The sequence below is a fragment of the Populus euphratica genome, unplaced genomic scaffold (assembly GCF_000495115.2).
Source record: "Populus euphratica unplaced genomic scaffold, PopEup_1.0 scaffold19.1, whole genome shotgun sequence".
Taxonomy (NCBI): domain Eukaryota; kingdom Viridiplantae; phylum Streptophyta; class Magnoliopsida; order Malpighiales; family Salicaceae; genus Populus; species Populus euphratica.
The window spans coordinates 2,736,729-2,795,994 of NW_011499853.1; the positions used below are offsets into that span (position 1 = coordinate 2,736,729).

The following is a 59,266-nucleotide window of genomic DNA, read 5'->3' on the forward strand; positions in this document are numbered from 1 at the left end:
GTTTTGCCAAAGTTTCCTTCTCTAGTGCCACGACCACGTCCACGTCCTCTTTCTCTGAAGCTTCCACGTCCTCTGCCTCCTCCAAAGGGTCTTACAGCATAAGTCACATTAAGAGCTTGTTCTTGCTCAATGTGTTTAGTCATGCATTGTTCATGCACAACTAGTGAGCTTTGCAGCTCATCTACTGACATAATATCAATGTCGTTAGATTCTTCTATTGAGCATACCACATAATCAAACCTAGAATTCATAGAGCGTAGAATTTTTTCTATAATTGTCACATCTTCTAACTTCTCACCATGCATTTTCATCTGATTCGCAATAGTCAGTATTCTTGCAAAATACTCATTAACAGATTCTCCACCTTTCATGTGCAGCATCTCGAACTCTTTACGAAGAGCCTGCAACTGGGCACGTTTAACTCTACTGGTGCCTTGATATTTCTTCTTCAAAGAGTCCCATATGTCTTTAGAAGTGTCCTTCTTGAGAAGAGTCTCAAGAATAGTGCGATCTATCGCTTGAAATAAGAAATTCTTTGCCTTCAGATCCTTCAGCTTCAGGTCTGATATCGCCTTTGACTGTGCCTCAGTCAGAATTGTGCCTTCTTTTACTTCGGGAATTCCTTCCTCAATGAGTGCCCAATATTCCTTTGATTTGAGAAAGTTCTCCATCAGCATGCTCCAATGATTATAATAACCATCAAGCCTTGGAATTGCTGGTTGTACATAGCCACTCGTGTTTCCCTCAAATGCCATTTCTGGTGTTTATAGAAGACTGCTGCTTCAGATGATAGGGCCCTTTACAAGCTCTGATACCAAATGTTAATTATCAGATTGCTAACAAATAAATTGAACCGTAATCGACTTGTTTTATTGAAAGATAAACTGGCTTTATAAATAGCCTTACATTGTAACTAATTCTCAGAAAAAACAGCTAAATAATAGCAACAGACTCACGACTTAATCAGCTCAGCAATAACAGGCTTGCTGATTTGATCACACTTAACAGCTGTGATTCACAGCTGTGATTCCTAGTCAATAGGATTTATTAACAGAAAATAGACAAATTAAATTCAAACAATCTTTAACACGTTCTTTCTCCTTCTTGACCCAGGAGTGGACGCCATTCTTCGCGCTTTTTCGGTAATAATGCTTGCCTTTATTTTATTTTCATTTTTTTAATTCAATTGGGTGGGATCAAGTAAACTTTTCTTGTATTGGGCCTGTGAACTTAACCTTTCGTGCTATGAAAATCTTTTGATTTTTGTTTTAAAAATCTAAAAAGAAAATTTTTAATCTCTATAAATCTGACTTGATGGGTTGGTATACGAAATTATCGACTAAGAGATTGATTTCCTTTTTTTTTTTCACCCGGTGTCCTACATTTTTTTAAAAATCTTGCTTGTGATTTGTGGTTATTCCTCCGAACAAATATGTTTTTCAAGGATTAAATTTATATTTTAATCATTACATATATATATATATATATATATATATTCATTTTTTCTCAGAAATAAAAATGTAAATTAATTATTTTTTAAAGATGTTTGGTAAAGATAAGTAACTGAGAATTTTACTTTATGTTAAGTGGGAGAATTTAGCAGAGGGTAATTTATTAAAAGAGGATGATAATTAACCAAAATTATTTTAAAACATATTCAAATAATATTTTTTATATAATCTTTTCAATCATTATTAATAATTTTTTTTCTTTTCACTAATCTTGTATACTTCTATTTATTAACACATTAATTAACCTTAAAAATTAATTTTTCTCTTTTAACAATTATCTTGGCAATTTTTGCTTTTTTGTAAAGACTCTCTTCTAAGAAAAGCCATAAATTCTCAAAAAACATTTATTATGTAATTTTTTTATTTTAGTAATAAATTTTTTATTGTTGTAAATTATGATAATAAAATGAAGATTTCACCATTTTAAACATAACACAAATAGTTTTGGAAGAGAAGGGGTATAATAGTTTTTTGTTGTTGTTATTTGTACAGTGAAATCATTGATATGCCCTTAAAGGAAAAATAAATAACCATTGATGGGCATTGATGGGTAGGGGCACCTTTGACTTTTGTATTTTAGTTCATTTTTTTCATTTTTTATATTATATATGGTTTTTATTTTTTTGATTGCTATTTATTTTTTTAACATTTCTTATTAATTTTTTTTTATTTTACCTCTTAATATTTTATTAATTGAGATTTTGTTAATCTTTAAGGTTATGAGTTTGTAAAGTTAGGCTGGATAGGTTTAGATATTTTTTTCTTTCAAGTACTTTTTTATTAATAATTTTTTTTGGATATCATCCTTATACAAATTTATCACAATCTCATATACTTAGATAATAAATCTCCCGTGTTAACATTGTGATAATATTTCTTTAAAATTTATTTATTGTTTGTTGCCGTCTAATTCTTTATCATATTTTCTATTTTATTTTTAAAAAATAACAACCATCTTCTAAATAATTTTTTTATTGAAAAAAATTTGGGATAACCCGCAATATCGCGTGACCACCGATATCATATATTATTATTCTATATAAGAATATTAACATGGAAATAGTTATATTAATTGGAAAAATATCGATACCAACTACATAAAAGTGATGTCGGTGTTGATTTATAGCTGGTTAATCCAGCATAAATACATGGCTTGACAATCTAATCTTCTTTCCCTTTATTTTTTATTTTTTTGGCTGCAATCATCTTGATGGAAAGCAGAGAAGGGAAATAATATTAAAATGCAAGTTGCTCTAAAAACATCGAGCGACCCACTTCTCTGCCAGCAGGAACGTATCAGTGTTATTTTTCTGGTGTGAGGCTCTTGACAGATTTAAATTATCCATCGCCTGGTCAAATGGTTTTCATGCAAACAGCCTTCGGATTTCAGCATCATTAGATCGAGAGGCTGCATCGCTAATAAATATTTTAGAAATTAAAAAAAAAGACTCAAATAAATAATGAATTATGTTTTCTTTTTTCTCTCCAAAAAGTCACCTGACTTCGTTTAAAGGAAAATCACTGAGTAATAAGCGTCCCTTGTCACCACAACATGAAAGCAATCTGTTCCATGGATGGGGGAGACAGATGAGTACTGAAATGAGCTGGATGCTTTAACGTAGTGCAAAAGGCGTATTGTTTGAATTCTTTTCCTTTTTTTTTTCTTTTTTTTTTTTGTATTGAAGCTTTTTCTTTCTTGTGGCTATTAAACCCTTTTAACAGTATAATATGGTTTCCTTCTTCACGAAGGTTTCTGGATTTTAAGGTTTTTTTCTGGGTTTTGGTAGTGCCCGGGAGTGTTGTAGTTGCTGTTTTTCTATGTGTTTCCGGAGTGGTTTCATTTAAAAAAATATTAAATGGATAGATTTTTTAGTGTTTTTGATGCTTTGGATGTGAAAAATAATAATATTTTTTTAATTTTTTTTAATATATTTATAAATAAAAAATATTTTTAAAAATTATTATGGGCTGTAATACAGAACACGTACGCTACTTGTGCTGCTATGCAATGAAGGTAATTCTCCTCTATTATATAATTATTTAATAGAATATAGTTATTGGAATTCGAATATGTTTCATTGAATAAAATTACCATTACATAATCACTAAATTATGTCTATTTATATTAAATTTAGAGAGGTAATTAATTATTAAAAAAAACTTTATTTTTCCCTTTTATATCAAAAATAGAAACAGAATGTAGACTGACTTTCTAAAAAATTTAATTTTTTATATATTTTGGATCATTTTAATACATTGATTTTAAAAATAATTTTTAATAAATAAACAATATTATTTTAATATATTTTAATATAAAAAATATTTTAAAAAATAACCGCAATTATATTTTTTAAAAAAATTCATAAATTAATTTCCTCAATAATTAATATATTTTTATATAAAAAATATTTTAAAAAATAATCGTCACTATAATTTAAAAAAAAACCCATAAATTAATTTCCTCAATAATTATGAATTAAATTCTTCAATGAGTTCATATTGGGTTGTTGAGCAGACGTTGAAGAGGAGTTCATGAATCGTAATTATTAATTTCTGGTAAAATAAAATCGTGATTTTTTAAACTCACGCATCGAAACCTTAAAATTAGTGTTTTAAAATATTTAGATCATAGCCAAGACGTTTACATTCTCAAAATAGATAAATACAAAATATAAACACGTTCAGATACAGTCAACCATTGGGGCTGGTGATGCTTCAAATTATTATATGTATATTTTTGCACTCTTTAATTATTAGTCTGTAGGTGGTTTTAAGGTAAATATAATAACCTTAGGGTGAACACGTTATTGTTAGGGAAAAAAAAAAAACAGACAGAACAAATTATTAAATTTAGATGAATTAATGTTTTGCTAATATATTTTAAATTTCATATCCGTAATGGCATTTGGTTAATGTTTATGACAAAAAAATAAACATAAAAAACATAAATTTGTTTATTTAAAAAATTAAAAAAAAAAAACATATTTCTTTTCATCTTCAACATCTCCATGAAAAAAAACAGAAAAAAAAATGCCAATCCTCATAAGCCCTTGCTCAAGAATTGAACGTACTCCCCTTGCTTTTGGGTTTCGTGAGTCACCTGTCGTATACAATAAAAATCCTAGAAACCTCAAGGTGACTTCCGTTGCCTCCCCCTCTACCCCAAGAATATTCCAATGCAACTAAAAATAAAAAATAAAAACTTACAGAGGTATATGGGTTGCGCTCAAACACTAAAACTTTCGAGCAAAGATCACCATCTTAGAAATTTAGCTCGCTCGAACAAGGTCTACACCAGCAGCTTCAGGTGCTTCTCTTCTTATTCTCATGAAATTATAGCACTATCTCTTTTAGGCGTGTGTATGTAGAACTTGATTGTTTTCTTGTATCTTGTTCTTTATAATCTTGATTCTTTACTGATGTTAGGATTCGCGTTTATTTTAATTCAGTGGGTGCTGTTGTTTTTGTTGATTCTATGCACTGAGGTGCATGGAAAGTCCATTAAAGTCGATGGCAATGAGCTCTGATCAAGACACTCGTGTCCTTGCTTGTACGCATGATAGATTGAGTGGTCTTCCAGACCAAGTTATTTATCATATATTCTCCTTCCTTGGAGCTAATGATACTGCACGTCTTGGTTTAGTATCGAAAAGGTTTAAAAAACTATGCTTCTCTAGCCCTTACTTGAATTTTGTTGCGGATTTTGATTCTGGTTCTGATCATAGCTGTTTAAGAACAAGGTATACTGATTTCTGTTCTTATGTCGATAAAGTTCTGCGATCGCGCGAAAAGACTGGAGAAGGGTTAATACGTTTGCTTGTTCACTGGTTTTGCAAGCAAAGAAGGTTTGATATTGGAGGGAGTGTTGTTAATTCATGGGTTACTGTTGCTACAAGGTGTGGTGTTGAGGAACTTGACATGCTAGTCCATGTAGATTCATTAAGAGGCTATTCCTTGCCGGATTGTGTTTATAAATGTGAATCTTTGAGGGCTTTGAAATTGAATTTGCAGATGGGAAGGTTCAGTTTTCAAATACTAGGGTTTGACTGGCTCAAGGACTTATGGCTAGATTCAGTAACAATGGGGGATAAATATTTTGGACAAAGAATTTCGGATTGGTGTAAATGTCTTAAAAGGTTAACTCTTGAGAATGTTGATGGTATCAGTGATCTCACTATGACAAGCTCATCTCTTGAAGAGCTGGAAATAAGTGATTGCAGATTTCCGAATAGTTTCTTTGATGGGAAATTTAACATATCTTGTTCATCTCTTAAGGTCTTGACAATATCCAGGTGCCAATTTAAAGCCTTGTGGCATGTTAACCTTAATTGTCGATCTCTGGAAAATCTGACAGTCCAGGACTCTGAGTTTGGCAGATTTTTTGTTTGTAAGATAGATTGTGAGTCTCTTGAAACTCTTGAAGTCTGCGGGTCTAATTTCCTTGAAGCATGCCAACTCCTGGTTGATTGTCCATCTCTTATCCATGCCATGATTAGCAGCTGCAGGTTTGCAAATGTTTGCTTTCTGAACATCAAAAGCTCTTCCCTTGGAGGTTTAACTCTATCCGAGTGCAAATTTAGCTCCCTGGAAATTGGGTCCCAATACTCCAAGCCAATAAAAGAGATCAAAGTAGGTGCTGGTCCCTGCAGACGCATTATTATGAAGGCTGAAAACCTTGAGACATTGAATGTAAGCTCATCAGACGCTTATTCATATGAATTTCCTTTGTCAATTTCTGCTCCCAAACTCAAGGATTTATCGTGGACTGGAGATCCCGTAGATTTTAGTTATCTGAACCAGGGCATGGTGTCGCTATTGAACGCAAGAATTCATATTAAGCCTACTTGTCGGCATAGAAGTGAGGAATCTGATCGTCGGTGCAAGCATTCAAAGAGTTTAATTTACTGTGCTGCCAAGTTCCTTCAGTGTTTAAGTGAAGCCAGATCCTTGAGTATAAACACGTGGCCTATTGAGGTACTTCCTTATACCTTTTGTTCCTGTTCCTGTTTTTTTCTTTTTTCACATAGCATTACCATTTTTGTTTTCTTTTTCAGAGGACTGATGAGCATAGGCGTTTTTGATGTTGCAGATTTTCTTTATGCAGAATGATTCTCCGATAGTTTTCAAGAAGCTACAGAACTTGGTTCTACTAACCAATGGTTCATTTGCAGACCAAATCCCAACCATAGCCTCCTTCCTCAGGGGATTGCCTAATCTTAGGAGACTAATAATAAGATGTGAACAGATATCCCATGAACTTTCTGATCCAAATGCAAGTCTTACTGAGAGCACTCTTAATCCATGTCTCTTTTCTCCACGTCGAAACACACATTTCAGCTGTTCATCTCTTTAACATGCTCTTTTTTGCTCTGTTTTTGCAGCTGATTAATTTGCTGGGCTTGAATTCAAGGAGCTTTAATCTGACAGGCGTCGGCCAGGATTTGAAAAACGTGAACATAGAAGCTGTGCAGGGTCAGGCTCAGTCGTGTGTGCAGAATGCTGGGAAGAGAAGATAATTGCTTTTAGTTCAAGATTTTTTTATACAAGCAATACCAGCTGAGCTACGAGCAAATTGGCACCTTTTCTCTAATCTATTATTGAGTTTTGTATCAAACCACTTTATGTCCTTGATACCGATCATCTCTCTAATCCATCGTTTTCAGTTTGTTCTTTACAATTAGGCCCTTTTTTGGGGTTCATTTTGAAGGTCAGCTTAACCTTTTGGCTATATAATGGAAGTAACTTTCAACCTTCAGCACTGTTAAAAAAGCAATGCTATCTCTATTTGGAGAGTGAGTGCTGCTTTCAAGTGATGTTCTGAACCCTGCTAACTATCAGAAAAAGATTAGGGTTTCAGGGAGCCTGTCAAAAAAGTAAATTTGCCCGTTATTCTAGAGCTACACGGTGATTGTATCCATCTGAAAGTCCTAAAATTAGAGAAATCCCATGTTTCCAATTATCCTACCACCTTTTATTTTTCACAAGCCATTAGGAAGCTGATTATACATAAGCTATCCTTGGATACTAGAGAGGGAACATCAAAGGATTATATACAATCCCGGTTAAACAGAGAACCGATTGCATTTAAGCAGAGAAATTAACTTACATTGGTTACGAAATCTGCCAATGCCAACTTAGTGGTAGCTTTAAAACTCTCTGCGTGGCATCTTCCTCTCAAGAAATTCTAACAAAAGGCACAGGCTGCAAACTAGAGTTTGGATTCCAATATGGAATACAGGGATTAGCACATTTTCAAAACTTTCAAGATATCTTTCTGTGAAGATATTTCCTCGCTCAACAAAAAATTCAAGGAAAATCACTTGCATGTTGATTCCACTTGATAGCTTTAACTGTCACATACCACATCTGAATTAGAAACTGGAGGCGAGTCTTCATATCCAGATATCTCTCTGTTTGTATGTTTTGACAAAGTTCCTTCATCTGAATCAAGCACATTATTAGAGTCAAGGGCAGAGTTACGAGTGGGTCTTTGTCTCAACCTACTCTTTTTACCCAAGTTCCCAGCTTCGAGGGCAGGATGGCTTGGAACTCCAGCCAGTCTTGAACTCCAACGAGAACCAAACTTCCTAGCAATGTTCTTGTCACCAAAATTTTCATTTTCTTTGTCAGATTTGTCGGATCCACTCCCATTATCATGATCCCTTTTGCTATCATAGTCGTCGTCGTCATCAACCACTTCATGAAGCTTGTCACTTTCATTTTCACTCTCTGAGAAGCTTCCCTTCTTGATATTATCTTTGGAGTCTGCACTCATGCCTGAATCACCTATTTCACCATGACTTTCTTTTGAATTTGTGCCCATATTTGAACCCCCATTAGAAGCATTTTTTTCCTGCTTAACATGTTTGCCATTGTTGCTCTGCTCTTCAATTGTTTTCCTTTTCCTGGATCATAAATTGAAGTCAACAATGGAAAAGATCATGAATTCTTGTTCTCAATATGAGGGACAAAATGCATAAAACAAAGATGTTGGAGAATTTAAGAACAAGTTTAGCAAAGAATGTTGTTTGAAATATAGAAATGCAGTGATGACAGTCAATTGCATCTAGTCTTACTTTGTTATTTTTATAGCCTCATCAATAGCACGATCATAGTCATCTGCATATTGGATCGCAAATCAAGAGGTTAATTATAAATAATTCACAAGTACAATCAAGTTTCTCCGATAAAAAAATATATGTTTGAATCAAACAAGAAACTAAAGTGAACTGAAACCCAAATAACCAAGAAAATTATCGTTCAGTTTGTGGCTTTTTTCTCCATCTCATCCATGATTTGAGCTCCCATAGAAGCTCAGTAACGCACTTGACAACAGGGAGGCAGTTATATAATTCTAAAAATGTTCAATTGGCTCTATATGATAATTAGATATTTGATGTAGTTCAGCAAGACAGTGAAATAGAAGCAAAAGACAAACAAAAGATGATTGTGCCAAAACCAGATCATGAAAATGAATACAGACAAGAAAACATCATACCAAATGTATAACTGATAGGTCTACGACTGCGGCAGGAACGAGTAACCCCAGCAGTGCAGGGTCTAAAACTGTTCAGGAGCTTTTCTTGCCTTTCTTTTTGTTTGAGGGCCCTATCTTTCTTCTATTGAATACAATGACAGTGACAGATTACTTACCATCAATGTGAAAGATAAATAAACTAGTGCATAATAAAACTGTGACTACACCCACACTACTAAGAAACAATTATAAGAGAAATCCATAAGCTTACCTTCTGAAATTTCTGTATAATAGGCAGGACATCAGTCTCAATGGTCTTGCCAGCTGCAACTTGTGCGGCAACTTTGCTAGAAGAGAGTTCATTCTGCCGTTACCAACAAGAAACAAATTAAACTAAAATTTCCAGTTGTTGAAACAGGGGAATACTAAACTTACTACAACTTTCTGAAATTCCTCAAGATTGGTTGCAAGTATTTCCCATTGGAAACAGGTAGCTGGCTGATTTCTTGATGCTTTACCCCTCATTCTACTATTTGCCCCAGTCTTGTTTACTTGCTTGTACAATCTATGGCCAATGACAGAATTTCCATCATACCTGAGAGCACAGTTAGTATTTTCAACACTTTGCACAGAAAATTATATAAAATTCAGAACATGCTCAAGAATTACCAGTAAGAAGTTGCAGTTCCATCTCCCCCAATCTTATCTTTCCGGAAATAAGAAATTTCAGTTCCATCTTTCAAAGAATCGTTAACATATGATGCAATGTCATTTTGCTGTAAACAGAAAGAATGGCTTACAACAGATAACAAGGAAGCGTGAAAAAAGCTGCACAGCTAATTCATCTTAAATGCATCCACCTATATAGAGAACTTGATTATCCACTAAACACAATGTCTTCAAAAAGCCAAGATTGTGCAAAATAAAATACCCTAAAAGCGTACCGAATGCAAAAGTAGAAATCAGAAATATAAACATTTAGAAGATCATCCAGTCAACAAAATACAAATAACAACTTCCAACATATGTTTAATCAGAAAGGCAAGGCATGTTACTTTAGCTCTTAGTTCACAGAGTGCTTTCAAAATCAGCAATCTATTAGCTGGATCTAGTTCCTTGTATCCAGACATCTCATCTCTGCACAAGCCACAACAGCAAGAAACCATCATGACCTGAGCAAGTCTAAATAAAAAATTGAAAACCTATCTTTTAGGAAATGATATGAGACAAATATTCAGTAGTTCGATACCCTTTGGCTGCCTTCAGTGGTAACTCGCCTTCAGCGACCTGTAATAGGAGAACACTACTAATAAGTGCAAATTCAAAACTGTATGAAAATCCTAACTACACAGTTGAAAGTTGAAAAGCCACATACCCGTGGCCACCACATGGCTAGTTTCTTCCAAAGCTCGGTCACCCACGCATCAGATGCATTCAATGTTTTACTCACAGGCGGTATCCCCTGTTGAAAAATCCATATTTATAAAAAAACTTATAAAGATATTATCCGCATGGAAAAAATTCCAAGTTAAAGAGCAAGCAATGCAAACCACGTGAAGGCAAAGCCAATCCTTCTCACTTTGCAAAGTGCAACATACACAAAACTAATGACATCGATCACTGCACAAAAGGCCCATAACCATTCGATTTGCCCTTTCATGTGGGATTCCATGAGATACTTTCATGTCATATAGCGTTATCCTTTTGTTTTTTATGGCATATTATATGAATCAATTATCTATCATAACATCCACACGCATGATTTTCAATGCTAAAAATCAGCACAGCTTCCTCGGTGCGTCAAATACATTGATGCACAAAATAAAGGAAAACACACAAACAAATACACGATAAGCATGCAATGCCCTCATAGCCAAAATACGCATTCCCTTTGTTTGAATCATTTACACCAGATATTACAAAAACACATTTTCGGCACAAGAACAAAAAAGAATCATAGCCATTGAATTCGTGAGCCCGGTAAGCAAGACCTGTGATTATCTTATGTCGTGATTCGTGCGATGATTTTTCACCCAGATCATAAATTATACATCGTGATAGAATCAATTGATTGCAAACATCATGATAATCAAAAACATTGTTTCGTTAATTAATTAAAAATGTATAACAACGGATAATTACTTCGCTAATTTTATTTTATTTATAATAATAATCAAAGCAAGCATAAATAAAAAATAAAAATAAAAAACCTTTAATAGCTTAATGTGAAGCTGAGCAAGTGATTTATTAGGCTCAACAAGAGCACTCTCAATCTCCTCTGCCGTTAACTTTAAATCAACCCCAATGACTGGCTGAAAAACCTGTAAAAAGAAACCTCCAGCATTTTACACGAAATATTTATTAAGAAAAAAAACACACAAAGAGGGGGGGGGGGGCAGTTTGTTCATTTTACGCTCAAAAAATTAAGGACCGTAGCGAGTTCCCATCGTCCACGAATCTTCTCGATTTCCGATTTCAAATAAGAGTCGTCGTCCAAAACGACGACGCCTTTTTCCTTCTCGTCGTCTGTCATTTTGCGGAGAGAGAAGTGGAGTGAGAGATTGAATGGAGAAGGTAGAGGGAGGGGGGGCGGTAAAAATTTATGGGACTTGTTTCCCGCCTAAACGAATTTTACTGACCTGAGTAAGGATCGTGGTTGGATTAATGTTAAGGTTGAGGTAACTTTACCTTTTCTAGGGTTAATTAGTTAATTAATTTTAGGCTATCATTTTGAAATAGGAGGGGAGGACAGCACAGGACACCTTCACTCCCACTTTTTATCTTTTTTCTCTTATTGTTCGTAAAGCGCTGCATTTTTGTTGTATCAATAGCTAGACGCCATCGTTTTGGCCAGAACCTTTTTCCAACAAAGCAGGGAGCACAATATCTATATAGAATGATCTAAATTAATTAAAATAAATTTGAGATCTCAAACAAAAAAACGGTAAGAAAATTTTTAAAAAAATTATTTAATTTTTTTTATTTTATATTTTGGAAACAAAACTAGAAAATTAAACTACAGAAATGAAGATCAAATATATAATCATTTTTTGTTTTAAAAAATAAATTTTGAAGAAAGTTGTTTGGCTTGGGTTTTAACAATAACCAAACCCATTAACTTGATTCAGTTCCATTTTAATTTTGATTTTGTTTAAAATTAAAAAAAATCAATTTTGTTGGATTTTGTCCTCCAATTTGCAATAACTATTGAAAGAGATTTCGGTATATTTTTGTTATCCGACTGGAATCTTTGAAATTAAAATTATTTTCGAGACTTAAAATCAATTTTGTATTTGAAATTCTTTTAAGAATATTTATTTAAATATCAATACTAGAAATATTATTCCAAAAATACCCTCTTTCTTTTACGGAACAGGCCACCCATCCTCCGTAACAGTAGACGCTCCCAGCAAGGGTCACTGGGAAAACAGGCAGAGCACAAGAATGGATGCACTTCAATCCCCGTTGCACAGAAAATTGCTTCTGCGTGATAATTGGACTGTGACACTGTCAGGATCTTTAAACTATAAAACCGGGTCGTTGGATCAAAATCAGGGGAGAATGTGGGGTTTGTTTGAGAATATAGTTATAGTTATTTTGTAAATATTGTTTTATATTTAAATAGGTGTTGATAATTTTTTATTTTAAAAAAATTATTTTTAATATTAATATGAAAATATTAAAAATATATTAATTTAAAATAAAAATAAAAAATAAAAAAGTGTTAAATTTTTTTAAAATTAAGAAACAAATAAGCTTGGAGGGGAAAACCAAAACCAGAGCAGCACGTGTCATTTCCATAATAAAATGAACGAACTGTGAGGAGTAACAATATTCTCAGTGTGTACTTTCAGGGGAAAAATAACTCCAGGTTCCCGGCACCACACAATGATGCCTTTTCTTTGTTACCCAGTAAGGAAAGGAGAGTAGCCCGCATTTCTTGTATTCATTGTAGGGGAACATCGCCTTCTACAAGTTATTCATCTTTAGATGATAAAAAGTTTGGAGGATAATTTATATTTAGGAGTCTTGCGGTTTTTTTTTAAAAAATTATTTTTAATTTAAAAATATATTAAAATAAATTTTTTAAATTATTTTTAATATCACATCAAAATTATTTAAAAATAATAATTTAAAAAAATAAATTAAAATTTTTTAAAATATGAGTTAAACCGCATTTTCAAATAGTTATATTTAAATAATACTCGTGATTATTAATAGTTATTTTATATTTAGAAAGTATTTTTTTTATTTATTTTAAAATAGATTTTTTTTTATTTTAAATTATTTTAATATATTGAAATTAAAAATAAATTTTAAAAATAAAAAATATTATTTTAATATATTCTTAATCAAAAAATATTTAAAAAAAATATTATTATAATACGAAACACTACCTTACAAGTCACTGTGAAAAATATTAATAACTTGTTTGGTCGGTAATGTGGTATAAATTATTTTTTAAAATTATTTTATTTATAAATATATTATAATAATATTTTTTATGTTTTAAAATTTATTTTTAACATCAGGTTATTAAAATAATAAAAAAATACCAAAAATCTTTTTAAAAAGAAATCAAAGCTTTTTAGAAATAGGAGTTAATCAACCTCTCAAGCATACCTTAAAAAACATTATAAGTTAAGGGTAAAATAATTATTAATTTGATTAAATATTAATATTTTAGTTAACATGTAAAAATTATAACAAGTTACGTGAAATTAAATTAAACTTTACACGTGATATGACAGCAGACTTGACAAGTTTTTTGTTTTTAACTTAAAAACACAAGAAGCCAGCGACAGTCATTAAACTTTTTCAGAATCGAAGGGAGTGGTTTTCAAAAACTGCGACAGTGGCTGCTAGTTTTTCTTTCTTCTCGATGAAAAGCAAGTAAAGAGACAATCAAGTTTTTGGTTTTTATTTTCAAAATTTCGAAATTTCTTGTTAAAATAATTTTTTTATAAATATTTCTTATTTATTTTAGTGCACCCAAGGTCATTTTACCCTAATTTTTATTTATTAAAAAATTATTTATGACTGTTCATGCAAGTTAAAAAAATATATATTTTATTTGTAATTGAAAAATAAATAGACGAGATAAAATCATGTTTATAATTTATTTAAAAAATTTAAGAACACAAGTATAATTTGAATTGGATTTTTATGAATGATTTATTATTAGGATTGTTATTTTAATATTAAATGTGTGATAATTAAAAAATATTAAAATAAAAATAAATTTTTTAATAATCTTTAAGAACAACGTCCAGAGGGAAGAGTGGGTGTAGCACGGTAATACTTCATTCAGAAATTTTGCTGCCCTGTTGATTCTTCTATTCTTTTTACTTTCTACATTAATTGCCCAAATTACCTGAGAACCTGTGAGATAAACAAACAAGACAGCACAGTAAAACGGATAAGAATGGAGGGATCGAACACGTTCTAATTATTTTATCTGTTTTTTTTTTATCAGAATTGGATTTTTATGAATGATTTATTATTAGGATTGTTATTTTAATATTAAATGTGTGATAATTAAAAAATATTAAAATAAAAATAAATTTTTTAATAATCTTTAAGAACAACGTCCAGAGGGAAGAGTGGGTGTAGCACGGTAATACTTCATTCAGAAATTTTGCTGCCCTGTTGATTCTTCTATTCTTTTTACTTTCTACATTAATTGCCCAAATTACCTGAGAACCTGTGAGATAAACAAACAAGACAGCACAGTAAAACGGATAAGAATGGAGGGATCGAACACGTTCTAATTATTTTATTTGTTTTTTTATATCAAAAGTATTTTAAAATAAATTTATTTCTTTTTATTTTTTTATTTTAAATTAATTTTTTTAATTTTTTCTTGCACGGAGGACAGCCGTCTTTGTAGCCTTCAATCTACCATTTAGAACAGGTTGTGAGTGTGGTAGTCTGTGTTTTTTAATTATATATTTTTAAAAAAATATATAATTAATATTTTTCTAATATTTTTTTGTGAACGGGAATTAATTAATGAGATTGGGATGTTGAAGCGATTGAGGAAACTGGGGATCGTGAATATGAAAACTGAATGTGGAAGGGACCTATGCGTTGCGCTAGAGAATATGCCTCACCGGCGGTCGCTTTGGGTTGCTTCAGAGGATTCTGGGGTTGCAATTCTTGACTTGCAGGCAATGTCTTCTCCACCTCTTCGCCTCCAATCTCTCATTCTTTAGGGGAAATTAGAAAGGCTGCCTGAGTGGATTTCCAGACTGCACAATCTAGCTAAATTGAGATTCACTGGTACCATGTTGACGGGTGGTGATTCGATTAAAGTCCTACAAGCTTTGCCCAATTTAAGATTTCTTAGGTTCCTTCGTGGATACTACGAAGAGATGATGCATTTTGAAGGAAGAGGGTTTCAGAAACTCAAGTCTCTACGTCTTGCAGGCTTGACTGAATTGAATGCAATGATAACAGACCAAGGAGCAATTCCGCTTCTTGAAAAACTAGAGATAGGTTTTTGCCAGAGTCTGAAGGAAGTGCCTTCTGGGATACAACACTTGGAAAATCTCGAACAGCTATCACTGGCAAAGATGTCAGATGAGTTCAATGAGAGATTTTCACCCAATAATGGCCAAGACTACTGGATAGTGAAACATGTACCCGTTCTCCAATACGACGGCACTTACGATCCTGATGATGGAAGTTCTTTTGGATCATGGGTGAAGCTCTGGTTTGGGTAGCTAACCAAACTGGCTTAAGGGTTTATGATACCTAGTTAAATGATAATTTCAATTTCATCAAGGAAATTCTTCAATTATTTCTGGAATTTCCTCATTCTTTTCACTCATTACAGTTCAAATTCAATTATCAGCGTTCTTCCATTCTGTGTTAGGTAATATCGATGATGTTCAAGTTCTACCTCCCTTCACGGCTTCGCTAGCTAATTGGTAAGCATTTTTCTCTCTCAATATTGTTCTATATATTCACTCCAACCCAACTCGTTTTACCGTACGCGGGCTAACTTTAATTTCTAAAAAATTCAATTTTTTTATTAAAAATATTTTTTTATATATTCTGAATTGTTTTAATATATTAATTTTTTAAAAATAAAAAATATTATTTTAATATATTTCAACATAAAAAATAACTATAATCACATTTCTAAACAAATTCTTATAACAATTCTAATGCTAAAACAAGATGGTAGTTTGGATCATAGTTTTTTTAATTAAAATTTTAATAGAAAAGGTTTTAGTAAAATTAATGTAAAGCTATGGTATGCATTATTAATAAAAACTTTTAAAATTATAGCCAGTACAAAATTTAGTTTAAATCATACCTTATCATATTATCAAACGTATTCCTAGCAACAACCCACATGGAATGGAGAGATGATATTTGTCTAGAGAATGATATTTTAGATATTTAATTGACTAAAGCGTAGTACGACCCTAAACATGCAATAATTTTATGGGGGTGGCTAATTTAATAAGAAATATATTAAAATATATTTTTTAATCTTTTAAAATTTATTTTTTATATTAATATATTAAAATAATTAAAAAATATAAAAAAATAATTGATTTTTTTTTGAAAAATGGACAAAATAATGTTTCAATCTCTGCGCGAAACAATGCCTCATAATTCATGGATAAAAATTTCCAAAAATAAAAATAAAGGATATATGTCTATCGGAAACTCAATCGAGAATCCATACACAGTCCAGTGACTTATCTGACCTTTACCTCACTTTTTATCTCTGTCACCCCGCAGTTCCGCTTTGTGTCTGTACTGCGTTGCACTTCACGCATCCGAGAAACCAGAAACACCTCGCAACAAATTAAAAAAATAAAGAGAAAAATTGAAATCTCCACCGGCAACACCCCAATTTCTCCAACTCAAAAACCTCGAAAAAAAAAAAAAAGAGTAAAAAATGAATAATCAAAATACATAACTAACAGAAAACAACAATAACCTCCATTGAAATGGACAAAGAAACCGACCTTCTCTCTCGCCTAGCAGCGAACCATCTCCACTTAGCTCAATTCGAGCCATTACGAGCCATCCTCACATCTCTCCGCACCAAAAACCCTGACCTCGCTCTCGCAATTCTCCAAACCATAGTATCCAATTCTGGCAGGTTCGATAACATTCTCTGGTCCCAATCTTGCCCTAATCCATCACTACTCACATTTTTATCAACCCTAGAGCTCTTACAACTTAACAATCCGACTTCGCATACATGGCGCTTCGATTCTGTTACGCTTCGGTTGCGTGTAGAGTTTTTGCTGTTGATTCAACTTTTGATTGATCGCGTGACGGAGAGTTTGCGCAAGAATGTCGATCTCGACAGGTTTGAGAAAGAGGAGGGGGAGATTGGTGTGGGAGAGAGTTCTGGAGGAAGGGGGGAGGAGGAGGAGGAGGAGGAGGAGGAGGGGTTTTTAGATAATTTCGAGGGTTTGAAGGATGGGAGTGGTGAGTTAGAGGTTTTAGATAAGGTTTTGGAGTTTGGTGTGAAGAGATTGAAGGGAGATGTGGATTTGGACGGGAATGAAGTGGGAGGGAGTGGGAGAGGGGAAGGTTCCAGTTCGGGTGGTGTTGTGGCAATTGAGGAAGGGGAGATGATGTGTTTGAGGAAGGTGATTTTGGATAATGCTGATGTTTTTGATGCGTTGTGTTGGAATGTAGAGAGCCAAATGAAGGGGATGAAGGTTGAGAATGAGAATTCAGGTATGGAGATAACGGTGAGGGGGGAGGAGAGTGAGAAAGTGGAGGAGGACGGTGTGGAGTTGTTTGATTTGATTAGAAAGTGTGTGCAGTTAGCGCATTTGGATGCAATGAAGGAGTGTTCAAAAGAGGGAGATGAAGGAGTATTTTCACATATCCGCTTTCTTCATCTCGATCGTGGCCTGGAGGAGAGTGAGTATCGGTATGTGCATTTTTGGGTTTCTGTTATTTGAAATGAAATGTTGTGGTAGTGATAGGTGAGTGTTGTTGGGTTTTCGACTGGTTACTGCTGGTTTTGGAATAAGTTGTTTAATGCGTAAAGCTGTTATTAATATGGTTATGCTTTTGGATTAGCTTGTTCAAGGGAAGGAAAGACCTTCAATATTACTCTCTAGGATTCGTTATGCATGTTTTTAATTGTCTCCTTCCAAATTGGGGTCTTACATGTTTTCAGTAGTCATTTGCATGAGTTGAAAGTAATCAAAGTATTATACCAGCATGAGTTATATCAGCTACCTTTGTATGTCAGATACATGTATGTTGCCAGTGCAAAAGCTGCATTTTTTTAGTAGTTATGGGGCTGTCTACTTGAGATGGCTGGGAAAGCATTCCCTCCTTGTTTGGTATTGTTTGTCGTGTTGGAGCTTAATATTAAGGGAATTGCAGGGACGGAATAGCTATATAAATCTAAAGTCAGGGCTATCAAAGATGCTTTAAGTGTGATTGTTTTTTCTTTGTTTCCTTGGAGTTCCTTCCAAATTTTAAATTTTAGCTTGAGGTTTTCTTCCTCCCCATAGGCAGTTGTGGGAATTTTGTTTTTCAAACAGTGCCTAAGAAAGGGAAGAGGTATGTGATTAAACTTTGGGGATGAGGAAGAGGTTGGTACTAGATATTATATTTAGCGTCGCTGAAACTTTCTTGAGTTGGGGCCACCTAGCCTGTGCCCAGTCTCTACCATTGCTCACAGGATTGCCTCTCTTTTATGCCTGCTCTAAATAATTATTGCCTTCCGTTTTGTGTTTCTTTATAGCATTGTGCTGCAAGATCTCCTTGTGAGGGTTTTGTCAACAAGGAAAGGATATGGAACCTCATGGGATGTCATGCAAGAAAAATTGCTTCGGATCTATGAAGAGGCTCTTTCATCGAATTGTAGACATCTTGTTGAAATGATCCAGGCAATGCTCAGAACACTTTTGTTTAACAATTTTGGGATTGCTTAATTTTTGGTGGTTTGCAGGGGAAACCATAAAACCTGGTTAATTAATTTAATGCAATTTCTAATCTCAGTTGTCTTGTAAAAACTTTTGAGCTTCCACTCTCTACTGAAACATTTCCTTTCAAAAGTCCAAACTTAGGCAACGTCTGTGTGGGATTCCTTATGACAAAAAAATTAGTCTCAAAGGGTCCCTTAGGTAGTTTGGATTTTTATAATATTAGATACACCATAGAAGCTGTAAAGGATGCACTTGATTTTGCTAAGCTCAATTTTTTCAATAGAAAAGATTAATGATTATGATCTACTGTCCTTGTAAGGGAATATGTTGTTTGATTTCATGAAATTCGAACTTATCTAATGTTATTAGGGAACGCTCTGTGATCAGGTGTGTTGATTGTCCAATATGGTTTTGTGCAGTTTATCCAGGATGACTTGCTCCGTCAAGAGATTGAGATGTCTCGAGCACATGCTGACAAACAAATTCCATTCCCTTTGGAGCACTTCCAGGGGTATCTTATGGAAATGAAACTGGATGAAGATTCAAATGACCCATCTTTTTCCTTAAGTAGGGCTGTCAGTATTTGCATGAGAGAGATGTACCACTATGCTCGTGTTTCAGAAGTACATGTACTTGAATGCTTCATGGATACAGCCCTCTCAGCTGTCAAGAGGGAGCAGCTTCAAGAAGCTAGCTATGTATGTTTCACTTTTGCATCTAAATTGAACATGCGAGTTTGAAATTTCGTTATTACTCAAATTGAAAATGACATTTAATTATTACACAAATTGAAAATGTTGTTAGAAAGTCTCATCTTTTTCATTCATGTTGCAGTTTCTCATGCTGTTTCCACGGCTTAGGCCCCTAGTAGCTGCCATGGGTTGGGATCTGTTGGCAGGTAAAACAACTGCTCGGAGGAAATTAATGCAACTTCTCTGGACAAGCAGGAAGTCGCAAATACTTCGACTAGAAGAGTCTGCAACATATGGTAATCAATTGGATGAGGTAATTTCTTCTTCTGTTTCCAAATCTTTTACATAATTGTTTTGTTTGTCCAAAGGAAGAGTTGAATATGTAAGTCCCTCTTTTTTGTTCTCATTGTTTTGACAGATGTCTTGCGTGGAGCATCTATGTGATACATTATGTTATCAGCTTGATCTTGCCTCTTTTGTTTCTTGTGTCAATTCTGGTCAATCATGGAATTCAAAGTCATCACTGTTGTTGTCTGGAAACCAACAAATAATTTCTGCAAGCGAAGATAATCATTCAGAACGTTTTGTTGAAAACTTTGTGCTGGAAAGACTTTCTGTTCAAAGCCCTCTTCGCGTAAGTCTCCTGCACTTATATGTTTGCGTTCACATAAGGTGTCCTTTGCAAAATTCATGGATATGTTTGGTTATAGAATTTGTCAATACAATTATTAATTTTTCACACTGAAATCTTTGCTCAAAGAAAACGAGTTTGTGGTAACTGCTTTGATATTGAATGGTGTCATCTTTCAGGAAGGAGTCCTCGTTTACACAATCATGTTCATTTTTGCCTTTTTTATTGGTTATATAGATAGTTTCCTTGATTTATACATATTCTATTTTGGGAATTGTAACAAAAGTCAAACCTTGCCTTCTTTTCTTTTGAGTGATTATTGTGAAGGTGGAAAGAATCTCAGCTGTCATTGGCAGTCAAGTAGAGTTTCATATATAAATGTAAAGATTTTTTTTTTACTCTTTTTGTTGCCTTTTTGCAGGTATTGTTTGATGTTGTTCCAACCATGAAGTTTCAGGATGCTATTGAATTAATTAGCATGCAGCCAATTTGTTCTGACATAGCAGCCTGGAAAAGGTGTGTGTGCCCATTTTATTCTGTATCTTTCCTACTTTAGGTTATGCAAGTTTGGAAACGCTTGGAAACTCATCTGTTATGCTGAGGAGTGCTGTGTGGATGGTTGTTTTCACTATACATGGCATTTTAGTTGACTTGCTAGGCTGCTGCATGTTTAGAATTTGCTTTGTGATTGGTGGTTCTAGTGTTCAATATTCACTCACCCAGTCTATCAGACAGAACCTCTTGGTACTTTAGCTGGACCTTTATAATTCTTTTAAAATAATTATACTACTCTTTGATAGGCTGGTTTGATTTCTTCATGGTTCTTGGGCATTGTAAATTTCGATGATTGTCATTAGCCTCAAAACTTAAGGACCTTAACATTACATATGGTAATTATTTGCTATGTGGGCACTTGGAAGGCCCAAGCCTGCATGGGATATGTTTCCAATTCCTTGTTACAATTACTTCTTTGCCCTAGCATATTCTTCTTGTCAAATTAGGATTTCTTATTTTCAATATGCTGATTCCATTTTTCTTTTGTCTGTGTGTTTTTGTTAGAATGCAAGATATTGAACTAATGCACATGCGTTATGCTCTGGAATCAACTGTTCTTGCATTGGGGGTGATGGAGAGGTGTCCGATTGATGAAAGACAGAGTCATCATCAAGTGGCTCTTTGCCACTTGAAAGACTTGAGGAATCACTTGGAGGCTATTACCAATATTCCACGCAAGGTTATCTGCTTGCAGTTTGTGTTGGGTTTGATATAACAGAAAATCTTAGACTATTCTTGCCTGCATTTTTTTTTTTTTTTTGGATTATGAATTGATCTGAGTGTTTCCCTAGAAAGCTGGCAACAATGTAACAAAACTTCTTTTGTGTCACCCCATTAAGTTTGCCTTGCTACCTTTTTATCCAATCATGTACTTAGTAGGCAATGGTGTCAGATGTCTAAATTTAGTTCTTTCCTCCATGCTGTTTATTTTGGAACATTTACATAACATTGATTTTATTCAATGATGCAGATATTGATGGTGAATGTTATAATTTCACTTTTACATATGGATGATATCTCTCTCAATTTGACGCATTGTGCCTCACCAGGGAGCAATTCTGAATCAACCTCCACATGTGCTTGGGACCATACTGATGTCACTTTTTGTGAAGGAGGGAAAGAAATGGTTATTTCTTTCACAGGATTGCTACTTGATATTCTACATCGCAATCTTCCACCAGGCTTGATTGAAGAGCATACACCAAATGATGGTATGAGTATAGATGGAAGACAGGCCTTAGAGTGGAGAATATCAATAGCTAGACATTTCATTGAGGATTGGCAGTGGCGGTTGTCAGTTTTGCAACGTCTTCTACCATTATCTGAGCGCCAATGGGGATGGAAGGAGGCGCTGACTGTCCTACGTGCAGCCCCATCCAAGCTGCTTAACCTGTAAGTTTGATATATCCTTTTTCTGATGATTCATTCTAGTATGCAAATATCAACTAGTTCACACTCGTGGTTTATCTGCAACATGTTTGCTGTGCAATGTTGAAGTATGATGACTTACTGCACTATGGCAGGGGAATGATTTGTTTTTTGCACCTTCCATCTTGTGACAGCTAATGTTTTGACCACTGACAAGGGCTGGACTAGGTCATCACTGCCCTAATTAGATGTCATGTAATAGTAGATTATATGTAATGGAGAGATTGTGTATATTATACCAAACATGACCGAGGATATGCCATTTATTTTGTTACAGGAACCTTTTATTCCTTCACTTTGAATTGATGCGATTGTGTTGTCATTGATGGCATTTTATATTGCAGTTGCATGCAAAGAGCGAAGTATGACATTGGTGAAGAGGCAGTTCATCGATTTTCTTTATCAGCAGAAGATAGAGCTACCCTTGAATTGGCTGAATGGGTTGACAGTGCTGTTAGAAGAGCGTCTGAATCCAGATTGGTCAGTCCATTACCACTTGCTTATATGTTTTAATAAATGATTACAGTATCTGTAAACATTGAATTTTTCCCATCTACCTGTTGTTTAATCTGATCATGCATTCAACCTAGCTATTTCTGTTGACAAGGAACTTTACATTCAAATTTCAGATTATCAGAATTTTTGTAATTTTCACACTGCAGCCGGTCTCAGCTAAATTTATGTGTCGTTTCTTTTTACCAGGTAGAAGATGCAGTGTCTCGTGCTGTGGATGGGACTTCAGCAGTGCAAGACCTAGATTTTTCTTCTTTACGATCCCAGTTGGGTTCTTTGGCTGCAGTAAGCACTTCTAATTGTAAAACTTGCACTCCATGTTTCTCAATTAAGAGGGCTATTTAAGGCAGGGATGTTACTGTGTGCTTTCAGATTCTTTTATGCATTGATGTTGCTGCAACTTCTGCAAGGTCAGCACATATGTCTCAACAACTCCTGGATCAGGTAGTACTTACATACGTATGAACTTGAAGTTTGTAATTCCTGATATTTTAACCCTATGTTCTGCACTTATCTCTTTCTGGTTTTGAGCAACATTTGCAATGTCTTAGTTGCGCACCCGTGGTATTGAGATCCCCCTTTCCTCTCACCACACTTGTGATTTAACTTCATTAACTTCTCAAATTTGTAGCTGGTCTGGCCTAAATGGAAATCATCATTTTTTAAATTTTCTTTGGAGCATTAGTAAGGATGAAACCAGTTGCCTATGATATCCTTATTATACTGTGGGATAAGGGGTGGAACTTGAAGAAGTGAAGCAAGCCTAGAGTATCAGCCTCGTATCTAATGTATTTTAGACCCCCTTACTTGATATGATATTCTATTTGTAAAGCGCTAGCACCCCTATAGTGGAAGGCTCTTCTGCTAGGAGTAGAGATTTTAGGGATCTGACTGATGCTTCCTGGCCTTTTTGTGTTCTCTGGGCTGTTAGGGCTTTTAGGAGGAAAATGATGCATCTGCCAAAGCCAAGCGAGAGGCCTTGAGTTCCATCAAGGCTTTTCCATCCTTATCTTTACTGTCAACATGGTTGGTTTTGTCACAGGGCTTATATGTTCGTTTTCAAGAATATGCATTAAAAAGGTGAATCATATAATCATTTCACATACCACAATTATGGTGACTTAGCTACATAATCCTAAATAAAATTTAAAAAATTGAGTAAGATAATTTTTCGTGTTTTACAATACAAAAGTATAATATGTTATTTACAAATTGGTAATTACACCCCCTTTTATGTAACTGAAACTGATATTACCACAACTTAAGTCATGGTAGCAAGCACCCATGAAAGCATCGCTTTTGGGGATGTCCAACCACTGAAATGCATCTTATCTCTAATTTTGCTGCATGCATATTGTTCTCTAAAATTTTATCTCTTTGGGCAAATTGGTCCCAGTTCATGTACCGAGAATAATGGCTTAGTTTCGCTCTTACATTGGCCATGTTGCAGGCTCAGGTTATGTTATCTGAGATATATCCAGGAGCATCTCCAAAGATAGGCTCGACTTACTGGGATCAGATTCTTGAAGTGGGAATTATTTCTGTATCACGACGTGTTCTCAAGCGTCTACATGAATTCTTGGAACAAGTGAGTTCACTTACTAGATCAACTGTTATCACAAGCAAGATGTGTCTTGATCATACTTGATTGATTCTCATTTTTATAGCGCTTGCCCACAATAAGATCTGGAAATTAATGTATCCATTATTTTACTCTTTCATCTTTTCTTGTCTTTCAAAATTATTTTTTCTTCTCTCTGCAAATGAACCAAATGCTCGCTAAAGCTGAAAACTTGTATGAGGACCATTATAACATGGAGCGTTTTCAGGAGGAAGTTGTTCATTTTTCGTTTTAGCTTTCTTGCCTTCCCTCATAAATTTTCCTTCAGTCCATTTATAAAAGATTAAAATGCTCCTGCTAAGACAGGGAAGTATAGACGGACCATGGTCTAGTTCTTCTTTTGTTTAACAATTTTCAGCCATCACTGCTGATGAGAATAAAATGCTTTCTAAAGATGCTCTATTTCAATGCAAAAGAAAATGAAAGAAATGCTTTCTACGGAGCTTTTTCTCATAGAAAACCTATTCTTGACTTCTAGTATATGAAACCAACTTGTTATTTTGATACTTCTGACTGTGAGAAGGTAAAGCGTGGGAGATCTTTAAGGGACGGAAAACGGTTCAGCGAATTGTACTTTTAAAATCAAAATTTTTAAGTTCTTTGAGGGAGGGAAAATAGTGGGAAATTGTTGAACTAATTTTACCCTTAAAGTTACTTTTATTGACTAGTCGCTTCAATTATTCAATGCTTGAGATGTGAAAAAGGGTCAATGCAGCTGCTTTATTATCCTCCTCCTCTTCATCAGGATTGCTTAGTATATGATATTCTGATTGAATGTTTTTTTGTTGATCCCATGATTTGATATATTGTTCTAGGGTGATGGTCCTGGCCTCCAAGCATTTCTGGCTGGGGAGATTATTATATCGTCATCAAAGGAGTTGCTTCGGCAGGGGCAAAGAGAACGTACTCTTGCTATTTTGCATCAGATGATTGAAGATGCTCACAGGGGGAAGCGACAGTTTCTGAGTGGTATCCTATTCTTTATGACATTTTGTTGTAGGAGGATTTATGCGTTTTTGCTTTTATCATACTGGGGAGATTTTCAATGTGATTCTGATAATCATTTTCACATAAAATCTTAGGTAAGCTTCATAATCTTGCAAGAGCTATTGCTGATGAAGAAACAGAGGTAAATATAGTAAAAGGTGACAACACATATGCGGAGCGTAAACTCTTGCCTCACTTTGACAAGGAAGGGGTTCTTGGACTTGGGTTAAAAGTTGCAAAACAGACACCCAAAAGTTCTGCTGGTGGAGAAACTAGCATGCAGCCTGTTGGTTATGATATAAAAGATACAGGGAAGAGATTGTTTGGTCCTTTGAGTGCTAAGCCTACAACGTATCTTTCACAATTTATTCTCCATATTGCTGCAATTGGTGACATAGTTGATGGCACTGATACAACTCATGATTTCAACTTTTTCTCACTGGTTTATGAGTGGCCTAAAGATGTAAGCTGTTGATCATCTTCATCTGATATCATTTTATTTCTGTCAATGCATTTATTTTGATCTTTGGCTTGCATGTAGTGTTTATAAAATAAAAATTTCAGTCGAGTTTTGATTGGTTGACAGGTGGAGTAGTTTTGTGAAATCTTTATGAAATATTATTAAGTTTGCAACATTCAAGTGTTTTGAACATTAGGAAGAACTCTTACAATATGTGAGGTTAGTACTATGTGGTGACTGCTTTTCAGGCCAATAGACATTCATACATCACACAAATTCTGAACCTGGTAGATTTGTTCATGAGCATCTCATGGGAGCATTTACTATAAATTTTAGTGGAGACTAGAATTCACTGCGCAAATCATTCAATTTATTCCCATCTGGCTGACCTCCATAACATATGTTCTGAGAGGTGACTGGTGTCACCTATTTTGTTCTTTTTATGTATTCATTTGTACTAAAAAATAGTTGAGCACGTAGTAAATTTGAATTCGAGGACAAGCAAAGTTGTTGGGTACCATTGATCCATCAACAATGGTAATTGAATAAGAAGAGGTAGTTTGGAAAAAGGAAGTGGAAAAGGCCTTCTAGTGAACGCTAAGATTTGGCTGTATTAGTTGTAGGGAATCCCACTATGCACCATTATATGATGTAATTTTTTAAGGAATGAGCCAATATTTTTCCCTAAGTGAAAAGAATTTCCTTACTCTTTGATTTTTAGGTGCTGTAAGCCTACAATATCTGTTGAATGCATAGATTGGCATTGAAACCAATTGTTATTTTTCTTAAAGTTCTGCTGTTGAGAGTTGATTTGAACCTGAGCATGCAATTTCAACTGCACTTATGTCATATATGCTTATGCTTAACTATTTTATTTTGCAGCTTCTAACTCGTTTAGTCTTTGACCGAGGCAGCACTGACGCAGCTGGAAAGATTGCTGACATTATGTGTGCTGATTTTGTCCATGAAGTTATTTCAGCATGTGTACCTCCTGTTTATCCACCTCGGTCTGGTCATGCATGGGCTTGCATTCCTGTCGCTGCTACCTTTCATAAGAGTTATGCAGAGAATAAAGTGTTGTCTCCAGCCTGCAAAGAAGCTAAGCCTAATTGCTACAGTAGTTTCTCAGCAACTCCTGGAATTCCTTTGTACCCCCTCCAGTTGGATGTTGTAAAACATCTCGTTAAAATATCCCCAGTGAGGGCTGTGCTAGCATGTGTTTTTGGGAGGAGTATCTTATACAGTGCCAGTGACTCTTCTATGTCTGGCTCCATGGATGATGGTTCATTGCAGGAACCTGACAATGACAGACTATTTTATGAATTTGCTCTTGATCAATCTGAGAGGTAATATCCATTGCTAGACAATTGAACTGGTATAACTCGTTTACATTATGATTGCGTAATGTTACTTAAATCACTAGTTTAATTGGTAAATGTTAACAGATTCCCCACTTTAAACCGGTGGATACAAATGCAAATGAACCTCCATCGAGTTTCAGAGTTTGCTGTAACATCTGGACGAAAAGCCGATGCTGGTGAGGTTAAAGCCGACACAAGGGTTGCTATTAAGAGATTTCGTGAGCGAGATAGTGATACCGAGTCAGAAGTTGATGACACTTTTGGTAGCAGTACTATTCCAACTACTTTGCCAGACCTTGGCAGTCAAGGTGGTTCAGCTCATGAACCACAAGAGGATTCCTCAAAATCTGATGCAGTTGAACTGGACACTACAGCTTTTCTCTCCCTGGATTGGGAAAATGAAGAACCTTATCAGAAAGCAGTGGAGAGGTATTACCTTTTAACACTTTTTTTTGTACATCCACCTCCCCTCCACTTGCTTCCCTTGTCTTATCTGTCATACAGTTGCCTTGCCTTTTCTTTATGTGGCTGTTGCATGCGAACATTCCTGTTTGTTGCTATTGGTACTATTAAAGAATTGATAAACAAAAGCAACCAGTTTTCTTAGGGTGAGAATACAATTGGAAAGCTGTCCACACTCCATAAGCTCTCAAAAGGCTTGTTTGTAGTTTCTAAGAATTTATGTCATGGAAAACGTTTCTGGTTATGTGAGTCTAGTTTGGTAAAGAGAAAGCTACCCCCCTTCTTAGTTGTAAGTGTAATACATGCCCATTCCAATCCCATCTAATTCTCCCAACTTTTTCTTCTCCATATATTTTGGAGGCTTGTTTTAGGGCTGAAAACTTTACATACTCGCAGTTGTATTTTTCCTTAGACTGAAAATTGAAGTAACGAATAAAACTTATTGCCATTTAAAAAAAATATATTCTAATTTATGTATTTATGTTGACTTATTTTACTCTTTCTCACAGATTGACCGGTGAAGGAAAATTAATGGATGCTCTTGCACTTTCGGATCGCTTTTTACGTGATGGAGCCTCAAACCATTTACTTCAATTACTCATTGAACGCAGAGAAGAAGACCATCCATTCTCTGGAACTCAGGGTTATAGGGGGCATCGTATCTGGAGCAATAGCTGGCAGTATTGCTTGCGATTGAAGGATAAACAACTGGCAGCTAGACTTGCCCTCAAGTATGTGAACTCATAGGATCTGTTTTCACTATCATGATAAATAATGCAAATTTACCCTTTTCTCAAATCAGAAGCTCTCTTCCAGGTATATGCACAGATGGGAACTTGATGCTGCTCTAGATGTACTCACCATGTGCAGCTGCCACCTTCCTGAGAGTGATCCAGTCAGGAATGAGGTACTGGTTTTTATAGACAATGTCTGGTTACTGCTCTTAAATTCCAGAATTTAAATTATTGGTTCATTGATGAAGTTTGATATTTCAAGCAATATGATTTGTTTTTCGCTTTCATATTTGCCCAGCAATGACATTATTCTTTGGGTCATAGGTCTTGCAAAGGAGAAAGGCTTTGCAAAGGTACAACCACATATTAACTGCAGATGATCATTATAGCAGCTGGCAAGAGGTCATAACTCTCTTCTTTTTCATTGGAATAGGGAAAGTCATGTTTTGTTTTAAAAAAATGAAGTCCTAATTAACTAGGATTTCTTTTTTCATTTTTAAATGTTTTTCTGATTATTGTTACCTTCTATTTTGCTTTATGCTTTTACTGGAGTTGTCAGGTTGAGGAAGAGTGCAAGGAAGATCCTGAAGGCTTGGCACTCAGATTAGCTGGGAAAGGAGCTGTTTCTGCTGCCCTAGAAGTGGCTGAGAGTGCAGGACTGTCAACAGACTTGAGGAGAGAACTCAAGGGTCGGCAACTTGTGAAACTTCTTACTGCAGACCCACTCAATGGAGGGGGTCCTGCAGAAGCTTCACGCTTTCTTTCTTCACTACGTGATTCAGATGATGCTTTACCAGTTGCAATGGGTGCAATGCAGCTATTACCCAACCTGCGTTCAAAGCAACTTCTTGTAATTGATTGTTTCTGAAAATATGTTTTAAGTGATCATATCTCTTTAGAACTTGAGTTTTTTCTTTCCATTTGTTTGTTCTTGAAGGTACACTTTTTCCTTAAACGAAGAGATGGGAATCTATCAGATGTCGAGGTTGCCCGGCTTAACTCATGGGCTTTGGGCCTTCGTGTTCTTGCTGCCTTGCCATTGCCATGGCAGCAAAGGTGTTCTTCCTTGCATGAGCACCCGCATTTGATATTGGAGGTTCTTCTGATGAGGAAACAGCTGCAGTCTGCTGCTCTGGTATTATAAAATGACTGATATTACTCAAATGTCTTCATTTTTGTGCATTGCTTTTTGGATTTTGGAGTTGCTAATTTATCACAAATACCACTTTCATGATTATATGTCACTGCATAAAAATCCTGATGCTTGTATTTCCTTGGATGCAATTATATCCAAGATCATGCCTCGTTTTTCCTGTAAATTTTTTTTCGCACTTCCATTATTGCTATCCTGATTGAGATTTTGGAAAATATTTGCGAGCAGATCCTTAAAGAATTTCCTTCTCTGAGAGACAACATTGTAGTTGTTCAATATGCTGCTAAAGCAATTGCTGTTATTATTAACTCTCCCGCCAGAGAACCACGGATCTCTGTATCTGGAACAAGACCAAAACCTAAAACAAGAACAGGTGTTCCTGCAAGGTCATCTTTTACTAGCAGTTTAAATAACTTGCAAAAAGAGGCTCGCAGAGCCTTTTCTTGGGCCCCACGAAATAATGGAGATAAGAATGCTACAAAAGATTCTTATCGCAAAAGAAAGAGTTCTGGTTTGCCACCAACTGAAAGAGTGGCATGGGAGGCAATGACTGGAATTCAAGAGGATCATGCATCATCATATTCTGCAGATGGGCAGGAACGGCTCCCATCAGTTTCAATTGCTGAGGAATGGATGCTTACTGGTGATGCTATTAAGGATGAAGCTGTTCGCACATCACACCGATATGAAAGTGCCCCTGACATTATACTTTTTAAGGTATGCCTGTGATAGTTTGGTTATTGAAATTCTATTATCTATATCATAATTTATTAATAAGTGAATCTATGCGTTGACTTTGTGTTGATGCCTGATATTTATGAGATTTACTACCAATTTCAAAGCGCAGCACTGTAAAAAATTGAGTCTTCTTGTACTTTGAACTTGTGCAGATTGCTGTGACACAGGTGATTTTTACTATATTTCCTGTTCCTGTGATGTGAAAAATTAATGATCAATTGCTTTGCTTGAATCGAAGAATTTCAGCTTTAATAAAGCACATTTCTTATACTAAAATGATCCTGAATGTTAGAAGATGACGGCTTTTCCTGCTTTGTCTGATTTTATTGAATATGCTGTTGATCTGCTGAAGATTTTTGTCTTCTGTTTCTAGGCACTGCTATCATTGTGTTCTGATGAATTGATGGCCGCCAAAAGTGCTCTGGATTTATGTATGAATCAGATGAAGAATGTTTTGAGTGCAAGACAGTTATCGGAGAATGCATCGACAGAAACAATTGGTAGAGCATATCATGCGACAGAGACATTTGTTCAGGTATTGGTGTTTGCCTAGCCCAGTTTGTACAGAATGGGAACAACTGTCCCCCATTAAGATGGTAAAAAATGCCACATCAACTAGGGCAACATGTGGTTATGCATTGCTACCCAAGATATTACCTCAGTTAAGTTGCCACCAGCTGCAATATAGTCTGTGAAGTGGATAGTGACATTGATTCTCATGTTGCACTTGCAGGGGCTACTTTATACTAAATCCTTGCTGAGGAAGCTTGTTGGGGGGAGTGACTTGTCAAGTAATTCTGAAAGAAGTAGGGATGCTGATGATGCCTCTTCAGATGCTGGTAACTCTAGTGTAGGCAGTCAGTCCACAGATGAACCATCTGAAATCTTGTCACAGGCAGACATTTGGCTAGGACGTGCTGAGTTGCTCCAAAGCCTTCTGGGATCAGGAATTGCTGCTTCTCTTGAGGATATTGCTGATAAAGAGTCATCTGCTCGCCTCCGTGACAGGTTGATAGTTGATGAACAGTACAGCATGGCTGTATATACTTGCCGAAAGTGTAAGGTAATGTCATATCTTGAGATTCTAAATATATGGTACCACTCTATATTGCTCATGTTGAGCTCCTAAATTTTTGGGGCTTCTGTCAGATTGATGTTTTCCCTGTGTGGAATGCTTGGGGACATGCTTTGATTCGGATGGAACACTATGCACAAGCTCGAGTGAAATTCAAGTAAGTTATCTCTGCTGCCATTTTTTTTTCCATAAGTATGATCTTGCTTTCTCTCCCGTCCATGGTGACTGTGACCTCACTCTTTATTCTTCCTTTGATGGTTTCAGGCAAGCTCTTCAATTGCACAAGGGTGACCCTACTCCCATCATTCAAGAAATTATCAATACAATTGAAGGAGGTCCACCAGTGGATGTGTCAGCTGTTCGTTCTATGTAAGATGGCATGCAAGTTTCTTATATATGCTTCTAATGATTATGAATACGAGTATCTTTGTGCATAAAATTCTATGTAGGGCTTCTAATGATTAGAAGTTGAGCCAACGTTTATAAAGACTTGGGCCTGGAGCAGTTTCTGTTTTCACAATGTCTTTCCATTTGGAGAGATAGTGTGGTGTTTCTTGCTGTGATGTGTTGGCTAGGAAGCTTTATTGTTAAATGTTGCAACTCTAGTATAACTGGTGTGGTTTTATTTTAGAGGAACTCATACTTTTTTTTGGCATGCATAATTTGAGAAGGATTTTTTTTTTTTTCCATATGTAGAGAATGTAGTAAAAGAATAAGAAGGATATACTTTCTAAATGATTCCCTTGTAAAATCATTCTAATAGGACTGATACTGCAGGTATGAACATTTGGCTAGAAGTGCACCAACCATCTTGGATGATTCTCTTTCGGCTGATTCATATCTCAATGTTCTGAACATGCCATCTACTTTTCCACGTTCAGAGAGATCTAGGCGTTATCAAGAATCTGCAAGTAATAACTCAGCTTACAGCTCTGAGTTTGAAGATGGACCTCGCAGCAATTTGGACAGTGTTCGTTATGTTGAGTGCGTTAATTATTTACAAGAAGTAAGTTGAACTGCCTTTACAACTTAAGCATATCCTTTGGTTTTTTATGGACATTCTTTTGACTCTGTCAGGTTGTGGTGAATATATTATTATTTTTCAAACACTCATGTGGGCACAACCAAATGATTAACTAGGGCGGCATGTATACACCTCCTCTTTCCTTAAAAGATACTGCTAGATTTTGCAACGTTATGTATATTGTGTGGAGTATATTTTGAAATCATAAAAATGGCCCCTCCAAATATGAAATAAACTAAAATCTCAAGGAAATTTAATCTTGCTTCTGAAATAAAACTTGACTTTCCTTATTGGTTACAGAATAATTACTTTAATTAAGTAATTTTAAAATTTATTTGAGAAAAAGCACTTACATTTTACATGCATGCATTAACGAAGACTAGAATTATCTGTAAATAATAATGTCTTGCTAAGAATGTTACTTTTTAACTAGTTAGTTTAATAGCAATCAATAAAGTTCTCGCATGACAACTTTTTCTTTAACATTGTTCTCAAAAAATTGATTATTGGATATGCTTGCGAACTAAGAAATTAAATAAGTCATGTTTTTTAGCATAGTAATTTAATTTCTGTTTTTTCTATCTTTGAATTATTTTTTCACCTTACTTCTGCTGAGTAATTAGGAGACTAATCTCATCCCATTCAGCAGATATAAATATAAAGCAATTGGCTTTATGTAAGATAGTAAAATTTAAAGCCACAAATTATTCATGATTACGGACAAGTCAACAATTTATGTTTACTAAGAAAATATTATGCGTTACTTAGTGTCTGCCACTTTATTCCAAATAAGCTTATGGAATTTATTTCCCCAGTCATTTTTTCATCTAATAAATGAAAGAAAAATCAGCTTAGCTTTGCTATGGTACAAAGGATGCAAGTGTAGTGTAGTAACACAAATTTCCATACACCAAACCTCTTAGGAAAAAAAAATGAAAGATCCTTCATGAGCAGATTTTGTTGTATGGTTGTGTTATATTTTGTTGCCTAGTGTCTTGAATCCTATGTGCACATTGTAAACTGTTGATTAGTTTGCGTGCTGCATGTTTGCACCTCTAGTGCTCCTTGGTCATGTGATAACACAATTACATCTATTATCTCTTCTTGGTGGTCAGGTCTGTTATACTTATTTTCCTTCTCTCTTTGGACTGTGCAGTATGCTCGTCAGCATTTGCTTGGATTTATGTTCAGACATGGCCACTACACTGATGCCTGCATGTTGTTCCTTCCACAAAATGCTGTTCCACCACCTCCTCAGCCTTCAGCCATGGGAGTAGCAACTTCATCTTCATCGCCACAAAGATTAGACCCTTTAGCAACTGATTATGGGAATATTGATGATTTGTGTGACTTGTGTATTGGTTATGGTGCCATGAATGTTCTTGAAGAAGTGATATCGACAAGAATAGCATCTGCAAAACAACAGGATGTAAACCAGCATACTGCTGCAGTCCTTGCACGTATTTGCACCTATTGTGAAACTCATAGGCATTTCAATTATCTCTACCAGTTTCAGGTAAATGGAACTCCGTTTTCCCTGTTCACTTCTTTTTTCTTTCTTCTTTTTATGATAAAAGGAGCTTCTTGGGCATCAGATTATATCTGGAAGGGATGATCTTTTACCACAGTTACCTTTCCAGTGTATGAAATATGTTCTATTCTTTCCACTCAACACTTCTGAGTAACTATCTGGTTGGGTGGATGTGAATCTTTGTTTTCAACCTGATTCTACATTTCAATGTGTTCTGTTCATGCTGTCAGTTTTTTTTTTTCTCATTATTGTTGGCACAAAAATATTTGCTCACTATGATAAAATGAGGTGACTTAAACCAGGCGTAAAGTACTTTCTGAAAGTGATATGTAGCTTCTGAAAGTGGTGGGACAGATGGGGAGATAAAAGTATGCATTGCTCCTTTCAAGGGAGAAATTCAAGCCAACACTATGTCATAGCTTTGGGCTATTCCAAGGATTTGGGGAATTATGATTGACTTTGTAATTTTGATTTAATCACCTTCAGTAGGATTGTATTTGTGTCATTATGAATTTATAAGAGAGAAAAAAAACTTTAAAGCAGGGCTCAGGGCTCACCTGTGGTTCACTTAAATTCACTCATTGGTTCAGGTAATCAAGAAAGATCATGTTGCTGCTGGACTATGTTGTATTCAGTTATTTATGAATTCTTTTTCACAAGAGGAAGCTGTTAAACACTTGGAGAATGCAAAGGTAACTACTTAATTTTTCTTTCGTCACAGCCCCTTTGTTACATTGCTGAGTAGAAACTGGCTTGTGTTTGTGCAAGAAAAATTCCATAGACTGATAGATCTACAGAGGCAATATCTAATGGTAACTATCGAGGAAAGTGACATTAGTAGAGGTCATTTCCAATTTGAGGAAGTAAACTTTCCAATATATGTATGTGTGTGCTCATTAACAACAAACATTTCTTGACTGCTGTTATGAGAGATGAAACTTATGAAAAAAAAAATTTCTCTCATAAGTGCATCATTTACAGTATTTTGCTCTAAATATGTTATGAAATATATTTAACAACTGTTATGCTTCTAGAGATCTGTGTCATGATTCAAAAGAGTTCATTTAGATCAGATCACCAAAATTACACGATGGCTATGTTTCCTGGAGCAATCCTTGAAGTTAAAGACAATTCCGAATGATCACATAACAGAAATTGTACATGCATAGGAATTTATCAAGTATAGATTAGTAATTGTGCATAATAATTTAGCAAGTATGGATCAGTAATTGAAAAGAAATTAATAAATACGTTGTAATGATTATGATCTTTATGATCCTAAGCACTTGAATTATAATGTGAAAGGTAGTTATTGCCAAACTTGAAATCAGTGAAGCTAACATATTTGAATCGGTTGCAACATATGCTGTGAATAGAAACATTCGGAATAAATGGGTCAATTAACTGACAATTATGGCAGTCTTCAACCATCTTTGGTTGACTAACTAAAAGTCTTGGTTTTAAGCTCATGCTCAATCACAGCCAGCATGTGCTGCTTCTTATGAGAACCATGGCAATGCAGTGATCATAGGAAAATTATTTTCTTACTAAATGTTCTCTTAGCATCATTTTCAAGTTGTTAGTACCCTTGTCTATATTGATCCTGTTTTTATCAATTTTTCTTCTTGGTATAGATGCATTTTGATGAAGGATTGTCAGCTCGGTACAAAGGTGGAGACTCTACAAAACTTGTCACAAAGGGTGTTCGAGGAAAAAGTGCCTCTGAGAAGCTCACAGAAGAAGGACTTGTTAAGTTTTCTGCTAGGGTTTCAATCCAGGTAATTAGGTCCTACCACACAGAAAAGATGTCTCCTGGATTTTGAAGGTTAATACTTAGTGATTATTTTCACGTGTGAGGCTCTTTCAATTATGTTTTCAGACATAGTATACTCGAGACACATCCCTTCTTTTTTTTTTCGTTTCTAGATTATAGTTTTAGTTCTGTGTCGCTAAAGTAGTAACTGAGTAAGTGTATTGTGGATTATGTTTGCACGTTTCTGTTACCATTGGAATTGTGAAGATTTCATCCCATCCCATGTGCTAAAACCACCTTTTAACTTAATCTTCCAACTAATAAGAACTCAAGCATTTCATTAGAGGCCATTAAGGGCACATTTTTGGTTGTTTGTGGCACTTAGCTTTGTTTGCACTTGAGTCTTTCAGTGGTTTTTCTTCTAGATTTTACTATTTATGAACTGTCAAAGTACAGATCTGTGGTACTAAGTACCAGTGAAAAACAAAGACAGTAAGTTTGTGAACATGTTGGATACATGCAATTTGTTGATGCATCAATGTGTAAGCTGTCTCTATAACAAGAAAAGAACAATAAGGTATTTCATGACAAACAGACAAAATCATTAGTACCTTAAATAATCATGTTTTCTTCGTGGTTTCAAACAATTTGAGCTTGTTCGAGAATGTGATAGAGGTTGTTTTTTAAAGCGTTTTTCCCTTGGAAATGCATCAAAATAATGCTTTTTTCATTTTGTTTTTATTTTTGACACCAGTACATCAAAACGATCCAAAAACATCGAAAAAAATGAATTTGAAGCTAAAAAAAAAATCAAAAAATTTGAAAATCATGGTCCAGCTGCACAAACAAACACTGCCTTGGTAAACTTAACATGGGAAAAGATCAGAATTGTGTTAAAGTTGCCTGTATTTTTTATTTTGTTTGACTCTGTCAGTGGATTTCATTTGTAGGTGGAAGTTGTGAAATCCTCTAATGATTCAGATGGACCTCAGTGGAAACATTCTCTATTTGGAAACCCAAATGATCCAGAAACCTTTAGGTCAGTATTAATAGCACCTCTTATATGTAAAATCAACTATCAAAAAATAAGTACAACCATCTTGCTTAACAGATTGCTTGCTAAAGATCATGTAGCATGTAAAAAAAATTATTCAGCGAAGTGCTGTCTATTTTATAAGCTATGGTTCTTCAGTTTTTATTAATTACACTTAGTTTCTTTCCGATTTGATAGTTCTTTCTGATTTGATAGTTAGTAAAAGACTCATTAAGAGCTCAAATGGGTTTAGCCCTAATGCTTGGAAGGATGTATGTTATGTTTCTGTAACTAGAAGAGAAAATAAAAGTAAGAACTGATATCCATCCAAAAAATAATAAAAGAAATAGCTAGAGAAAATATGGACAAGATGTCTTTGTGGGACACAATTGGGATATTGGCTGAATGTTCTGGTGGGAAAAAATGTGAATCATGAGTTTGGGAAGCTGGGAATTCTTTTCCATTCTTATCCTATATCTCATTAGGTTGGAATTGGATCTTAAAAATCCTAAGAATGTCGTATCTTATATCCAGATGATGGGATGGCATTAAATATCTGATTTATTCTTTTAATATTTAATGTTTTCTGTTGGCGGTTGGACCAATATAATATAATGATGATAGAGATTTGTCTGACAATGGTCATCGATCCACAGGAGAAGGTGTGAGATTGCAGAAACACTCGTCGAAAAGAACTTCGATTTGGCTTTCCAAATAATCTATGAATTTAATCTTCCAGGTATCCATTAAATTGATGCTTGTCTTCATCTAAAATTTTATCACAATTTAGTATAGCTTCAGTGTGTCTCTCCTTGGTATAGCTTTAGAGTTGGCTGCACTAGTTTTATGGTTCATCAAGTCTTTCCTCATCTTGCAGCTGTTGATATATATGCTGGTGTTGCTGCATCACTTGCTGAGAGAAAAAGAGGCAGCCAGTTGACTGAATTTTTTAGAAATATTAAAGGGACTATTGATGATGATGATTGGGATCAGGTAATGATATCACATTAATGACAATTGGGAATGGTGAAAGCATCCTTTGATATCCTTTGAAGAGTATGTTTGGGTTAGTTCGAGTTGAAATGGAAAAGTGATAAATATTATCTTCAATAGAATTGAATTGAATGGATTGGAGCAGGAGTGTGTCACCCTGAATTTTAGAGTTGCATCATATGAATTCCATTCAAGTGGCTACATATTTGTTTGCAACATATTTTTGTGATGCCATGGTACTATCACTTAGATTGATATAATAAATTTAGAGTTTCTTGAGTATGATCAAGTAATAAATGGCAATGATAAAGCCATATTATCTTCTATTCTTCCTTTTTCCTCTCTCAATGGTATTCTACTGAGTAACTGGAAAATCAGCACATTCTGGGGACTACTTTTGGTGAACCCATTGCTTTATCTACTTACATGTTAATATCAAGAGACATCATTATGATGATCATCCTTCCTTCGATAATAAAGGATAGAGAACAAAATGATGTGTTCATGCTGGATGTTTCGATTGAGAATAAAACAAAATGCAGATGTCTAATTAAGACGTCAAGAAAATATGAACAAAGCTGGTAACTTATCATATACTCCTGCTTTTTTCATGGTATCAAATACATTATCCTAATTGCCCCCTAATTATTGATTCTTGAATTACTTCTTTTTATTTATTCCTCACCTTCCTTTCTTCACAAGTTTTCTAAGTCCATACTATCTGTGCTTCTATTTACAGTAAGCATATGTTCTTATGATCACATTTAAATATAGGTCTTGGGAGCTGCAATAAACATATATGCTAATAAACATAAAGAACGTCCTGACCGTCTCATCGGCATGTTAACCAGCAGTCACAGGTAATTTTTTATATATAATTTTACACACTTTTATTAATTTTAGTTCATTTTTGGAGAAACATCATAAGGAAGATTTATCAGAAAACAAATGTGATTAAGCAATGCCTTCTTTAAGAAGGATCACAGAGGTTGATTTAGATGTTTTTGTAACTTCCTATATTCTGGCCATTAAGTTTGTGGTGAGCTCTGGACTTGATTGTAACAGATGTAATTGGCAGCCTGAAACATGTACTTGGAAACAGCCTGTATATCTTGATATATTATTTTTGTTCGCTGTTTACTAATTAGTATAAAATTATTATGTGATTTAAATAAAGGCTCTGTATTTTTTTGTCTCTGTAGGAAGGTGCTGGCTTGTGTTGTCTGTGGTCGTCTAAAGAGCGCATTTCAAATTGCATCTCGAAGTGGAAGTGTGGCTGATGTTCAATATGTTGCTCATCAGGTTATTCTTTCAACGTGGGAATTTGTGTCATCATAACTTCAGATGCATTGAATTGACTAATGGTTTAAATACAAATTTATATTTAAAGGAAAATAGGATTGCATATGCACATGACTTTCTGTACTGTGTAGTCAATTATGATGCCAAGTATGCTCTTGCTGGTTTTTTGGTTTTGTTCTCAGATGAAAGTAGTTGTCTTTTAAGAATTGCTGCAAAATTGTGCTTCAGAGAGGCTCTATCATTGGGCTTCCTGGCCCAAGGTCCAAACTACCTGTGCCTAACAGATTTTCCCTTAGACCTAATTGGCTTGAACACTCAGTTTGGCTTCCTTTTGTTGGCATGTTGCTATTTGGAAACCCATGCTGAAACCAGTGTGAAATCCAGTGGTCTATTGTTTTGGTTGAGTGGATTTTCTGTTTAAGTATATACTCGAAGAGTTATGATTCTAGCGTGACTATCTTTCATAGGACCATACATAACCTTAGGATCCAGTGACTGCTTGGACTGCTCTGATTGTTGTATCAGTGACATTATGAAAATCGCATTTCAAGCCAGAGCATCATTGCTCTGTCAGTTATATTTTGATTATTTCTGAATATCTTGGTTTATGTTCTTTATTACTGTCTTTTTTCTTCCCACTTGCTTGTAAGAAAAAATCTCATATCCTTTTGTTACCATATTGCAGGCATTACATGCAAATGCACTGCCAGTACTTGATATGTGCAAACAGTGGTTGGCACAATACATGTAATTTGTAGCTCATGAGGAGCAGTTTTACACTAGGCCAATATGATTGGTTGTAACGATAGAAGTAATTCTGAGCACCACTCTAGGATGCTGAGATGAACACAGTTTCCTTCAAAACCTGCACTTCATGAACTCTCAGAGCGTCAGCATTTGAGGTCTGTTCCTATGTTTTGTAGCTTCCAGCTGCTCTTGCAATCCCAACCATTGAACACAGCGTGCATGGTGTTTGATGGGTTGCTGAAGTCTCGAGGACATGTAGAGAAAACTACAACACAAGGCTAGTCAGATTTTACACAGGAGCTCATCGGCATTCTGCCCAGACACTCAAACAAGATACTCAACTGGAATACTTTTGGATACTAGAGATTTTAATTTTGGAACCTTTTGGATACATGACATAACGGTGCAACAACTGCTAAGTGAGGGGGCGGATCTAGCTCATTGGTGTCATTATCCAGGAATTTGTGGGTATATAAAAAGATGTATAGCACTGAAACGGCTTCGACTTCAAATTTGTTCATTTTCGCAGCTGTAATTTATGTGGTTAGATAACTAGGAATGAAAACAACAGGAAGAAAGAAAGAGAGAGCAGGTTTTCTGTTTTCCTTTTGGAATAATTTCGTGGGCGTCTGCTCCTTGACGTTTCTCTGTGGTTGTTCTATTTTGTATTATTCTAGCTTATTTTGTGGTCAACACGAGTTCAAGCATTCGAAGATAATATTAGTAAGCGCTATAATACCAATGGTGGGACAAAAGCCAAACGCTGCCTGAGGACTTCTCTGAGCAGACAAAAAAAAATTGTAGGTAAGAACGTGCAAGCAAAATATGATGCTTTCGCCTTCCAGGCATGCAGGCAAAATTATTGCTATAAAAGAATGGGATTTTGTATTTGCGCAAGCAGAGCTGGGCATGGGATTGATCGGTTCCTCTATCTTCATCAATAGAACAAGGGCAAACCACCTAAACATTTGTTTCTTTCCTCTTCAGAATTGCTTTTCTATTACATTTCGTTTTAAATGGGACTTAATATAAATGACTACATCGATTTTATATAAGGGGAAAAAAACGTGTTGCCTAGAGAAATAGAGGAGTTGAGGAACAAAATCTATTTATTTTCGCTGATGAGGAGAAGCACGAGACTAGCTGTTGCTAGCTCGAGATTTGGGCTGGCAAATTTAATTTGGTGTCTTATCTTACCAATCAATAGTTTTCAACGTCATATATTAAAAAGAAAAAACTACATTATAATATTATATAGATCCAAATTAATTAAACAATCGTCTCAACTTTTAAAATAATAAATGTTCTATGAAAGGTCCATTAACATCTCCCTCAAGTCCTTGTAATATTAACATTACAAGTTCGCTATTAAACTAGAGAAAAAAAAACTTAGTATTTCATCAAACATTTTGTCTACAATACAGAATTCAACCATCCACTTACAAACCCTCCTCCTCTTCGACCCTTACTTTTCACCACAAATCTCGTTAGGAATTCATCCTTGCCGTTGCCACCACCAATAACAATAATTTAGGGTTTTTTTAGTGTCGTTCTAAAAAACCCCTAAAACTTAACATTTAAGCATAAGGGAAAGCAAATGTTTTTTAATTCAATTTTGAAAATTAATCTTGGGTTTGAATTTTTTTTTTTTTAAGAGAGAAATGTTGATTTAAGCTAAGTCTAGAATGAAAAATGGCTAGTTTTCATGATGTTGTGGAGGAGAGTTTGGTGGTTTATGGTGTTTGAGTGCGATTTGTATGCACTCATATATTATATGTTAATACTAATTTTATCTTTTGATTTAAAAAAAAAATTATTTCCCTAATGACATAAAATATAAATTTTCAAAGAATAGCAAAAAATAAAAACACGAGAAAAACTTTATATATATTTTTTAGAATTATCCCGTGAAATTTTATGCCTCGAGAATTCTACTGTTATTCAGCACACCCTCCTTTACACAACAGTTTTCTACCAAGCATCACCCGCATTGTGCAGACCAGTAGTAGCCCCTGAAGACGAGATCAATTTATTACAATGCTTACCTTTCTGCAGACCACCATACGTCCACTCTTTCAGATTGTAGGTGTCGCTTCTGAGAGCATCTGGGCCTCCTTGATCTGTGTTTTTTTTTTTAATTTTTTTTTTCAAGGTCCTATGATGTAGAGATGAACTCCATGGATAAAGTTTTTATTCTAAAAGAAAAAAATAGTTGTAACAAGCTCTTTTGTTTGCGATAGCTTTGTAGAAGTGGTAGGAATTGTTAGTGCTTCTTTCACTATGTAACTATTATTTTGCCCTTTCTAAAAAAATATTTGTCTTGTTATTGGGGTAATATGGTTTCTCCACATGTATTTATCAAATTTAATTTATTTCTTATAATATAAATCAATAGTTTTCAACGTCATATATTTAAAAAAAACATAATAATATTATATAGATCCAAATTAATAAAAACAAATTAATTAAAGACTACATATACATATATATATAGACAGAGAGGGGGGGGGCAAAGCTCTCTCACTATTGCTCCGGTCAATAATGTCATCGTCAGAAACTAGGTCGCCGTTGTCATTACTGTTTCGAAGACGGTCGAGTGGAGATATCAGAAAGAATTTAGCCTCAGTTTCAAGCAGCCTTTTACCAGCTTTTGGAATTGATGTTGATGATGGTTACTTGCACCTGAAGAAATATGTTATTGCTCCTTATGATAGAAGATACCGGTGAGTTCTTCTCTTCTCCGGCACAGTTTAAATACTCTTCCATCCATAACAGTTATTTAGGTTCTTGTTCATGAATCTAATGCTTCCATTTTATTTTTTTTTCAGCAGAAAAATCATATATTTACTGTTGTGCATGACTACTAATTTTAATTTGAAACAGAAATAAATGAATGAAAACAGCATTAGAAATAACTAGAAAGAATTATAATTTTACTTTGAATATTGAAGTTCATGTGCATGCTGTAAAAAAATAATTTCTTGTAAATATATTAATTTGATTTATTTGTTCGAAACTTGATTGGAAATAAATTAAGTCTCCACGCATAAAAATATGCCAAAATATACTCTCATTTTAAAAAAAAAAACAAAGAAAGAAAGAAACAACCTTGGGTTTATAAAGATATCATTTATATTTATAGATGAGTGTATAAGAAATTCTAAAAGTGATAAATTCATTTCTGTGTCATATTTTAATAAAGTTAATGCATAAATAAATATATATATATATACACACACTATATTGATTTAATTGGGTTTTTTTAATTAACATTGTGTGGCATATTATATTCATTGTATTAAATAAATGCCCAAAAGACTTGATATACGAGACACGAGTCATAGTACATTGAGATGTGTCCAAAAAAAATTAAGCCAAAAAGAAGGTAATCAAACGAATAAAAGAAAATTAATTTAATGATTTGTGACATGTAGAAATGCTACAAATATATTTATCTTAATTATTTTACCGAGTTATTATATAAATGATTCGTGACAAGAATTAATTTAATGTTAATGTTAATGGTAATGGGATTTGAAGGTGGTGGCAAACGTTCCTTGTGGTGTTGGTGGTGTACTCAGCATGGGCATCTCCTTTTGAGCTTGCATTTAAGAAAGCGGCTACCGGAGGATTTCTGCCCGTCGATTTGGTGGTTGATGCCTTCTTTGCCGCCGATATTGTCCTAACTTTCTTTGTTGCTTATTTGGACAATACAACCTTTCTTCTTGTGGATGATCACAAGAAAATTGCACTACGGTATGATTCCAAATCACAACAAGACATACTGCGTGGATTCTAACGGCGGGGTTGTTATCTCCTATGGGTTCCCTAAAAGGATCTCAATTTTTTTCTAAGCCTATAGGTCGTGCAAGTTTTAGAGAGAAAAATCACTTAAGCTAAAAAGATTGTGAAGAGAAATTATTTAGCTCCTAGATCCTTAGAAGATCCACTTTGATACATATTTACAGCATAAAATATGAGCATTAAGATATCCATTGTAAAATAAATCATGAAATAAATTCATCCTAAAATTAAGATTGATTTAAATACATATTGCTAAATAAAAAAATAGCATTTATTCTCTTAATAATAAATTTGTTTCTCACTTCAAAACAAAACTCGAAACGGGCCATGTTTTCTCAGGTATATCACTAGGTTATTGTTCCCCATGGACGTAGCCTCGACTCTGCCATTCCACGTCATACACAGAATCTTGACTGGCAAAATGCACGAAGGAGAGGTCTACGGTTTTCTCAATCTGCTTCGGCTTTGGCGACTCAGGCGTGTCGGTGAACTCTTCAAAAGGTAAATTTCACTGTAGTTTAACAGGCAAGGATGTGTTCATTCTCTCGACTAATCATTAACAACATATCTTCTACAGGCTGGAGAAAGACACACGCTTCAGCTACTTCTGGACAAGATTATTTAAACTAATCAGTGTAATTGTTCATCCCTTCACATCCCTATAACAACTTTTAGATTTAGAATATGTTTATTTTTATGATAGAAATCATGTTTTATAATATTTTAAAAAATAATAATTTGAAGTTATTATTATTATTATTATTATTATTGTATTTTTAGATTGTTTTAGTATGTTGTTATTAAAAATAAATTTAAAAAAATATTATTTTAATATATTTTAAAAATAATTATTATCACACTATTAAACACTACTTTGATTACTTCCGTGGTAATAAAACAAGATCCAACCTTGCTTGATAGATCAACATAGCAATTCAAGATGACCCACCAACCCAGCCCAAGCTAAATCAGTGGAAAAACCGAAGGTCTTTTTTTAAAAAAAAACAAATTCAAACCTTGAATTCACCTACTGATATGTGAGTGAGTCAACTCACCTTACCCATGATCTAGACCTTGTGCAGGATCAACTCATTGGTCAAGTCTTATAACCACGCCTGCTAGTTCTTATGCCCTGCACCCCACCATTACTTGACTCGAGTGAATCCATGGCAGGTTACACTATTTGTGGTTCACGCGGCAGGATGTATCTACTACTGGATTGCTGTCCATCATGGAACAGGAGGTAATACTTGGATTGGAAAGCACGTTGAAGATTTCGAACAAAGAAGCATCTGGTTGGGCTACACGTATTCCGTTTATTGGTCCATTGTTACCCTAACCACTGTCGGCTACGGAGACTTGCATGCAGAAAACACGGGAGAGAAGGTTTTTAATATGTTTTACATGCTATTCAACATTGGCCTCACAGCTTATATAATCGGAAACATGACGAACCTTGTTGTCCGTTCCGCAGTTCATACTTTTGCTATGGTAATTCCCTTCTACCCTGCAGGACGTGCTTTTGAACAATCCTACGGCTAGAACAATATCCAACAGAACATAACTAGACAGTACACAGTGTTAGTTATAATCTACTAATGTCTGGTGTCTCGCAGAGGAATGCCATCGATCAGATATTAAGATATGCAAGCAAGAATAGACTCCCAGAAGGATTGAAAAAGCAAATGCTAGAACACATGCAACTCAAGTTCAAGACAGCAGAGTTGCAGCAAGAGGAGGTGTTGGAGAACTTACCAAAAGCAATCAGATCTAGCATTGCTCAACATCTTTTCCATAGCATCGTTGCGAAAACCTACCTTTTCAAAGGAGTGTCCAAAGACCTTATTACCCAGTTGGTAAATGTCCCATACTCTCCGTGAAACTTTTCAGTCAAGACATTGATATCATTATTGTGGTATTAAGACAAAAGGGAGATTATGATCAGAATGGTAATTATGATTGATACCGACAACCAAAATGCTGACTCTAGACTGGCTTGTGCTTACTCCTTCCAGGTATCAGAAATGAAAGCAGAATATTTTCCTCCCAGGGTTGAAATTATTTTACAGAACGAGAATCCGAAAGAGTTTTACGTCTTAGTATCTGGAGCAGTGGTATGTCACCCCTCCCATCTCTCTCTCTCGGTGTAAGATGTAAAATCTTAATTATGTCTCAAACTGCAGGACGTGCTGGTGTGCAGGAATGGAACAGAGCAGGTACTTCCAAATACATGCATCAAAACATCAATCCTGAAATAATTTTGATTTTCTAATACCACATACTCAAGAAATAAATTTTCTGATAATTATATAGCTAAGATATGTAATTGATTGAATGACCAGTACAGCAAGGACATCCCAAGCATGATGCATATTCTACATAAAAAGGATTTTCTCTATAAAGGAATTAGTGCGTATAAGGACAGCTAGTTAGACCATTCTGGTGATAGAGATGAAAGAGGAAAGTTATTACAGATGATTATAAAGAGAATTCATCATGCACGTACGTAGCCAAAGACTCAGCAAGTACGCTTTTATTATGCATCTACATCACACTAATTATCATAATCAGTTACGTTCTATTCTTTTGATTAGAAAAATTAGTTGTTTGGATAAGATTCAGGAAATTTTCTGACACGGATCTATTAGAATCACGCATATGGTTTAATGTAAAACTTCACTTTGTCCGGAGAGCAGCAGCTAAGGATGCAAATCCCTGAAAGATAATGCCTCAATCGTGTCTCGTATCCTGTGGCAGCAAATCAACAAAAACGTTCAAGAAATCCCTGTAAATAAAGTCCAAGACTCAATATCAGAAAACAAATTTCAGTCCTACTTGAGCCGGGAAATAATACGAGAAAGACAAAAAAACATGGCGAAGCCAATATAATAAAAGCATAATGATGTTTATGGCCACAAGAAAAGAAAGAGACCGCTTCTTCAGTTATCTCTGCACCTCATCTATTCTAGAATAACAAATTTCTTAAATTCAAAGAAATAGGATAACATAGGCAAACTAATGTAAGCAATCTCTAGGGAAACCCAAATGAAATCCATGCCTATACCAGCTCTTCAATATCCTAAGAATCTATGTTCATGAGAGTTTCTACAGGTTTTGTCAAAACTAGTATCTTCAGACATGGCAGGGGAAATTGGGGTTGTATTCAACATCCCACAGCCTTTTACAGTGAGGACCAGGAGACTTTCCCAGGTCATCCGGCTCAGTCATCATCATCTCAAGCAAATGGCGCAGCCCCGTAGCGAAGATGGAAAAAAAATTTTCTCCAACTTCATCCAGGTTGAAACACTTGTTTGTCTCATTGCATGACCAACTATAATCAGTTGTGCACGGACTAGCACGTGTATTAGAATTACAATTTACTCTGAAGCTGAGTTAACTATTTATGCTAACTCTTTGATTTCAGTACCTAAAGGATTTGAAACGAGAGATGCAAGAAGAAATACCCTTTCTCAGGGAATTGCTGGAAGACACAGCTGTGGAGGTATATTTCTATCTTCAGCCAATTTAGCTAGTGTAAATAAATACTCAACTAATAGTAATATCTTAATAAACCTATCTGGCAGTAAACACAAGGCTCGTATTAAAGTATGCACAAATTAATTGACCTTGGAACTTTAAAATAACTTTCAAAAGATGTAAGAGAACGGTGCATTTTCCAGTATCATTAAGCTGTAATTATGAATAAGAGAACAATGATACAAGAGTACAGTCCATTTCAGTTGTAGTTCAAGATACCATAACCATTTGAATCTATATTTCAGATTTCTTTAAAATTGTGGGTACCATAGGGAACCTTTCTAGTTCACTATTCAGATTTGTGATTCATCAAATAATGGCTCTCATACATTCATCATCAAACTCGCACCAAAAGGAGTATTGGATTTGTAGTGAACGTTACAGTATTTCTGGTAAAATGCGCAGGCCTGTTACCAGTCAGAAGAATGGCTGGCACAGGCCAGCATCAACCCATACCTAGAGGCTACAGCAGTTTGTTGATGGGGCCGTGTGTATCTCCCCAATACAGTGCATACAAGCTTGTATTATTCAATATAAAATGTCTCTGACAATAATTCTGATGACTATTTGTGTATACTCTACATAATGGTCATTATCTAATCCTTGCAGAAAGCAACATCAAATGAGGGGTTACAAAGTTTTGAGGCCCTAAATTCTCAAAGAGAAACAAGTGTAGAAGGTAAAAAACTAGTAGTACTCATACTCAATAGGGTGGCCAGACTGGGGAAAGGGCAGCAAATAAAGATTGGTGTACCTGCATCTCATTAGTGCTTTTTTTTGTTTTGATGGATGGCGAGGTGGGGTTTGTTCACTTTAATTGATAAAACATTTAAGATTTATTTTAGTTATTTGAAAGATCGATAACATAATTTTTTCAGGAATACAAGAAAATTCTACTCCATTGCCAAGCACATTTCCCAAAAGAGTGATAATCCATGGGCATCGTCCAAACGAAACAACAGGAGATACAATAGGGAAACTCATACATTTGCCTGACTCAACAGAAAATCTATTCGACATAGCAGGTATATAGCGTACTGAAATGCATACCCTTCCTCGGATGCTGGTATCAGTTTTAACAATCAATACCAAGACACAAGGAGCCAAAACTAAATAAGAAACACAAATACAGTTTTCTAAACACTAATTGGAATAAATATGAGTTATCAAGGAGCAAGAAAAATCATTCTTAGACAGTCCATGAGTTCCATGAAGAGCCTAACACGTTCACTTACACTGTCCCATGTGAATTAATCCATGAATCCATTCATTGTTTGCATACCAATTGAACTTCAAAGCAGCTAAATTTGATGGATGCAGAAAAGAAGTTTGGCAAGCATGGAAACAAAATTCTTATGGAGGATGGCTCAGAAGTAGAAGAATTGGATGCTTTAAGGGAGAATGATCACTTGTTTATTTTTTAATGTTAAGGGCATAAAACCAATACCCCATCATCAGCCTACATGTTCAGCGCCTTTTGAGTTTCAATTTTGTAAACAACATGGTAAAAGTTCAAGATATATAATATATGCTGACCTTTGCGTGTGTACATATGCGCAATTGTGAGTGTTCATGGGTCTATGTCTTTATACACTTGCATTTATGTAGGTATACTATGTTATAATCCAGTAGCCAGGGCATACCCTAATCCTAACGTGAAAAGAAAACGATAACTGCAATCTGAATGTCAAGTCTCTCATAAAAACATAGAAGGTAACAACACGAGACCTTTGAGCTTACCGTTCCTATTATGTGTCATTGAGCATGCCTAGCACAGCATACGCAGCTTTCTGAAACCTTTCCTTCTCTTCCTCCAGGTCTTTCTTCCTCTCAAAAGCTGTATCTTTGCATTTCCCTATCTCTTCCATTATCCCACCCGTGGTTTGATCGATTTCACTGCACAGAGTTCATCAAGCATCAAACAAATTCGCAGAATTTAAGTTAAAAAACTTCAAGAAAAAAGAAAGAAAAAAATATACCTTCTTTTTTCAAAAATTTAAAACAGTAAAAGAAATTTTAATGAAATTTCTTATCTTAAAGCTGATAATTAACTCACGTTATCATCTTAAGCATGTTGCCCATTGCCATCTGAAACTGCTGTGACGTATCTGTACACAAAAAGAAGAATAAAATGACTGAAAATCAACATAAAACATCGTTTTTGTTACCATCGTTAATAAAATCAAGAGCTTCATATCAGTTTCTTGAGTAAGAATCATAACAGTTAATCTAATAAGGATTATATGTCGCTAATATTAGTTAAAATTTTCCACAAATATTCAAAATTCCACGTTTCAAGAGTCATGATAAGACCCTTTTTTAACCAAATAAGCAAAATATGCATAGTAATCGCAACCAAACAGAGATCAATATGTAAAACATTATCATTAACAAACTGCCTTATCTAATTATTATGATTTAAAAAAAAAAAAAAAACTATTCTGCTTAACCTAAATCAGCCACACAAATTCTACTAGACACTAACAAAATTTGTACGATCTGAATTAAAAAGAAAAACAGAAAATCAACAGCGTAAAATCATGTAATATCTATATCTAATTAGAAGAGGTAGCTGGATGCTTTAGCAAAACTCGATTAATAAATAAAACGCTTGAAAATGATAGTTTAAGATTTGATTATAATAACAAAATCATATAATAATAATAGCAGCAGCAGCACAACAAAAACTAACCTAAATTGAGATTATCCGAAGCGTAATTAGTGCATAATATACAAAATTGAAGATATGAACTATGAAATTTTTAAAAAAAATAACGGAGAGAAATGAACTCGAGGCGCGCAGAGAGAGACGAACCGTAAACGAGAGAAGAGAGGAGGGATTCGGATTCGGATTCTGATGGAGCAGCAGGAAGAAGAAGGTTTGGATCGAGCTCGCTTGGTGCGGTAGTCGCCATTGAAGATATAGCTTCTTTTTTAGAGATGGATTGTATGTTATGGAATCTTAGGGAGCGTGAAATGGAAGGATCCTATAGAGCGGGATTTTTAAAATTTCTGCAGGAGCTGAAATGCCAAAAAACACCATCCAGTCATCCACTGAATTTTGACATGGACGTAGAAATCAAAGGGAATATTATTGTTATGAATTTTTTAAAATCATTGAATTGTCATATTAATTTATTAAGTTGTTTGAGAATACAATGGTGAATATTTTTTAAAATATTTTTTATTTATAAATATATTAAAAAAAAATAAAAAAAAATAAATTTTACTTTTGATATTATCATATTAAAATAATTTAAAAATATAAAAAATAATTTTAATTAATCAAAATTAAATTTTGACCATAATTTAAAAATATAAAAAATAATTTTAATCAACCAAAATTAAATTTTGGGCAATCTGTGTTTGAGCTGCAATCCTAAACAGAGGTTTAATATGTTACCAACTCATTCAAATTATTTTTTTATTAAGATAATATTATTTATTATTTTTAAGACTTGACTCAATTAAATTTGATTTGAATTTATGAGTGAATTGAATTTTTTTTAAATTTGAACCAATTCAGGATATAAATTTTATTTTTCTCTTGATTAACCTATCATATTGAATTTAAGGTGTGATTCATTCACAATAAATTTTAGGGTAGATTTTGTAATTATAACTTAAAATTCTTTTTTCATTTAAGCAGTTGTAATTGTAAGTAGTATGCCAGATAATATTAATTGAAATTAACTAAATAAATAATTGTCTTATTTAATGTTTGGTGTGCTTTGAATTTAATTGAATAATTTACTTAATTTTGTATTTGTTATATACTAGATAAAACTGGACCGACTTACAATATAAATTTTCTCAATTTTAGAAGAAAATAGAAAAATGATTGATTCAAACTGATGGTATAAAATATTTATAAAAACTAAATTTTATATTAACTTGAGTTGATGATAAATCTAATCTCTAACCTAATATGATTCCATCATCATGGAAGAACAATGATAATCTTTCTCAATGCCCCTTATGCTTTTGAGGTTGATGCTAAGGGTTTAGGGTTGGTTGTCAGGCATTATTCAGTCTTGGAGTGTCGATCTGGGTCATGGAACGGTGTCGGGTTTGTAGGTGTGCCTTCATTGAATTCAAACCCCCGTTATAGATGGCTCTCGTTTATAACGACAGAGAAACATACTTGGTAATGTGACTTCTAAATTGGTTTGACCGAATCAAGATGGTATCGTCCAGCGGCTCACTTGGATTGACCAGAATGTACACTCAGGTGCACCGGGAGATACCTGCGAAAGCTATGCATTTTGTAGTGCTTATGGCAGATGCATCGTCGACCAATCCCCTGTATGTTGGTGTCTGGAAAGATTTGTGCCGAATAACCATAGCGAATGGTCTAGCGGGTGTGTACGGAGGACACCGTTGAATTGCCACAACGGAGATGGATCTGTATAGTATTCTAATTATTAACATTAAACTACCAAGGGCAAAGAATTGAGCAATGAATGCTGAGCACAGAGGAATGCAAGATGAAATACTGGAGCAATTGTTATTGCGTGGCTTGTACCAGTTAAGATATAAATTCACACAGAGGACTTAGCTCGGGATTGAATTTTAATACTATAACAATAATAATTATGGTGTGACTGACTTTACTTTAAGTAAGTATCCATGATTATAATAATAATTATTTTTAAATTTATATTAATTTGAATCAATGGTTTTGATTCACAATTCAACTTCAAATTAATCTCCGAGTTAAGTTTAAAAATTATAATAATTATTATTTTTAATTTTATATTAATTCGAGTTAATAATTAACTCAATCTGTAATTCGAGTCTAACTTGATCCCAGTCCAACCCTTCAAATCAAATTTTAAAGTTATGATAATAAATATTTTATTTTTATATTGATTTAGATTAATAATTAACCAAACCTATAACTCGAATCTTGCTCCAGATAAGTTTATAGTTAAATTTTAAAACTATAATAATAATAATTTTTATTTTTATATTAACTAAAATCAACTAAATTCATCATAATACATTGAATTGGATAAATCCTTTTAGTAAAATAAAGATTTATCCACTAAAATGATCTTTAATAAAAAAAAATTACTTTTCGTACTTTCAAAAATACATCAAGTAACTTTACAAGGAAAAAGTTATCATATTCATTATCCAACATCCCCACACTACTATTTATAACAAAATTAGTGGCCCGATTAAATTTTCTGATTCTTGATGGATTGTTATTTGACGGGTGGATCCAATGTAGTTGGAATCGTGATGGGCTTTCTTTCACGTGTCCCAAATCCATTTTTATTCAGCCATCCACTTTTAAAATTAATGAACCTCACCAGGCACATTGATTTTGTTAAATCTTCATATATATATATATATATATATATATATATATATATATAATCAATGTGTTTAAAAAATAAATTGGGCATCTGAAACCTGAGAATTAAAAAAATATCACCACATATCATCTATGCTGACAGGTTTTATTCTTTTTCTGAGAAAATAAATAAAAATTCATTAACTAGTAAAAAAATTGATCTAGAAGTTTTAACAAATACTCGAGAGTTCTTTAAACTATGTAAACATAAACGCCTTGAAGCAGCCTCAGCCTGTGCGAAACTTAGAACACGATATGTATTATCTCATCTCCATGCACTGTAGTTCACAGATTTCTGTACAGAATTACTCACCACGGGCTATAATCTTCCTCTAACTGGCATTTTCAGACAGCTTGACATTCAACTATCAAAAACAAAAATCAGAGGTACGTAAAAAATTCAGTACATCGATTAAATTAAAAAAATAAAATTAAAATTAAAAAAATTAAATCATAAAAAAAACTAATTAAAATTAAAAAAATCGACTGGTTCAGTTCGGTTTCAGTTTTATAAGCCTAAAACAAAAAAAAATGAACCAAACCAAACCCAGACGGAAAAAAAACTAATTAAACTAAGAAAAAACTGAATCAAACTGAAAAATCAAGACAAACTAATTAGAATTATTTTTTATCCTGAAAACCTAACCTAACCGAACAGGTCGGTTTGAACCGATTTTAGTTCAGTATAAAAAAATAATTTGATTAGTTTTTTTAATAAAAACTGAACTAAATAAAAAATAATCATTATTATCAAAAACCTTTCATTGTAGCTCCTACATGAAGAGTATAGAATTATACAGGATATGAAAAGAAAAAAGAAAAACCTCAAGAACAAGTGAGATGCCTGATAAACTGGAAGAAAAAAACAATGAAATTTGCATAAAAATTTTTAGTAAAAGGTATCATGTTTAAATTCTGAAAAATAGAGGAAGAATAAGGTTTGACATCCTCTTGGATTTAATTCCCATTCTCTTCATAACCTCTTCAAAATCTCCCTTGTCTTCTATGTAATGGGTAAGCTCAAATTAATTAACATAAACTAGAGGGCGGGTTTAAAATCTTGCAGCTTGATAGATAAATCGCAATTCATTGGAATTGAAATTGTGGAGGGACGAGTTTTATCTTCTATCCCGAAAAAAAAAAACACAAAGTTTTTTCCATAATGGCACCGTAGAATAATTTAAATGCAATTAAAATAAATGGTTAACTTGAATCTGGAGGCTAATTGGACCTCTTGCTATTTTTTTAAGCACATTGTGATGACTGTATAGTCCTTAGAGTTCGAATAAAAAAGCCTTCTCTTCAGGGGCTTGTTAGTATTTTTCCTTTTTTTGGTTGTTGTTACCATGTAATATTAGGGCCACATTGATATTTTTATTGAACTATAAAATAAAATAAAATAAAAGAGTGGCTGACGATTTAGCCCTTTACAACAATCCTTCAATCTATTTATTTTTTTTAGATTTAATTTTTATTTTATTTTAATTGCATTTTTTTATTTTAATTAATTATTTAGAATTAGAAATTGTTTTCAAATCCACCCTCCTTTAATTTCTTTTCATCTCTTAAATTCGGTTTCTCTTCTATTTATTCTCTCCCCCTCTCTTTTTTCTTTGGAGAAGGTTTTTCAAGTTAATCTTTTTATTGTAATTTCATTCTTCATGATTTCTTCCCCTGTTAAGTCTAACAAAGTTCATTGAACTTGTTGATTCAATGAATTGAGTTTAAATTTTTTTTTTATATATTCTTATCCCTTTGATATTATAAGGAGTTGGATTTTTTTATTAAACTTAAATCCAAGATTTAATAGACTTTAGATTTTGGGGATTAACCCATAATTGAAAGATTTGTTTTGGTTTACATGGTTTTTTAGATTATTAAATAAAAATTATTTTTTTCTTCATATCATTAAATTAAACAATTTATAGAACCACTTATATAGACTTAACTAATTTTTAATGCACGTTTCATTTTTTACCAGTGCCGGTCATCAATTTAGTTTTATTTGAGTTATTTTTTTTAAATCTAATATTTTTATTTTATTTTTTGGCTTTCAATACCTGATTTATTATAATAGATCTTCTTGGTTTGTTTTGATATAGATTTTACAAGGTTATCATGTTATTTTTGCTCTAACCACTGTGAACCTAGATTTATCTAATGTATAATTGTTTTAATATTTTTTTTAAAAAATATATACTATTTAATATATTAATATTTTAATATTTTTTTAAAAAAAGTTATCCAATACACACCAGGTTTTTGACTTCATAACATCTATATTTTTTCTAAGTGTGCAAAAAAGTTACTTAACCCCCTTCGTAGTGTGGGGAAAAAAAAACCAGTGACCAAACGAAGGGGTGTTTTTCCTTTCCAACGCTGCTCGGAAAACTAGCTTTGAGGAAAAAAATCACGGTTAAAAAGTGCGGCCTTTAAAAAAAAACAGTGAAAATAGTTTGGCATAAATTTCAATGAAGAGAATAACAAAAAGAGAGAGAGAGAGAGAGGGATGAAATGATCATGGTCATGATCATGAACCACACAAAAAAAATCCAATGACAACACATCCGTACCGTGAAAACAAATCTTAATAAAACGAATCTAACAGCATAAAAAAAATCAATAATAATGACCACCACACGTGCTTTCTCAAACACGGCAGGTGGCTCACCCGCAACTTTTACCTTTTGTCATAAGCAATATTTTATTTTTCGAGGCTAATTAAAGCACGAGAGAGTGAAATAGCCCAGGCCCATGTATAGCCTAGAATCCAATACACATAGCATCAGTAGGAGCACCTCATGCCAGCCCAAGAGTACAAATTAAGATTTAATAAAAAATTTATTTTAAAAAAATTAACAACAGCATATCAAATAATCCGAAAATATAAAAAAAAATTAAAAAATATTCAAAGGGCAAGATCTCCTCCCGAGATTTTAAAAGACCAATGCCCAATGTTACTGTGTTATATATATAAAAAGAAAAATTCAAACCAAACAATGAAGCATCGTCTAGCCTAAGCATCAACATGTTATCGAGGAGACAATCACGGACAAGAATTAAAATTAAAAAAAATTAAAAACAGTAAACAAATCATGCCTCTTGATTCTCTATGCTGTGAGAATTTTTTGGTACCTGTGGAGGTACCAACTAGCACGTGTGGTTTTTAAAAAAGTGGAAGCATTTTTTCTTGCTTTTTATTGAATTTATTTATTTTTATTTTTTAAAAAAGAGTATCTCTCACGTAATAATTGAATTGATGCTATCATTTATACAGTGTCGGGTAGATGTGTAACAGTTCGGACTGAACAGTGTTTTCAATGCAAATTTGAGGGCTAGCTGAGCTACCACATCCCACACGTATCTTTTCATCCACGGGCTCATAATGCTTGCTCATGTACTAGTCATTTCACACAGAGTAGTAAATGCGATGACGCACCGTCAAGTCGATTGTGTTGACAGCTTATTAATTGATTGTTTTTGGAACGTAATTTTCATCCCGGTCAAAATAACACGTTTTTTGTGTTAAAAATCTGAAAAAAAATATATTATCTGCAAATAATATACTTTCACGTGTTTTTATTTATTTATTTAAAAAAAAACAAACAAAAGTGGTGCATCACTTTAATTTGATGATTTGAGAAATCAAAATAGAAAATCAAGGATCGATCTGAATTTAATCAATAGTTTAGATATCATTTTATCAATAAACTTGTTTTCTGCGGAATATTGCTTGGAATCACGCCATAAAATAAAAAATATATAAACATTCACAGCAAGTAATCATATATAAGAGAGAAGTTTTCTTGTGCATGCACTGTTTTAGGGTGCGGTAAGAATAATTTTTTAGATAATTTTTGGCTGCTTAACGGTGTTGTTAATGAATTAAATTGCTCATGAGATATCCAATCTGGATTAATAGATTGTTCGGTAGTATGATTATTATTATTTTTAAAATATGTTTTTATGATAAAATATATTTTAATATTTTTTTATTTTTTAAAAAATTATTTTTGATATCAGCACATCAAAATAATTTAAAAATACTAAAAATATATTAATTTAAAGTAAATAAAAAATTTCAAGTTTATTTTTAAATACTTAAAATAAAAAATAAACATGTAAAAAAAATAATAACATATACAAGGTAGATAGACTAAATTATTATATCACTAAAAACACATAATCTAAATTATTTATTATGCTTATATTAATTTTTTATATAATTATATATACAAGTATTATTGTATTTTTTTATGGTTACATGGTTAATTTTTTTAAAAAATATAAGTTACAGTTATTTATCAAATCTAAATTTTAAAAATAAATTTAAACGATCGAACAACACCGTATCGCAGCCTCGAACAAACCCAGAGAAATTGTACTAGAATGCAAGTTGCAACACCATTTTCTTACCCCCTAACCATTCAATGTAAGCCACGTATGTCCAGAGACATTTGGTGGCATCCCCACGAAAAAAGAGAGAGGAGCAATTTCCTAGCACGGAGAAAAGGTAAAGCAAACCGTCGATGACCGGTCCATTTCGAGGGAATCTTCAGCTAACACCCGTTGGATATTACCGGGATGCGAGAGAGAGACACACACGTGCCAGTTAATCTCCGCGCACTCCCAGAATCATGAAAAGCTGAGTCACGGAACACGACAAAAAAGGACAGTGCCTAAAAGTTTAAAAGGGTTAAGGGAAATGCATCAAATGATAACTTCTAGTTAGATTTAACTCTGGTTAGGTTAACTAATATTGATGGTGTGGCAGGGAAGATACCATACCAGGCTCCTCTGCGCTCATGCTCACGGTCCAAAATGGACTCGGCGACCATCACCCATGACTAACAGTAAAAAAAGCAAACAGAAAGTTAAATTACCAATCTCTACTTGATGGAATTGACAGTAACCTTTGTCTTTAAATAAGAAACAAGGAATGAGTAATTCTATTTTTATTAAAAAATTGCTCTTCATGCTTCTTCTTCTTTTTCTTTTTTTAATATAAATATTCAGATTAATTTATTTATCTTGATTAATTTTATAAATATTTAAATTAATAATTATATAAATCTTCAATAATTTTAAAATTTTTAGATAATATTCAGAAAACACATTTAAAACCTAACGAGCTAATTTTTAATATTAATTAATGATAAAATATTTACACGCGCCATTTTTGAACGTCGTATCTAGTTCATCACTATTCTGAATATTTATATCAAACTAAATGGAAATCTAATATAGTTAAATCCAGTAAACTCAGAAGATCAGTCCAATTTGAATGAAAACTAATTTAAATTATATATAATTTTGTAAATAATATTATATCACATGATCGGGCTATTATAATCCTGACATGGAGTCATCAACACATATCACATGTATCTGATATCTCAAGGAATAATTTTGGTATTGTTCTCTAGTTGAGTAATTAAGCAATCATTTTCGATAAAATTAGAACTTGCTTGCTAGGCGGTGGGTTTGGTTTGGACCTTAGCCCTCTTCTCGATCCTGAAAGAAAGGAGAGGACTCGAATGATGTTGATGACTTCCACTACTAGTTATGCTATAACTCTAGTTAAGTTAACCAACTTTGATGACGTGGCACTTGAAGGGGACCAACCAATTATGCTGTTGCAGCAGCTAGTTGACGGCGTTAACCGTCCAGCTTCCTGGTTTGGAAATATGACGGGGTCTAGCGGTTTGTTTTGCTCGGCGAGCGGAACGCTCCTTGGCCGTCAGTTAAGCCCAGTTGACTATATTGCCCTGCATTGATGCCTCCCTTTCGGTGCTATAAATGCTAAATATTGATAAGACAAATCATGGGTTTTTTTTTATATATAAAAAATTCAGAGGAAAGTGATGGAAAACGAACTGAATTGGTTGTATCTAATTATTGTCGCATTGTTTTTTATAGATTATTAATTTATGGATGTGCTGTGGAGTATGAAATGTTGTTTCTCAATTTAATAGTGATTAGTGAACAAAACTTAATAGCCAGAAATTTAGTATTTGTTCAGGTCAACGAAAACACACACCAATCATTAAACACAAATCACCAACTAGATCTCTTCTTATTGGAGTTCTAGCATCGTTGACTCTTCGGTGATTTTTTTAAAATAATTTATTAATAATTTGATCTTGATTGTTAGAAACGTAAATTCTATAACTTAGTAATCGTTTTTTAATTTCAATGTATAGTAGTTTGTGATGGTTGGTGAACAGAGCAGGCTATCTCGAAAAGACTTGATAAGAAAATCAAGATTATCTATAAAATAAGAAAAAAAAATCATTTGGTGCAAACAAACAATTCATATTTATTATTTACCTGTTCTATACTTGAATTTACATAGTTAATGAACCGGTTAATTGGTTGACGCTGTGCCATGAATCAGATTCAATTCTTGTAGATATGAGAAATAATATTAAGAGTGTTATGATTATTTGATAGCTTGTTGAGCTCGAGAAAATATGTGAATCTTGAAATCATTTGGCTTGATTACTTACTTAAATCAAGTTTTGAATTAAACCATGTTATAGCTAAATTAATATCAATTAATTGATGTTGTGAGTTTAAAAACAACTTGAATAATAGACTTCGTTCATAAAAAAAAAATATTGAGATGGATTTTTTTTTAGGTATCAAGAAGAAGACATGTTGGATGATTTTTATTATTTTGTGATTCAGTTTATGAAATCAACTAGGTTAATTAATGATTAGTACTTAAAAGTGTATTTTTATCAAGGTTTTATATCATCATTTTACACTTGAAGTATATGTAACTCCTTAACCAAAGCATGTTTTATAATAATATATCTAATAATATAAGATACCTTTAATTTATGGTAAATGT

General features: G+C 34.0%; 5 protein-coding genes across 7 annotated transcripts; 3 read left to right on the plus strand and 2 right to left on the minus strand.

The window, feature by feature from the left end:
• The first annotated feature begins 4,574 nt into the window (after positions 1-4,574).
• LOC105122332 (putative F-box/LRR-repeat protein At5g38386) lies at positions 4,575-7,262 on the plus strand. Its single transcript, XM_011021386.1, has 4 exons — positions 4,575-4,818; positions 4,961-6,485; positions 6,601-6,783; positions 6,893-7,262. Exons 2-4 carry the CDS (start codon positions 5,001-5,003, stop codon positions 7,025-7,027), a joined length of 1,803 nt encoding a protein of 600 aa, XP_011019688.1. The 5' UTR covers positions 4,575-4,818; positions 4,961-5,000; the 3' UTR covers positions 7,028-7,262.
• A 196-nt stretch (positions 7,263-7,458) lies between these two features.
• Positions 7,459-11,770, minus strand: LOC105122333 (uncharacterized). The gene is made up of 11 exons (XM_011021387.1): positions 11,402-11,770; positions 11,199-11,309; positions 10,364-10,450; positions 10,238-10,275; positions 10,044-10,125; positions 9,658-9,764; positions 9,424-9,583; positions 9,260-9,352; positions 9,010-9,130; positions 8,588-8,630; positions 7,459-8,416 (listed from the first exon to the last, which is right to left on the minus strand). The coding sequence occupies exons 1-11, from the start codon at positions 11,519-11,521 to the stop codon at positions 7,858-7,860; spliced, it is 1,521 nt and encodes a 506-aa protein (XP_011019689.1). The 5' UTR covers positions 11,522-11,770; the 3' UTR covers positions 7,459-7,857.
• Positions 11,771-16,678: 4,908 nt separating this feature from the next.
• On the plus strand, positions 16,679-40,445 carry LOC105122334 (zinc finger FYVE domain protein). Of its 2 annotated transcripts, XM_011021389.1 has the most exons (36): positions 16,679-17,902; positions 18,731-18,875; positions 19,334-19,612; positions 19,749-19,919; positions 20,025-20,240; positions 20,659-20,753; positions 21,297-21,471; positions 21,763-22,184; positions 22,565-22,700; positions 22,923-23,018; positions 23,106-23,177; positions 24,184-24,321; positions 25,170-25,323; positions 25,437-25,804; positions 26,684-27,147; positions 27,247-27,591; positions 28,134-28,355; positions 28,441-28,531; positions 28,683-28,760; positions 28,918-29,208; positions 29,296-29,493; positions 29,740-30,228; positions 30,623-30,784; positions 30,983-31,312; positions 31,399-31,481; positions 31,589-31,693; positions 32,102-32,330; positions 33,505-33,864; positions 34,470-34,571; positions 35,514-35,657; positions 36,583-36,671; positions 37,322-37,404; positions 37,543-37,658; positions 38,433-38,518; positions 38,861-38,960; positions 39,646-40,445. In XM_011021389.1, exons 1-36 carry the CDS (start codon positions 16,959-16,961, stop codon positions 39,709-39,711), a joined length of 7,644 nt encoding a protein of 2,547 aa, XP_011019691.1. In that variant the 5' UTR covers positions 16,679-16,958; the 3' UTR covers positions 39,712-40,445. The 2 variants fall into 2 exon arrangements, with proteins under 2 accessions (XP_011019691.1, XP_011019692.1); XM_011021390.1 differs by lacking the exons at positions 16,679-17,902; positions 18,731-18,875; positions 19,334-19,612; ... (1 more) ...; positions 20,025-20,240; positions 20,659-20,753 and having other exon boundaries at positions 21,387-21,471; positions 21,842-22,184.
• A 1,803-nt stretch (positions 40,446-42,248) lies between these two features.
• On the plus strand, positions 42,249-48,594 carry LOC105122336 (potassium channel KAT3-like). Of its 2 annotated transcripts, XM_011021392.1 has the most exons (13): positions 42,249-42,430; positions 43,248-43,463; positions 43,851-44,012; positions 44,089-44,146; positions 44,685-45,002; positions 45,128-45,367; positions 45,527-45,625; positions 45,695-45,727; positions 46,623-46,808; positions 46,936-47,013; positions 47,658-47,727; positions 47,927-48,073; positions 48,369-48,594. In XM_011021392.1, the coding sequence occupies exons 1-13, from the start codon at positions 42,249-42,251 to the stop codon at positions 48,470-48,472; spliced, it is 1,893 nt and encodes a 630-aa protein (XP_011019694.1). In that variant the 3' UTR covers positions 48,473-48,594. The 2 variants fall into 2 exon arrangements, with proteins under 2 accessions (XP_011019694.1, XP_011019695.1); XM_011021393.1 differs by lacking the exon at positions 48,369-48,594 and having other exon boundaries at positions 47,658-47,845; positions 47,927-48,016.
• On the minus strand, positions 45,796-50,065 carry LOC105122335 (polyamine-modulated factor 1-binding protein). Its single transcript, XM_011021391.1, has 4 exons — positions 49,864-50,065; positions 49,105-49,156; positions 48,789-48,944; positions 45,796-46,259 (listed from the first exon to the last, which is right to left on the minus strand). The coding sequence occupies exons 1-3, from the start codon at positions 49,961-49,963 to the stop codon at positions 48,797-48,799; spliced, it is 300 nt and encodes a 99-aa protein (XP_011019693.1). The 5' UTR covers positions 49,964-50,065; the 3' UTR covers positions 45,796-46,259; positions 48,789-48,796.
• Between the last annotated feature and the right edge of the window lie 9,201 nt (positions 50,066-59,266).

Excerpts from the sequence above, each read along its gene's own strand:
- LOC105122332 (XM_011021386.1), top strand. The coding sequence starts at position 5,001 with ATGGAAAGTCCATTAAAGTCGATGGCAATGAGCTCTGATCAAGACACT. Across the intron at positions 6,486-6,600 it reads TAAACACGTGGCCTATTGAG|ATTTTCTTTATGCAGAATGA; the intron begins GTACTTCCTTAT and ends TTGATGTTGCAG. Across the intron at positions 6,784-6,892 it reads ATGAACTTTCTGATCCAAAT|CTGATTAATTTGCTGGGCTT; the intron begins GCAAGTCTTACT and ends CTGTTTTTGCAG.
- LOC105122333 (XM_011021387.1), bottom strand. The coding sequence starts at position 11,521 with ATGACAGACGACGAGAAGGAAAAAGGCGTCGTCGTTTTGGACGACGAC. Across the intron at positions 10,126-10,237 it reads CCACTGAAGGCAGCCAAAGG|AGATGAGATGTCTGGATACA; the intron begins GTATCGAACTAC and ends TGGCTTGTGCAG. Across the intron at positions 8,417-8,587 it reads GAGGCTATAAAAATAACAAA|GAAAAGGAAAACAATTGAAG; the intron begins GTAAGACTAGAT and ends TTTATGATCCAG.
- LOC105122334 (XM_011021389.1), top strand. The coding sequence starts at position 16,959 with ATGGACAAAGAAACCGACCTTCTCTCTCGCCTAGCAGCGAACCATCTC. Across the intron at positions 23,019-23,105 it reads AGTTGGGTTCTTTGGCTGCA|ATTCTTTTATGCATTGATGT; the intron begins GTAAGCACTTCT and ends GTGTGCTTTCAG. Across the intron at positions 30,785-30,982 it reads CGACAGAGACATTTGTTCAG|GGGCTACTTTATACTAAATC; the intron begins GTATTGGTGTTT and ends TTGCACTTGCAG.
- LOC105122336 (XM_011021392.1), top strand. The coding sequence starts at position 42,249 with ATGTCATCGTCAGAAACTAGGTCGCCGTTGTCATTACTGTTTCGAAGA. Across the intron at positions 44,013-44,088 it reads GTCGGTGAACTCTTCAAAAG|GCTGGAGAAAGACACACGCT; the intron begins GTAAATTTCACT and ends TATCTTCTACAG. Across the intron at positions 45,003-45,127 it reads CAGTTCATACTTTTGCTATG|AGGAATGCCATCGATCAGAT; the intron begins GTAATTCCCTTC and ends GGTGTCTCGCAG.
- LOC105122335 (XM_011021391.1), bottom strand. The coding sequence starts at position 49,963 with ATGGCGACTACCGCACCAAGCGAGCTCGATCCAAACCTTCTTCTTCCT. Across the intron at positions 49,157-49,863 it reads CCTCTCTTCTCTCGTTTACG|ATACGTCACAGCAGTTTCAG; the intron begins GTTCGTCTCTCT and ends TTTTGTGTACAG. Across the intron at positions 48,945-49,104 it reads AACATGCTTAAGATGATAAC|TGAAATCGATCAAACCACGG; the intron begins GTGAGTTAATTA and ends AACTCTGTGCAG.